At 37.2% G+C, this 69,444-nt stretch overlaps 5 protein-coding genes, 1 long non-coding RNA gene and 2 pseudogenes across 10 annotated transcripts; 5 read left to right on the top strand and 3 right to left on the bottom strand.

The window, feature by feature from the left end:
* The first annotated feature begins 12,777 nt into the window (after nucleotides 1-12,777).
* Nucleotides 12,778-14,282, top strand: LOC137718014 (epi-neemfruitin B 7-O-acetyltransferse L7AT-like; annotated as a pseudogene).
* A 4,615-nt stretch (nucleotides 14,283-18,897) lies between these two features.
* Nucleotides 18,898-21,293, top strand: LOC148695396 (uncharacterized; annotated as a pseudogene).
* A 644-nt stretch (nucleotides 21,294-21,937) lies between these two features.
* LOC137718160 (uncharacterized) lies at nucleotides 21,938-25,214 on the top strand. Its single transcript, XM_068457662.2, has 5 exons — nucleotides 21,938-23,953; nucleotides 24,200-24,352; nucleotides 24,435-24,506; nucleotides 24,648-24,835; nucleotides 24,931-25,214. Exons 1-4 carry the CDS (start codon nucleotides 22,154-22,156, stop codon nucleotides 24,756-24,758), a joined length of 2,136 nt encoding a protein of 711 aa, XP_068313763.2. The 5' UTR covers nucleotides 21,938-22,153; the 3' UTR covers nucleotides 24,759-24,835; nucleotides 24,931-25,214.
* LOC137718161 (uncharacterized) lies at nucleotides 24,923-29,161 on the bottom strand. 2 transcript variants are annotated; one of them, XM_088698995.1, is made up of 11 exons: nucleotides 28,872-29,140; nucleotides 28,421-28,478; nucleotides 28,225-28,335; nucleotides 27,947-28,084; nucleotides 27,774-27,843; nucleotides 27,436-27,491; nucleotides 27,043-27,168; nucleotides 26,680-26,819; nucleotides 26,285-26,357; nucleotides 26,117-26,191; nucleotides 24,923-25,156 (listed from the first exon to the last, which is right to left on the bottom strand). In XM_088698995.1, exons 1-11 carry the CDS (start codon nucleotides 29,075-29,077, stop codon nucleotides 25,085-25,087), a joined length of 1,125 nt encoding a protein of 374 aa, XP_088555121.1. In that variant the 5' UTR covers nucleotides 29,078-29,140; the 3' UTR covers nucleotides 24,923-25,084. The 2 variants fall into 2 exon arrangements, with proteins under 2 accessions (XP_088555121.1, XP_068313764.2); XM_068457663.2 differs by lacking the exon at nucleotides 24,923-25,156 and adding an exon at nucleotides 25,350-26,029 and having other exon boundaries at nucleotides 28,872-29,161.
* Nucleotides 29,162-30,733: 1,572 nt separating this feature from the next.
* On the bottom strand, nucleotides 30,734-32,917 carry LOC148695395 (uncharacterized). Its single transcript, XR_015965136.1, has 2 exons — nucleotides 32,392-32,917; nucleotides 30,734-30,916 (listed from the first exon to the last, which is right to left on the bottom strand). It is a non-coding gene; the product is annotated as an uncharacterized LOC148695395 (long non-coding RNA).
* Nucleotides 32,918-38,922: 6,005 nt separating this feature from the next.
* LOC137717488 (Tetratricopeptide repeat (TPR)-like superfamily protein) lies at nucleotides 38,923-46,224 on the top strand. 4 transcript variants are annotated; one of them, XM_068456872.2, is made up of 14 exons: nucleotides 38,923-39,243; nucleotides 39,351-39,435; nucleotides 39,581-39,638; nucleotides 39,889-40,082; nucleotides 40,501-40,608; nucleotides 40,830-41,012; nucleotides 41,676-42,197; nucleotides 42,515-42,610; nucleotides 42,776-42,949; nucleotides 43,309-43,536; nucleotides 44,323-44,466; nucleotides 44,557-44,745; nucleotides 44,850-44,969; nucleotides 45,137-46,224. In XM_068456872.2, the coding sequence occupies exons 1-14, from the start codon at nucleotides 39,224-39,226 to the stop codon at nucleotides 45,539-45,541; spliced, it is 2,526 nt and encodes an 841-aa protein (XP_068312973.1). In that variant the 5' UTR covers nucleotides 38,923-39,223; the 3' UTR covers nucleotides 45,542-46,224. The 4 variants fall into 4 exon arrangements, with proteins under 4 accessions (XP_068312973.1, XP_068312972.1, XP_088555117.1 ...); XM_068456871.2 differs by having other exon boundaries at nucleotides 38,924-39,243; nucleotides 39,877-40,082; XM_088698991.1 differs by having other exon boundaries at nucleotides 38,924-39,243; nucleotides 39,877-40,082; nucleotides 44,850-45,011; nucleotides 45,137-45,623.
* Nucleotides 46,187-49,310, bottom strand: LOC137717489 (uncharacterized). The gene is made up of 7 exons (XM_068456873.2): nucleotides 48,778-49,310; nucleotides 48,383-48,472; nucleotides 48,172-48,252; nucleotides 47,842-47,976; nucleotides 47,232-47,450; nucleotides 46,745-46,837; nucleotides 46,187-46,662 (listed from the first exon to the last, which is right to left on the bottom strand). The coding sequence occupies exons 1-7, from the start codon at nucleotides 49,012-49,014 to the stop codon at nucleotides 46,501-46,503; spliced, it is 1,017 nt and encodes a 338-aa protein (XP_068312974.1). The 5' UTR covers nucleotides 49,015-49,310; the 3' UTR covers nucleotides 46,187-46,500.
* A 1,722-nt stretch (nucleotides 49,311-51,032) lies between these two features.
* Nucleotides 51,033-57,109, top strand: LOC137717837 (O-fucosyltransferase family protein). The gene is made up of 10 exons (XM_068457323.2): nucleotides 51,033-51,618; nucleotides 51,711-51,770; nucleotides 51,875-51,965; nucleotides 52,181-52,257; nucleotides 52,759-52,847; nucleotides 52,948-53,131; nucleotides 53,699-53,880; nucleotides 55,210-55,312; nucleotides 55,638-55,969; nucleotides 56,063-57,109. The coding sequence occupies exons 1-10, from the start codon at nucleotides 51,451-51,453 to the stop codon at nucleotides 56,505-56,507; spliced, it is 1,731 nt and encodes a 576-aa protein (XP_068313424.1). The 5' UTR covers nucleotides 51,033-51,450; the 3' UTR covers nucleotides 56,508-57,109.
* Nucleotides 57,110-69,444: the final 12,335 nt, after the last annotated feature.

Below are 69,444 nucleotides of genomic sequence, written 5' to 3'. Positions count from 1 at the left end.
CATACTTCCCCTAATACCCTCATACTGTACATTCTCAACATACACTTACATTTTTTCTACATACACTCCACATTTTCTATATATCCCACACTTTTCACATCTTACAATACTCATTTTTAATTTTTATGTAAGGATCAGTAAAATCCTAACATCCTATGGTTGATGTGGAGACAAATGAAAACAGTAAGTGCATAATGGATATATGCCTCTGGCTGTCAATTACTAAAAGGACCGTAGAATCGGTACATGGTTAGAAGTTAAACATGATAGCACAAAGAAAAAATAATGCATATTAACTTTTACAGAAGTTCCTAAGAGAGATGCATTTGGATAATAAGTCTATCACTACCATTTTGTGCAAATGTAATGCTGAAAATTATTTAAAAGTGTTGATTAGTAGCAGTAGTGGTATTGGGATTGGGTACTATGTGTTCTGGGAATTGTAAATAAACATTAGACTTAAGTCAATAATAGGCTTAAGTAAATATTGGCTAGTATGGTTTCTTGGGGAAGAGAGGATCCTCGTCGAATTCTCTTTGTGAGAATCTTGGAGATCCTTTAATCACATCCGTTTATCATACAACATGCGTTATTGGGCAGTATAGTTTTCAGCATTATTGGGTAGTATGGTTTCCAAAATACCCTGCGTACAATAAAAAACCAAAATACTTTGCGTACATTAGTAAAACAAGTAGGTATTTGGGAAATCGCAACCAGGGTTATCATAACCCATAAATATCCACAAGTACATTAGAAAGGCTTAAATAACATAGGGTTATAAAGGATGAAAAATGTGACATTCCACATCGCCTAGGGGAGTGATCCTTATATGTATATTCACATCCCTACCTAGCACGAGGCCTTTTGGGAGCTCACTGGCTTCAGGTTCCATGGGAGCTCCGAAGTTAAGCGAGTAGCGCACGAGAGCATTCCCAGGATAGGTGACCCATCGGGAAGTTCTTGTGTGAGTTCCCAAAAACAAAACCATGAGGGCGTGGTCGAGGTCCAAAGCGGACAATATTGTACTACGGTGGAGTCGGGCCCAGGAAGTGGTCATGCCCGGGCCGGGATGTGACAATCTGGTATCAAAGCCTAACCCTGGTCGCGTGTGTGCCGACGAGGACGTCGGGCCCCTAAGGGGGGTGGATTGTGACATCCCACATCGCCTAAGGGAGTGATCCTTATATGTATATTCGCATCCCTACCTAGCACGAGGCATTTTGGGAGCTCACTGACTTCGGGTTCCATGGGAACTCCGAAGTTAAGCGAGTAGCGCGCGAGAGCATTCCCAGGATGGGTGACCCATTGGGAAGTTCTCGTGTGAGTTCCCAAAAACAAAATCGTGAGGGCGTGGTCGAGGCCCAAAGCGGACAATATCGTGTTACGGTGGAGTAAGGCCAGGGAAATGGTCCCGCCAGGGCCGAGATGTGACAATTTGGTATCAGAGCCTAACCCTGGTCGCGTGTGTGCCGACGAGGATGTCGAGCCCCTAAGGGGGGTGGATTGTGACATCCCACATCGCCCAGGAGAGTGATCCTTATATGTATATTCTCATCCCTACCTAGCACGAGGCCTTTTGGGAGCTCATTGGCTTTGGGTTCCATGGAAACTTCAAAGTTAAGCGAGTAGAGCGCGAGAGCATTCCTAAGATGGGTGACCCATCAGGAAGTTCTCGTGTGAGTTCCCAAAAACAAAACCATGAGGGCGTGGTTGGGGCCCAAAACGGACAATATCGTGCTACGGTGGAGTCAGGCCCGGGAAGTGGTCCCGCCCGGGCCGGGATGTGACAAAAAATATGAAATCTCAACCTCATGTGAAGCTTTCGAAACATTGGTTTCATGTTTCTTTCTTTAAAAATAATTTTTCTCAATCAACCTGTTAATAGTTTGACTTGTGATAAGCTTATATTTATATATATTTTATATCAAATTCACTTGTCTTTTCTTAGTTAGTTCCTTATATTTTTGAGCCATTTACTTTGTTTTTGTGTTTTGTATGATTTGTCAAGTAAAGAAAAGAAAAATAACACAAGTGGAATTTTAAGTAACAAATTCGTCAAAACTGCCTGTGCAGGTCAGCTGACTTTGGAAGCAAGTTGCGGACAGCTCAGAATGAATTAGAGAATGAGCTTTATATGCTTGGAAAGCTACGGATGTCTATTTTCTGGAGCATTTTACGGATTGTTAATATCATTTTTCTAGAAGAAGTTATGGCTGTTTTAACACTAAAAGATTCCCAAGAGGCTGAGCAGTTTGTAACTGACAAGAAAGCATTGAAAGCAATAAATCCAATAAAACCAACAGCCAAAACTGATGCAGCCAAGGACAAGCCAGCTAACACCTATTCAAATATCAAAGGAAATGGAAAATTAAGTGAGAGTAATGGGCATAAAGGCTGCTCAAAGAGTTACAATTGTTTTAGCATTTCCTCTCACTTATTGTCATCACTAAATGGTTGTTAATGGGGTGAGTTATGGAGAAAAAACTGTGGCAGCAGAAAGAAGAAAAGGGGCTGCAGGTTGCAGCGGCAAAGTGTGGAAAAAAAGTGTGAAAACAAGAAAGAAAAAAAAAAAGGAAAGCAAGGAAAAAAGGCAAGGCTGCTGCATTGGGGAAGGAAGGAAAGGAAGGAGGAAATCTTGGCATTGTTTTCTCTCGGTTTTATCTTCTCAAACTCATGTTCTTCTTTTGGTTTAATTTGAGAATTATGTGTAACTAATTTTTAGTAGTTAGGGGCTGTTTTGAAGGCCCTAATATGATTACAAGTTTGTTATGACTTTTCGTTTGAATTACTTTTACGAATGGATGAAAATTGGTTCACTACTTGTCTCATTGATGAATTCTTTGTGTTTTCTATGGATGCATACTTAGTAAGCATATCTAGGATTTTAATGCTATGAATATGTGTGTGTCTGCCCTTGTCGAATGAGGACCTACATATGTTCTAGAGTAGTACTTGTTAATTGTGATTAACATGTGAACCAATTTCTAGGATTAGTAAGACAACACTAGTACTTACGATGCCTTGTGATGACTCAAACTCTTTTCGTTCTTAATGATTTCTACTTGTTAAATCTATGAACACACCATTCGAGATTGCATGTTAGGGACTAAGTTAAGTTGAAAACGCCATTCTCTTAACATACTACATAAGAAGGAGTAATAGGTTGAGTTCTAATATTGAGCCAACTTGAGCATCTTCATCCAAAAATGAAAGGAATTTGAATGAAACATAACATGTTTGCATGATTATTTGGTGGTGGATAGCAATTCCCCTAACTCGTTTTTCTTAATTTGTGAACTACTTAAAAATATGTCTCTGTCTTGTTTTTGTTTGATTTAATTTAAATATCAAATCAACTCCAAAAATCCCAAAAATTTGTGTGAGTATAGCTCTGTGTGTCTAGTATATGCATATAAAATTTCGTAGACTTTAGATAAGTGTAAGTCGGTCTAATAATTATTTTTCGGTGGCTGGTCAGTAGGGACAACAGCCCAATTTTTGTGACATTCTAAGTAGTTAGATAAAACAATCTTCTACGGGCAAGACCCTTATTTGCATATGCTACAATTGATAAATCTTATTGTTAATAAGAAAAATTACTAGGACATTTGTGTGCTACTTTGTGGTGTGTTTTAATCCTATCAACTTGTTAGTGTTTACTTAACAAGGGTGAAAGGGGTTTTGAGAGGTTGAAGAAGACAAAATATATTAAAAGTGATTTGGATCTATTTAGAAATTTCTTAATTTTTTTAAAAACCTAATAAGGTCAAAATTGTTATTGCATAATAAGGAACATATGTCATTTAATATTAAATTTGAATATGGGATGCATTTAATATTACATGGAGTGTGCTAATAAAAAAAAACCACTTCATTTTGTGAGCAGTAGATGCAGATTCTGGATTTGCAAATTTAAACCCCAAGTAACATATTCATAGATGGGAAGAAAGTTAAAACATGCATATAAGATGAAGCGGAGAGTTTTGAGGGCAGTGAAGACTTGAGAGTTAAGAGGAGTGAGGACGAATGCAAAAAATCAAAGAAAAGGAAGGAAAAGAAGTTGACTGCACAATAATACGGGGATAATTTCGTCCTTTCCCTGTTTTTGACTTAGAAAGAAGGCTATGGAGCACCAAGAACTTAGTTTTCCATTAATAAGGTCTAGATTCGAATGCGAGACCTCTTTCAACGTTAAACATTGAATAAAGAAATATTGGAAGATCTTAGATATATAAGAAATTGAATTTTAGACGTAACTAGACATGTGTAAGGCCAAAAGCATATGTGACCAACCAATATTTGAGAACTTCTTTGTCACGCCTCATTGCCATAAAATTATGGCTACGTCATTGGGTGCGTGTGATATTTATACATAGAAACCAGACATCATTAGTTTGATTTTTATAACACTATTGCTACACTAATGTAAGTTTAATATCTTGGTGCCACACTCATGAATTTGATACATTGAACTCATGAGTTCAATAAATTAATTTCACACTCAAATTGTCCAGCACACTATACAAGTATGATTCCTATATGAGTTCACTATGTTGGTATGACAATCACTTTTTTTCTGTTGTGTAAGGCCTTACATGCTTGCCAAAAAACATTGTTATGCTCAAAACTTGTTTAATTTATCTTAGCTAAATTGGTTTGGCTACATCAGTGTACTTCACTTTGTGCACTCAAGTTCAAATTGCACAAGATGGGCTCCTAAGAGACTTGTATTTAAGTAGTTTAGAAAGTTCACTTATGCATTGCTTAAAAATTGCAGATGGTGTATTATCGAAGTGACGAAAAACAATTATATCTATGCACCCTGATGTGAGTTTAATATACACCGACTCACGTCCTCTTAAAAACTAACTATCTAACCAACTAAGGTTGTCGCTTTACTTTAAAAAAAAAAAAGAAAAAAAAAAGGGGTTTGGATCAAATGAGCATTCATTTTGGATGGGCTTTAGCTTTCGTTTATGGCATCGTATGATGCATATAAGAATAGAAACTGGTGGATTGGATTTTGTTACGTTTTGAACATTTTGTATAGTTATTAGTTAGCAAAGTGAATCTCTTTTGTTTGTTAGGAGAGCCACATTGTTGACAAAGAAATTTCTGATTGATCTACCATATATTGTAAATTGATATGCAATTATTTACTTCCTTATTTAGTCTTTGTTCCAGCCTTGATTATAGGCAATAGAATAGGAATGTGTTGACCGATATGTGTATATACGAATGTAAACCTAGTTGGATGAATATATACAAGCAAATACAATTCCAGTACAACTCGTTTTCTTAAATGGTACTAGAGAATTGATCTGGGAAAAACGCAAACCACAGTTTCAAAACAAACACGATCATAGGCGACAAGCCAGACTTGAGGTCAACCTGTTTAGGCATGACTTCTTATTCAAAATGGGAAAATCACAATCTTCCACTTTTTCTTCATCACTCGGACCAACCTAGTGCAATCATCATGCCATAGCCATTGGTGGAAGACAACTACAGCACATGGGTTCAATCCATGAGTATGGCCTTAAAGGTAAAGAACAAACTCGGTTTTGTTGATGGGACAATCACGAAATCAAGTGAAAACAATCCTAAGGAGTTGCAGCAATGGAATCGTTGCAACAACTTGGTCAAGACATGGCTGCTAGATTCCATGTCGAAAGAGATTTCAGGGAGCGTCATCAACTACAAAGACGCTTGACAGATGTGGACCGATTTGCAAGAAAGGTTCTCACATGTGAATATAGTTAAATTATTCCATGTTAAGAATGAGATTCATGATTGCGTCCAAGGCAACATGAGTGTAAGTTCTTACTTTACTAAACTTAAGAGTTTATGGGATGAACGTAATACTTTGTGTTCCATTCCAACATGCAGTTGTGGAACAAAGACGGCGATGACTTCATATGTTAAGACTCAGAAAACCATGAAGTTTCTTATGGGACTAAACGAATCGTATGCTACGGTTTGAAGCAATACTCTTCTCCTCAAACCACTGCCTACGGTAAACAAGGCATATGTGTTGGTCATTCAACATGAATGCCAGGCAAAGGTTTCCAATGGGAAGAATACACAACCGGAGGTTGCTGTTTTTGCAGTGAAGAACTCGTTGCTAGAACCTACACTGAATGATAATGAGGCGCGATGTAGAAAGTGTAACAAAACTAATCACACCACCAAAAATTGTCGTGCACATCTTAAGTGCACTTTTTGTGGATAGAAATGCCACATTTCCGAATTCCATCGAAAACAGAAGGCAACTGCTAAGACTGAATCCAATTGCCCATTTTCTTCAAAAGGGAATCAAGTTTCCCAACATGACAAGCAGGAGACCATGCGTAGTTTCCCATTCTCTTAGGAGGATTGCAAGAAAATCATTCAGATGTTGAACAAGAACAAGTCATCATTTATCAATCAAGTCGGTAATCCTTCTAGTCATGAAGAACTTTCAAGTAAAGCCTTCTCTTGTCCATATACAGGCACCAAAAGCATTTGGATCCTGGATAGTGGTGTCACAGATCACATAGTTTGTAGCCCTAGTTTTCTTACAAACTCATGAGCAGTTGACAATCATACCGTTAAACAACCAAATGGTTCTGTTGCCAAAGTCATTCATGTTGGAAAAGTTGTTTTCTCTCCTTACCTTATCCTTGATAATGTCATATGTATGCCATTATTTAGAGTCAATCTCATATCCATCACTAAACTAGCCTATCATTCCTTATATGTCACAATCTTCTTAACCCGTTTTTGTGTCATCCAGGTTCGATCGGGGAAGATGATTGGGACAGGAATTGAAAAGGAGGGACTCTACTACCTCGATCCATCAAAGAAAGGAACACGCAACAATAGCCACATTGTCTCACCAAAGCTTTGGCACCAACACCTGGGACACCCATCTTATAAAGCCTCTTTGTTATTCCCATATTTAAATAATAAGACTTATGATTCAGACAAATGTTTAATTTGCCCATTGGCCAAACAAACAAGATTGCCCTTTCCATTAAGTTCGATTTCTACCACATCTTGTTTTGAATTATTGCATATTGATATTTAGGGTAGTTATCAGGTTGCTTATCTTTCAGGTGCCAAATATTTTCTTACCATCGTAGATAACCACATTAGAAGCACTCGGGTTTATTTGATGAAGCACAAACCTAACACAAAAGACATCTTAGTTAAATTCATTCAAATGGTTGAGACTCAATTCAATACTAAAGTTCAAATCATACGAAGTGACAATGGTCCTGAGTTCAAATTTGAGCAATTTTATGCCCTCAAATGCATTATACATCAATCTAGTTGTGTTAACACACCACAACAAAATGGTGTTGCTAAACGTAAACATTGACATTTGCTCAATATTTCTTTGGCTTTTCTCTTTTAAGCTTGTCTGCAAAAACGTTTTTGGGGGGATGCAATTTTAACTTCGGCCTATCTCATCAATAGAACACCTACTTCACTTCTCCAAGGTAAAACACCCTACGAAAAACGATTTCACAAAGCACCTAACTATTCCCATTTAAAGGTTTTTAGTAGCCTATGTTTTGCTTCTACACACGCCCAAATGCCCTCTAAATTTGATCCTTGGGCAACACCATGCATTTTTCTTGGCTATCTTTATGGTCAAAAAGGTTATAGATTGTTCGATCTCAAACAAAATAAAACATTTGTTTCTAGGGATGTTGTGTTTTTTTAGGACCATTTTCCATTCCAAAACTCTCATCCACATCAGACACTACAACCCCACTTATCCAGTTTGATTTGGACTCGTCACTTGAGTCATATCATCCAAGCCTTTGCTCGAGAAACATTTTAGATAACAACTCTTCCCCACCCCAACTTCACCATGAATTACCTTACCAACCTCACCTTTATCACCAGATATCTTACCAACTTCCCTAACTCCAACAACACATTCACCACCAGACCAACCCCTTACACCCCGTCACTGCACCAGACCAACTTCCCTAACTCCAACAACACATTCACCACCAGACCAACCCCTTACACCCCGTCACTGCACCAGACCAACCAAACCTTTCACATTTTTACAAGACTTTCACATCGAGGTGGCCCTCTCATCTTGTGTTGCTCCTACATCTTCCACCAACATGGTCCAATCGTCAGGTATGCCCCACACTCTCTCTCGTTACTTATCCTATGACAGTCTATCCTCCCCTCACAAAACTTTTTTCGCCAACCTCAACATTATCAAAGAACCCACCAGTTTTTTGCAGGCTATCTAGGATCCCCAATGGCATGCTGCCATACAACAAAAGATTGTTGCCTTCCAGGACAATCACACTTGGACTCTGTTGCCTTTGCCTCCTCACAAACGTCTCATTGGTTGCTCCCGTTACAAAGCTCACCACCTTCTGTGTCCTCCTCAGTGTTGCCTCCCTTTGTGGTTGGAATCTTCATCAACTTGATGTGAACAACGCATTTTTGCTTGGTGACTTATACGAGGATGTTTATATGTCTCTGCCTCCTGGTTTCAGATGAAAAAGGGAGACTCAAGTATGCAATTGAAAGAATCTCTTTACGGCAGGCCTCGAGACAGTGGTTTATCAAGCTGTCTAGTGCTCTCAAGGCTGCTGGTTTTCATCAATCATGGTTAAATTACTCATTATTCGTCTGAAACCATCAAGGTAGTTTCATGGCATTACTTGTCTATGTTGATAACGTGATACTTGCAGGAGACAATTTGAGAGAAATTGAAGAGACTAAACTCTTTCTTTCCTGACATTTTAAGCAAGATTTGGGAAAACTTAAATATGTTATGGGGATAGAAATTGCAAGATCAAAACAGGGGATTGCCTTGTGCCAACGTAAATATGCATTGGAAATACTAGAAGATGCAGGGTTCCTTAGTGCGAAGCCCTCACGATTCCCAGTAGAACCAAACTTGTCCCTCACGCAAACGGATGAAATGCTCCTTCATGACCCTTCTTCTTACAGGCAACTCGTAGGGAGGCTGATTTACTTAACCATCACAAGGCTTGATCTCACTTATGTGGTTAATATGTTGACCCAATTCATGGACAAGCCACGACAACCACACCTTGAAGTAGTTCATAAGGTTCTCAGGTATATCAAACAATCTCCTGGACAAGGAATTTTCTTACCTTCTACAGGTTCATTACAGTTGCAAGCCTTTTGTGATGCTGATTGGGCTTGGTGTAAAGACACTAGAAGATCGATAATTGGTTATTATATCTTTCTTTGTCAAGCATTGATCTCTTGGAAAAAGAAGAAGCAAAGCACTGTATCCAGTTCTAGTGCAGAGGTAGAATATCATTCTATGGCTACTACATGTTGTGAAGTTATATGGCTAAAGAACATTTTGAAGGACTTGCAAGTAAACCTTGCACAACCTGTCACACTATTTTGTGATAATCAAGCTGCCATGCACATTACTTCGAATCCAGTATTTCATGAACGAACAAAGCATATAGAGATATACTGCAACTTAGTGCGTGAGAAGATTCAAACAGGAATGGTGAAAACAGCTTACATACGGACCTCGAATAAACTTGCAGATTTGTTCACCAAACCACTAAGCTCGACGCTGTTTGAAGTTTTGCTTGGCAAGTTGGGTGTCATTAACATACACTCCAACTTGAGGGGGAGTGTTGAGAAAGAAGTTTATGATTGATCTACCATATATTGTAAATTGATATGTAGTTATTTACTTCCTTATTTAGTCTTTGTTCCAACCTTGATTATAGGCAATAGAATAGGAATGTGTTGACTGATATGTGTATCTAAGAATATAAAACTAGTTGGATGAATATAAACAAGGAAATACAATTCCAGTACAACTCGTTTTCTTAGACGCATGGTTAAAGGTTAGGAGTAGTTATTTAGGGGTTGGGACAAACAATAAGCTGCAATATTGCATGCTGGCTATGTATATTACACACTAGTACTGGCGGAGCGTAGTAAGATTATTGGATCCATCTGAAAAAAAAAGCGCTTTATCTTCAATTTTTTGTTGTGCGAGCCATGCATGATGACGACCCTAACCACTACTGTAGGCAACGGTTTGTAGTCATGCACATGAAACAATAGCATGCATGATGACGACGATGTTAAAGTGTTTATATCATGATTTAAGAGCTATAATATTTATATAGCAAAAATAGAAAGATTAACAAACTAGGTTAAGTGAGTATACGTATCTAGCTAGCGAAGCGTAAAGGGGGAGGATCCTCTCCGGACCCTTCCCTCCGGATCCTCCTTCATCTTCTGTTTTCTCTATACTTTTTCTTCTGCTTCCTCGTCTCCTTCAATTCTTCTTCTTCAAGAATCCTTTCTTCTTCAATTCTGAGTCTTCTTCTTCACCATTTTTGTTTATTTTTCGGAAAACTTTAGAACCACAAGTCGTCGACGATTATTACGATGTTATTAATAACTAGCTCCGGAAAGGTCACGGTGCCAACTCCGGACCGACGCTGACGCTGACTCCGGAGAAGTATCAAGTTGATCGACAATGATTTTATTAAGTAATATATCTAGCTAGCTAAGCAGGTATCAAATTGATCGGCAATGATATTATTAAGTATTATCGTATATATATTAAGTGTTTTACACAACATTATAGTACTAAGAATAAGTAATAACTTATTAGTCGCTGGCTCGATTCTAGCTCAAAGTGTATCTATCATGTTTCTTGATTATGTCAACTCTCATCATTTTAAATATAATTTTTCATGTATATATTTTTAAGGTTGCGAATGGGACATATATTTTTTAGAACATACTTTGTAATGTATTTCAACGATCTAAACATCAGACTTTTTAGTTTACAAAAAATTACTTAAATTCAAAACCGACCGTTCAATTAAATGATAGTCATTTTAATGTTTCTTTACAAAATCATATTTATTCATTTTCTTCACCACAAATAAATATCTTAATAATTTTAAATTTATCTAACTTTTGTACTGAAAATTTATGAATGATGAATTGAAATATAGATGGTTTAAATTCTTCAAAAAAGTTACAAAGTAAGTATCATCTGATCTTTAACCCATATACATATATATATATATATGTATGTATGTATATACACACATAACTAGCTACCTACTTGCTAGTTTAAATTAACATGATATTGTTAGTAAATTGATGGTCATTATCAAGCATGCATATATATGAATGCACGCCTCGGTCTGATAAACATCAGAAAGAGAGAGTATATCTTAGAGAGCTTTAACGAAAAACTCTTGGTACTATTTATTTTAATAAAAAAAACCATATTTTTACTCTAAAAAGTCAATCCTAGTACTATGTACTTACAACACATTTTTGTTATTTTCTTTAGAACTCAAAGTTTTCAAGTCATTTTCATTAGTTTTCTTATATTAAAACTAGAGTGGGCCGCTAGATGCCTAGTTAGAAAAAAGATAATGTTAGGGAGATCAAAATTTTAAATTAAATTTGCAATGCTCTACTTTTGGATCGGTTTTGGATATTCTCCAAGATTTACATGGGGAGGATCTCAAGGAAACCGTGAGGGTGGCCGGAGATGAAGAGGACTTCGCTGGAGTTATGAAGCTGAGGGTGGCGTCTGGTGTGGAAGTGCGAATGCATTGTGGTGATGGGAATGGGTGTTTAGACGTGGGACCCTCTTAATTATTTTAATTTGAGTAATGTTATTCATACTATATTTTTATATCACATTTCTATACCACCTTAGGTAGCATCTGATGTGGACAGTCAAATTATTTGAAAATTTTGCACAATCCAAGGAAATGAATGAGAAAGACTCATATACTACAATCATCATTTAATTAACTAGTTTTTCTTAATTATTAGTTTATTAAATGATGAACTAAATTTAAAAATATGATTAATTCAAATAATGTGGTTGTCTATATCAAATGTCATATAAAGTAATATGAAAATGTGGTACAAAAACATGGTATAAATAGCATTTCTGTTTTAATTTTTCTGTTACAAAAAAAAAAAAAATCTTAATTTTTTAACTTTTTAATTAATTTATCAATCCAATTGGATGAGTGAGTGGGCATGTTGTTTGCCACATCAGCAATTAACAGCTAAATTGCCAAAATATTTAACAGATGTCTAACATTGCAATGAATTAATAAGTTAAGGTATGACATTGCAACGAATTAATAAGTTAAGGTATGAGATTATGGTACAACTCATAATTAAGATAGTTTTATGTAAATTGATATGATATTGTTAATAAATTGATGGTCATTATCATGATATTGTTAGCTACCTACTTGCTAGCTTAAATTAACATGATATTGTTAGTAAATTGATGATCATTATCAAGCATGCATGTATATGAATGCACGCTTCGGTCTGATAAACATCAGAAAGAGAGAGTATATTAAAACTAGAGTGGGTCGCTGAATACCTAGCTAGAAAGGGTAATGTTAGGAAGATCAAAATTTTAAATCAAATTTGTAAATCAAATGATGTGTCACTAATAAAAAATAAGCATATTAATCAACTTTTAAGTAATAATCGAATTATTAACAATCATATTATTTAGTTTGCAAATTTGGTTTAAAAAATTTGATCTTCCTAGTATTATGGGCTAGAAAATGACCAATGCATATATAGGCATCCCTAATATGACAAACAAAGCTGGAGTCGGACCTCATGCGGAAAGATGCCTTCTGATATATATATATAAAGAGCCCTAGTAGAGAAAATCCTAAAAGAGGATCCAAACGGAATCATCTATCACCTACCTAGCTAATTGAGATAATCGAGCTAATCAAGATGTCGACGTCCATGCAAGTCAAGATAATTTACAATGAGTGCATCAAGCCCTCTTCCCTAACACCCCAACACCTGAGAATCCACAAGCTTTCCCTCTTGGACCAGTTGGTTCCCTCCACCTATGTACCCATGATCCTCTTCTATCTCCCCTCCTCCATTCACCATATTAATATTAATATTACTATTCCAATGAGGTCACAACTGCTAAAGCAATCCCTCTCAGAAACCTTGACTCACTTTCACCCACTTGCCGGCAGAATTAAAGACAGTCTTTCTATTGATTGCAATGACGAGGGGGCTCGTTACATAGAGGCCGAGGTTGACTCCAATCTCTCCCAGTTTCTCAACCATCCTGATCTCTCCTTCCTCAGTCAGTTCCTTCCCGGTGAGTTTATTAGTTGGCAAGAACCCGAAGCAACTCCCGGAGCTCATGTAGCTATGATGCAAGTCACCAACTTTGCATGCGGCGGTTTCGTTCTAGGCGCCTTTGTTTCACATATGGTTGTTGATGGAGCGGCATTGAGCGCCTTCCTCAAAGCTTGGGCGGCCGCAACATTTCTCTACATAGCAACTCCTAGTACTCCTCATCTTTATTCCAAGGGTAATTTTGATGCACCATCTTTGTTTCCCCAAAATGATGCATACCCAAGAGAAGCCACTATGATGGCTTTGTTCTCCCACTTCCTGAAAGTGGGCAACTGTGTTACAAGGAGAATTGTATTTGATGCCCCAGCCCTGGCTACACTCAAGAAAAAAGCAGCCAGCTCAACGGTGCCAAATCCAACGCGCGTGGAGGTTGTCACGACACTCCTCTGGAAACACATTATGGCTGCCTTAAGGCTAAATCTAAAATTGTCCAGAACCAGAGGCCAACTCTGATGACACACATAGTGAATTTGCGTCGAAGAGCTGTGCCACCATTTTCCGAATACACTATGGGAAATTTTGTGTTCATGGCTACCGTGTTGTCACAATGCAGGAGTAATACTGAAGATGATGATCAAAATGAGGACAACTTAGATTATGTTGATGATAATCGTGATCGTGAGTTGGGTAGATTGGCGAGGCTTGTGAGGGAAGCTGTAAGCAAACTTGATGGTGATTTTGTACAAAGCCTACAAAGAGATGGGACTAGAGGGCTCATCAAATTCTGTGAGCCTCTCAAGGAGATGGGAGAGACTGTGTCTCGTGCAGGCGCAGATGCAACTGATGGACAGGGCCCGGATTATATAGGATTTAACAGCCGGTGCAACCTTGGTCTTTATGAAGCTGATTTTGGGTGGGGAAAGCCTGTGTGGGTGGCGTCTGGTGGGGCAAAAAGGGGTGCAGAAGACGCTCCGTACATGAATATGGTGATTTTAATGGATACAAGGTCGGGAGATGGAGTTGAAGCCTGGGTTTATCTGGATGAGCAAGACATGGCTATATTAGAGGGTGATCCTCACTTCCTTGCTTTTGTTTCTTTAAACCCTAGTCCTCTTTCTATTACCATTAAAATACCATAGGGCAGGTTGTAGGCACAAGGCAACTCTGTTTCTCATCCGGGTCCCTGACATTAATTCGTGAAATAAAGATCCATCAAATCTATACCATTTATGTACGTACTAAACAAACCAACATAAATGCGTTTGTACCACTGATTTATTTAACTCCAGTCAGTTGAAAGTATCTCTCTCGTACCAACACCGACTCGTACACAGGAGCCGGACCTTCCTTCAGCTTAATAGGACATTATGGCTTTGGCTATTTAACGTGCTATAACTTAAGGTTTTGTTTGGCAGCTAAAACTGTACTAATTATTTCAGTCAGATAAGATAAATAGTCATCGGATAATATTGAGTAATTAGTTGGACACTTGGTGCAATATCGGACTAAGACCATATTATTTATACTATGTTTGATATACAGCATTTATTGAATACAGTTTCAGCCATATACATATGAATTTAAGTAGAATTCCAAAAAAATTACAAAAATTTATGGAAAAATCCAACTTTTAGAGTCCTTGTAAAATCCACACACAGATCAACTAAAAACAAAAATCTCAAAAATAAATATTTTTAACGGTTGGAGCCTAGATCGTCTTCCTCGTTTTCGTCCTTCTTGTCGAAGCCTAGAAATCAACCATAATCAGGGAAAGTCAAGCTCCATTCCTCGGCTTCGTCCTTCTCGGCAAAGCCCAAATGCAAATTGTTATCCCTCCCCTCGTCAGAGCCCAGATCGGAAGAATTTGAATCATTGTCTTCCTTCTTCAACCCATGGAAAGTTCGATTAAAATTGTTCTTGTCAGATATCAAAGGTGAATGGAGGAGGTGGGAGGTGTGTGTGTAAAGGAGCAGGAAAGAACAAAGACAGAAAAAGAAGAAGACGATGGAGATGAACCTACTATCCCACCGGACTATTATACATAGTTTTAGACACGATAAATAACCGATTATGAGGGGTATAAAATAAGTGGGCCCTGATTAATAGTCCAGTGCTTATTTCATACGAAACTCACCAAACACCTACTTCGTATTATTAATACTATCCGGTGGTACTATACAATGTGCCAAATGAGGCCTAAGGGTAAAATAAATTAAGGTGTGCGGAAGGAGAGAGCAAGGGTTGGCACTTAGCTGCACCAGTTTTGAGGTGTGAGCAGTGGTGGAGCTAGCATGGGGTCATTGGTTGTTATTGACCCCAATAACTTTAAAAACCTCATATATATTTGTCTGTATATTGTATTTGACCCTTACATATAGCTAAGGTAAACTAAATTACAACCTCATCCTCTTACTTCTTCTATTTTCTTCTATCATATTTGTCTTCCTTTTCTCTCTCCTTGTATGAAATACTTTAGTTGAAAAGCCTTGGCATTCTTCAACATTACTCTACAATATCCTACATTCACCCTCGACAAGCCTCTACAAATAATATTAATTGTCGACATACGTTGGCATAAACTTTCAGCATATGTTGACAAGAATTGGTAAGTGTCTATTAGGTGTTCAACGAAATGGCCCAATAAAACTTTTTGGTTGATATTATGACTCCATTATTTGAAAATCATGACTACGCCACTAGGTGTGAGATTATATATACCAATACGGACATTTTTATAGTATATATTTGTCTCCCTAGCCCCCAAGTCCTAGTCTTTTATAGCTAGCTACAACAACGTCCAATACTGAACTTGAACACTGAAGGAGTTAGTTCATTCGAACGCTCAAGGTCAAAACTAATTTACTTAGAACAAGACCCCCAACTCCTGGCATTTGCTTTCCTTCCCTAGATCCAGTCCAAGTTTAGCTAGCTGCTTTCGACTCGACTAATATTTTATTAAACCATTGTCCACTGTCAAATTGCAAACTTGAATATTCGAGCTTCCTTGGGCCTTGGTAATGGCACTATTTCGCTCCTGTTATTAATCTTATTCCTATTCGGGTAAGAATTTCGCAAGGAAAAATCCTTGGCTTGAGCACACAACTCCCCGAGGAGTTGGCACTTTGGTTGGCTATCGGGCTCTCACTTGCTTATCGGGCTACAAGAAGAGGACAGAGTTAGTTCTGAAAAAGTGCCTTTGTTGGGCCTTAGGTGTAGGCCATGAGGCTCGCAATCAAAACTAACTAAGTGTTGACGCGTGCCACTGCCATCTCTGTATGGCAGATGTAGAATGAGTGTATTTAAGCCGATTACTTACGCCCCAAGTTATTCTGACTTCTTATCATCAAAGGATTGTCGTGGATAGGTTAAGTCCACATTAAGTTCTTTTATATGCCTTGAGATCAAAGACTTTTGTTTATCTTGTATGCTTTAAAGGGTAGGGGTTCAAATCTGATCAAGGCATCAGTTTCATCTACTTTTACGATAATAAAAGTACTAAGTGAAACATATCTAAGAATTAGTAGAACTTTGGATCATCAAGAGACCGAAAATGACTTGTATAGATATTGAGAGATACATTATAACACCAGATCTATTAATGGAAACGCAAAAACAAAGAGAGTCGAGCAAGGTTAAAACGTCTTGCAATCTCTTCTCTTTGCAGTTACAAAGGGTTGAGTAATAAAGAGGGACGAGGGGTAAACGAGTTTACACAAGAGAATCGATACTACAACATTTAGGGATGGTAGCAGGGCATTTAGATAGACAAAATATGTCTTTCTACAAGAAATCTAAGGCTAAAAGGGTGCAGAATCTGGACAAAGCGCAACTTTCTGAGTATTTGCTTGACTGAGAAACAAGTTGTATGTTTGTTTGTTTGATTGCTTGAGTGTCCTTGTCTTTGGACCTTTTTCCTCCTTTTATAGACGAATTAACCCAACTGTGTTGTTTCTATTCTTGCCCGAAAGTAGCTGAAGGGTAGTGAATCATCATCATTTTTACATGTTCTGCCATCCAAAAGTACTTTTGGCTCGGGAGTAGGTGGATTTCCATCGGTTGTCACTTTTCATGTAAGCACCTAGCCTTTGCATTAATGTGGTGGGGGGGGCATCATTTTGTTTTGAGATGGATGTCTTGAGCTTGACTCTAGGCTTTGGGCAAACCTTCTTTATTAAGCTCATTTTGGCTTCCTTCCCTTGAAGCCCAAAGTTTAAATATTAACCCAAACAATTCCTATTTCCTACGTTTATCTCAAAAACCAGAGAAATATATTACAATTTACACAACAAAAGAGTCTACAAAAGGTGGAGGGAGGTGGTGCTGGCTGGTTCGGAGGAAATGATGCTCGTGAACCCCCCACGGACATTGTTGGAGCAGAGAAACCCTAGCCGCTGCTGGTGGTAGGTAAGCTAGGAAACGAGTCCCAACTCTCAAAGGTGAGATGGAGGTTAACGATCCGTTTAAGCTTCCAAGTTTAAAAGCAAAACAGTTTTATAGCTCCAATCAGAATCAGGTGGTTCTAACGACTAAGATAGAGTAAATAGAAAATCTAAAAAGGTTACATGGAAACTCTAAGGTTTATGTGGGATACTCCATCATATTCCGCAACACATTTCTTGAGTTAGAGAAATTTTTGTGACCGGAACACAATGATACATCACGTGTTTTTATACAAGTGGTGAGAAATTTTTTTTATGTACATCGATGCTTTTTTTACACTAAGGTTAAGTCGCTCAATAAACATTTTAAAATTGTATCAAATTTACCATCCACGAGATTTAAACCTAAAACCTTTCACTTTCAAGTGAAAAAAGAATATCACTAAATCGTAGTACTAGTACTAACCAGTGGTGAAGCCACATGAGAGCGAGGAGTGGCGGCGGCTACTCCCCTCCTCGGAAAAACAAGATTGGAGCGCTGGTTTTGCCCCTCCCCTCGCCGGAAAATCCACTGGTTCTACTGTTGCTCTTCGTCCTGGTCTGTTTAGATCTGCTCTGCTCGCAGCAAAGCTTTCAATTTTTTTTTAAACAACCAAGCCAAAACGACGTCGTTTTGAACCTGGTAATAAAAAATTAAAAAAAAATCTGAAACGACACCGTTTCGATTAGTTGGAAAATAAATAAATATATATGGGGAGGACCGCGTGTCCCCCATTCCATTCATCTCTCAACCTCTCAACCTCGCGTGTCCCTCATTCTGTTTTCAACCCCCAATCAGAACAGCAAAAGGTGGAGCCTTGCTCCCCAATTCGAAGCAGAAAACGGAACGAAAATTAGGCAACTCTCCACTCCAGCCGCCAGCTTCCAACCTTCAAAGTCACTCTTTAGGTAAATTTTTTAATTCCTAAATTTATAATCCCTAACCCTAATTAATTGTTTAAAACGAATTTTGTTTAATTGGTATAAAATCATATGGTAATGCACTTAATGCACTAATATGATTATTGGCTATTGGTTATTAATATGATTCTATGATTATTGATATGAAATTATGAAATTATTTTTTAGGGTAAAAATTAAAATTTGAATTCTCGATTATTGATTAATTAATTGAATTGTTACATAATGTATTATGTATACAATTATTCATATGATTAGTTGAATTGAATTTTTATTTATCGAATAATTTATATGCTTATTGGTATTGATCAATTGAATTGTTGGTTGGATTAGTTAGTATGCATACTATAGTATAGTCTACTCTAGGATTAAGAGTCTAAGAATTTTTTTTTTCTTTCCATTTTAAAGTTACATAATGGAACGATACTATAATAAATAATGCTTAAATCCTCCTTCAAACATTTCGGGTAGTCATTCTCCTTCAAATATTCCGAGTAGTCCTCCTCCTCCTCCTCCTTCAAATTTTCCAAGAAGTCCTCCTTCGAATATTCCAAGTAGGTCACAACAAAGTAAGGCCACTGAGTTGGATGGGATATTGGCTAATCTTCCTGTAAACCCTGCACATAGACGTTGAATGCTTGATTATCTCCCTAATTATCGTGAAGCAATTCGTAGATACTATCTCCAAAATGATCCTTGTCAACCTAGAGACCACATAATGCCAAGAAAAGTTAGCGACAAACGATGTTTTATCATTGGTTGGTTTGATAAGTTTAAGTGGTTGGAGTATAGTATATCAAAAGATGCTGTATTTTGTCATTATTGATATCTTTTCAAATGTGATTTTGATCAAATGGGTAGCACTGGAAGTGATGTCTTCACTGAGAAAGGGTTTACAAATTGGAAAAAATGACCCAAAAATCTTCAAGTCCATGAGGGGGGGTGTTGGAAGTCTTCGTAATAAAGTTGTACAACAAGCTAGGGATTTGATGACACAAAAACAACACATTGAAACATTTGTGATTAAGCAAACCGATGAAGCTCGCAATAATTATTATACTTTATTGAATGCCTCACTTGAGTGCACAAGATGGTTGTTGGGACAAGGTTTGCCCTTTCGTGGCCATGATGAATCATTGAAGTCAAGCAATAAGGGTAATTATTTGGAGCTTATGCAATTTCTTTCCAAGCATAATGAACAAGTTAGGAAGGTTGTGTATGAGAATGCTCCCAAGAATCTTAAGTATACTTCTTCCGATATTCAAAAAATCTTGTTTGTGCTTGTGTCATTGAAACTATAAATGCAATCACTAAAGATATGGAATGTGCCTTTTTTTCTCCTTTGGTTGATGGAGCACATGATTCTTCAACTAAAGAGCAAATGGCGGTGGTATTGCGTTATGTGAACAAAAAAGGATAAGCAATTGACTAGTAGCTCGCTTGAAGAGGCCATTGAAAGATTGTTTGTTACAACAAATTTGAGTATGTTCAAGTTACGAGGACAAGGCTATGATAGAGCTAGTAATATGAGAGGTGAGTTAAATGGTCTTAAAACAAAGATTTTGAACAAATACCCTCAAGCATTTTATATTCATTGTTTTGCACACCAACTCAAACTAGCTCTTGTATTCGTGGCAAAGGAAAATGAAGATGCTGCCAATTTCTTCATCAATGCTAGTAGTTTGGTGAATCCTATTGGATCATCGTGTAAGCATCGTGATGCATTTAGAGAGAAACAATAAGAACAAATTCAGAAAGCTCTTGATCTTGGTAATCTTGAAACAGGTAAAGGGTTAAATCAAGAAGGTAGTCTCATGCGTTTATGTGATACACGTTGGAACTCGCATTATGGTACTATAGTTAGTATTATTGTTATGTTTGAAGCCGTGGCGGAGGTGGTTAAGTGGATTAAAAGTGATCACAACCAAGATAATCTCGGTGAAGCAACTAGGTTATTCAAAGACATACAAACTTTTGATTTTGCATTTCACCTTTTCTTGATGAGACTTATATTGGGAATTACAAATGAGTTATCACATATATTGTAAAAGAAAGATCGAGATATTGTGAATGCGATGGCGTTAGTGGAAGTATGCAAGCAAAGACTACAATCCTTGAGAGATGATGACTTTCGGGATTTGTTTCATGATGTAGAAATGTTTTGTGAGGAGCATGATATTATCATTCCTAACATGGAGGATTTGCATTTCGTACCTGGAAAATCAAGGCGTAAAGCTCCAAAAATCACAAACTTTCATTACTATCGTGTGGACCTCTATTTTCAAGTCCTTGATATGCAACTAAATGAATTGAATGAGCGCTTCAATGAGGTAAACACCGAGTTGCTTCTTTGTATGGATGCTTGAGTTCGGTGAATAATTTTGCATCTTTTGACAAAGCAAAAATTGTTCGTTACTTTATCCTCAAGATTTTGATCATATGGATCTCATGAATCTTCCAATTCAACTTGACAATTACATTCATGATATGAAGATGCATAGTGAGTTTTCATCATTGAGAGAACTTAGTGATCTTGCAAAAGAGTTAGTGAAGACTGGGAGGTGTGAAAGTTATATGTTAGTGTATAAACTTCTTACATTGGCTTTGGTGTTACCGGTTGCAACTGCTTCGGTAGAGAGAGCTTTTTCAACTATGAAGATTGTGAAAACACCATTGCGTAACAAAATGGGAGATCAATGGTTAAGTGATAGTTTGATTGTTTACATTGAGATAGATATATTTACTTGTATTGATAATAAACATATTATGCGACGTTTTCATGACATGAAACCTCACCGACAACAATTGTAATTTGTTTGTATTGATTAATTATGGAAGACATTACTGTATAAAAAATTTAGTTGTTGCTATTTTTCTTTAACCTTGCACTCTTTTAAGTTCACCCCTCCCCTCGAGAAAACCTGGCTTCGCCACTGGTACTAACTGACTAATTTTTAAGTTATTAATTTTTTAACACAAATATTTCACCATTCGTATAATAACACTAACACTATGTTTGAATGAAGAAATTTTAAATTACTAAGGAATTTTAAAAGGACGGAAATTGAAATGATGAGATTTTATTTTATAGAATTTGTGAATTTTTTTGTTTGCTTAACATAAAGGAACAATGGAATTGAATATGGAATTGTTATTTTTAAGTTGTCAATCATAGGATTTGGAAATAATGCATATTTACATGGAATTTAAACTTGGAAATTGGAGGTCCCAAATTCCAATTTTTTTTCCCATGCTGAAATTATAATTTTTTATATTTATAAATCCAAGCAAAAAATTTCGTGCATATCAATTTCTAAATTATGATGTTTATCCAAATTCCAATTTTATTTCTCTCGTACAAAAACATAACATCCCTATTTCATCCCACTGAAAATTCTCCCCTCTGTTGGCGTTTCCCTCCGCTAAAACTATCGCCACCCGAAACAAAACAAACCGATAAAATACTCAATAGAATACCATTAACCATACCCAATTGAGTAATTCAGTTGGCTGGGGTTTGTCGCCGCTTAACAGCCATCCCTAACTGCAACACCACAACTTCTTTGGTGGAGGAGGAGGAGGAGGAGGAGCCGCCGTTTGAGGAGGTAGATGCTCAACTCAGCTCTCTCACTAGCCAAATTGAGCCAATCAAATTCAAAGGAAGTGTAAAGATGATGCTTCTGCCAGTGCCAGGTTCGACTTGCTTCCCTTCCATTCAATTGGCTTCTCCGACACTCATCCGCCACCACCACCATGTCTGGCCTCTGTCTGCCACCGCAGCCGCTGCCGTTACCAATTCATCCGAACCCCATCTGCCCCCAATTCCATCTTCCTCAACTACGAATCATTTAACCTCAACCTCGAGACGACGCCGCTTTGGGGACGACCAAGCTGCCGCTTCCCCCTATGACTTTGGCCCCCTCCTCACCTTCCTCGCCAACTCATTGTCATCCGATGATGATTCCGCCTCCTCCTCTTCCTCCTCCTCCTCCTCCTCCTCCTCTCCAACCTCACTCGACCCGTCCGAGTTCCAGCTGGCCCAGTCCTACCGCGCTGTCCCTGCCCCACTCTGGCACTCCCTCCTCAAGTCCCTCTGCGCCTCCCACTCCTCTTCCGACATTGGACTTGCCTACGCCGTCGTTTCGTGGCTCCAAAAGCACAACCTCTGCTTCTCCTACGAACTCCTCTACTCCATCCTCATCCACGCCCTCGGCCGCTCCGAGAAGCTCTACGAGGCTTTCTTGCTCTCCCAGCGCCAATCCCTCACTCCCCTCACCTACAATGCTCTCATCGGCGCCTGTGCTCGCAACGGGGACCTCGAGAAGGCCCTCCATTTGATGTCCCGCATGCGCCAGGACGGTTACCGCTCCGACTTCGTCAACTACAGCTTGATCATTCAGTCCCTCACCCGCTCCAATAAGATTGATTCCCCAATCATGTTCAAGCTCTACAGGGAGATTGAGTCCGAGAGCATTGAGATTGATGGCCAGCTCTTCAACGACATCATTGCTGGTTTCGCTAAGGCCGGCGAGGCCTCCCAGGCTGTGCACCTTCTGGCCATGGTCCAGGCCACTGGCTTGAGCCCCAAAACTGCCACTCTGGTTGCTGTCATCTCAGCCTTGGGGAATTCCGGCAGGGTAGTTGAAGCTGAAGCTATCTTTGAGGAAATGAGAGAAGGAGGATTGCAACCCAGGACTAGGGCTTACAATGCCCTCCTCAAAGGCTATGTGAAGGCAGGCCAACTGAAAGATGCCGAATCCATTGTGTCCCAGATGGAGAAGAGCGGTATTTCTCCTGATGAGCACACTTACAGCCTGCTCATTGATGCCTACGCGAATGCAGGTAGGTGGGAAAGCGCAAGAATTGTGTTGAAAGAGATGGAAGCTAGCAATGTGCAGCCTAATTCCTATGTTTTCAGCAGGATTTTAGCCAGCTACCGTGATAGAGGGGAGTGGCAAAAGTCGTTCCAAGTTTTGAGGGAGATGAAGAGCAGTGGAGTAAGACCCGATAGGCATTTTTACAATGTCATGATTGACACTTTTGGAAAGTCCAACTGTCTTGATCATGCTATGGCTACCTTTGAAAGGATGCTATCTGAGGGAATCCACCCGGACACCGTCACCTGGAATACACTTATAGATTGTCATTGCAAGTCAGGCCACCATGTAAGGGCGGAGGAGTTGTTTGAGGAAATGCAGCAAAGTGGGTGCGCCCCTTGCGCCACCACCTATAACATCATGATCAATTCCTTTGGGGAGCAGCAAAGATGGGATGAGGTGAAAGGCTTGTTGGGGAAGATGCAGTCTCAGGGTTTACTGCCTAACATAGTTACCTATACCACATTAGTTGACATTTATGGAAAGTCGGGGAGATTTACTGATGCAATAGAGTGTTTGGAGGTTATGAAGTCTGCAGGCATGAAGCCATCCCCGACGATGTACAATGCCCTAATTAATGCCTATGCACAAAGAGTAAGTTGTCTTCCTTACTCTAATGTTAATGTGTGTGTGTGTGTGTGTGTGTGTGTGTGTTTATTTACTTCTATTCCAATGCTGAAGCTTTTAGATAGATATCAACCAGAAAGCTATTCTTCTTACTTCAGACTACCAGTTTTGTCTTTCTGTTTGAATCCCTGATAGTGAATTGGATAGAGTCTTATCGTGAGTGTGAGGGTTGAGCATCCATTTGATTTGATCTTCCATTTGAATCTTTGACAGGGTTTGTCGGAGCAAGCACTGAACGCATTTAGGGTAATGAGAGCAGATGGATTAAAACCCAGTCCCTTGGCTCTCAATTCGTTAATCAACGCATTTGGTGAAGATAGAAGGGATACTGAGGCCTTTTCTGTGTTGCAGTACATGAAGGAAAATGTGAGTTATTTCTAATGTTGTGACAGTCACTGTTACTGCACGGATTGGTACAAAAATTGATCTTGTTTCCTTATAACTGCAGGACCTGAAACCAGATGTAGTTACGTATACTACACTTATGAAAACCCTTATCCGTGTTGATAAATTTTGTAAGGTATGAATTTCGTATAATATTAGCATATATGTGTATGCACACATATGTGTATGTACACGTGCACACGCACACACACACACACACATACCCATATTCATATATTTGATTTTGAATGTATAAATTGCATGATTTTGGTTTCAGGTTCCAGCAGTGTATGAAGAAATGATTATGTCTGGCTGCACTCCAGATAGGAAAGCTAGGGCAATGTTACGGTCTGCGCTGAAATACATGAAACAGACACTCAGATCCTAAATGACATGATTTGAGTCATACAGCCACAGTTAAATGTGTTCACCTATTATTTTGGTCTGGTCAGGTCTGATACTAAGGTTAGGCCAAACCCGTTTATTTTTATGATGGTCATAATTTTGTGGAATTAAGTTTCACACATGCCAGCATCTTCGACAGTCTGATGATTTTGCAGGAATGATGATTCGCACTGGCCATCGTGCAAGAGTATCCAATATCAAGGGCAATCGTGTTCCGGAGTTTCGGAACGATGACACTGAGCACACCCTAGTGACAAACACAGGAACAACTGAAGAAATACACCCCCTTTACCATTACCATTACCTCACTCAAATTTTAGGTTGTAACTGTTTTCCATAAGCACGGCTGCACCAGATAAAATGTGATTCATTGCTTGTATCCTGTAAAAATTTGTCCGATTATTTTTCATCATAAAGTAGAATGTAATTATAAAACTAAGTTGCATGTGTTTTTGTTAATTTATCAAAAGGAAGTATGCAAACAAATATGGCGACGTCAACTCTTGAATATTCAAGGCATGAACAAGAACAACGATTAAGTTGCTCAGAGATTCGAGTAAAATGCGAGTATAAATTCAATCCAAGCAAATAGATGATCACTTAAATTAAAAGAATATTATGAGTTTGAAAATTGTTCCCATCGTGTGTACTTGTACAGAATAAAAAATTCAACTTAAAGTACATCTTTTCTAAAAAATTTGGCATACACCCACCCCCTATATATTTCTTATTTTTGCTTCTCCTTTTTCCCATGACAACTAGGAACGTGAAATCAAAAAATTCACTTCAAATTATGGACCTAAACTTCTTGCTGCTCATGGTGTTTCACAATTGGTATTGAAAATCAATGGAGAAGTGGAGGAAATGTCCGGAACAACACGTCGGTCAATACAGTGCAGCACGAAGCCTCTAACACGGAGTCGTTTCTCAATATCAGATTGCAATAGCAGAAACAATTGGTCTAGCACACTTGCTTTTTGAAATTCTGGAACAGAACATGAACATTAACAGAACAGACGATAACAAGAAGAGCCTGAAATATGTTCTTATCTCCTGCATTCCTAGTTCAAGCACCTCCATCTTCTTTCCGTATCTACTACTCCTCTCGACTAAGTACCCTTCAAGATACTCATCTATGGATACCCACTTGTCTAATAAGGTGGGCACAGAAGACTTTGAATAATTTTCACCAAGCTGCTCTGGCCCCAATTTAAAAATTGTGAAAAATGCAGCAGACCATTCATTGAGAACTCTCTGAAAGCAAAAAGATTTATACTGTTTTCATTGACTGACCCTTCTATATTTGCAGAAACTTAAATGATGACCAAAAAACTGACATACATTGAAGGTACCCAATTCTGTGGGATTGAACATTTTGAAGCAATCTCTTGATGAGGCTGCTCCATCTCGATATATCTGAGTCACAATGAAAAAGGATGCAGATTTGTCTGGGTCAGGTTGCTTTAAGATCAGAACTTTGAGGGGAAAATGAGGGATAACTTGACAAACCTCAAAGGTGAAAGCCATTGGCACCTTTACAATGTCGAACATAAAATCAGTTGCTGTCCCATGTGCCAGGTACCTAGAAATAAAACTTGATGAAAAACCATTTTAAAGAGTAAGCATCGAAACCTACGAATTTGGCTCATGATTCGAGGAGAAATGTTAGCTCTTTTTTTTTTTTGGGAGGGGTAGAAGAGGGGGGGGGGGGGGGTGTGGGGGGGAGTGGTAAAGGTTAATGAGTCAAATAAACCACTTAAAATTTCAGTCGCAGCAGAGCTTAGCCTTGCAGTCCAGCTACCACCGCAAAAGGTGGTTATGTGGTTATAAGAATAGAGTCTGATCTTAAAATTTCAGGTAACAATCAACTGAACATTATAATAATGACTGTTAGTAATACTAACCCAACAGAACCTCCACCAGACCCAACCATGCAACGCTTTTGGAAATGCAGTTGGTTGAGTTCTTCAAGCAATGACTTCATCTGGTGGGAGGAAACTCCATCTGGGGTTGTGTTCTTATGGTCATACGGCATAAATAGAGCCTGAACAAACCAGAAGCTATATAAGAAATGTATCATATGCAGAGTACACAAACCCTAAGTTGAAAAGATTCAAAAATTGAGGATCACTTTGACACTTCAATGGTAATTGGAAAAGGAACATAAAATTGTATAAAGTGGCAAACCATAGTATTACATTAATCATTAACTTCAAAAATGGTAGATGACTTCGGAGTCAACATGAGGGAATACTAATTGAACCTACCTCCATCCCAGAGTGTATATTAATCCATATGTGTGGATCAAATGACATGGAAACTTTCCGCATTATCTGAGTTTCAGGCTCGCTGAAAGGAGCAGTTCCAGGATTTTCCTCATATGGATCATAATCCTGGTATAGAAAAACAAAATAAAAGCAAAAGAATAGTCTTAAGCACAAAATAGAACCAGAAATGGAATGACAGTTGAATATTGAAGTTAAGGAGACGAAGCAGGAAACAATACGTGAAGCTCATCAGCTAATGGTGGGTTATATATTAAGTGTAGTGCTATATAATCTTAAAGAACATCCACCTAAAGAAGACATCTTAATCAATTCAATACACTTAAATGATGAAATAAACAAGCAACATGATAAATGCAGTATTGTATGATTAACCTTCTCTTTTTTTCCCCAATCCACGCTCCAATTACGGTTGGGATCAACTCCCCTCCCTGTCCAATATGCAAATTAAGCATTCAACAATCTTTATAAGAAGTGATACATAAATCAAGGATTCATGCACATAAACAGACATAAAATCTTGAAGAATTACCACACACACGGGGGGCATTTTACAGTTACCATGCTATCCGTGGAAAAATCTCTTATTAGTGTTCTTTCATATAATAGGGGAGCATTTGATTGACAGAGAATTCTATTTATAATGGTGTCTGTGTGTCTCTCTGTGCATGTGTGCATATATATTTTAGATCCCAGAAAATCAATTGCTTTACCATTTCTCCTCTCACAGAGATCCCCTGCTTCAACAAGTCTACGGCCATTTAAGTTTTCCATTGGAACCACCTGACATAAAATAAGATATCAGAACTCAAAAAATACCAAACTTGTTAAAGTATCTCTCTCCAAAGAAATAGCTAAGAACTGCAGCACATTACAAAAATGTTACCTTTATCAAGAGCTTGTCAAGGGTACTGTCTAAGGAGGCTGGGTCCAGGTTGGGTAGAACCTGTTCTTTACTCAAGATTGATAGGATTCGTAATGCAAGCTCGGATGTAATAAGCTCCCTTCCATGCTGCCCAAAACTCTGGAAGACAAGGAATCATCTGTCAAAAACACCAGCCATTACCAATCTGAGATTATCTATGACCGTAAACAGCCAGCCCGCTATGCAAAATATAGTCAGAACGAATCCAGCGTATAATAATACATGAAAAAAAAACTTACAAGAAGGATCCGTAACTTTGGCTGGTCATCAGTCTCTTGCCTTCTCCGGCAATAGGTAACTATTGCGATCTCAGCAGAGTAGCCCTTGTTTCGAGATTTAACTGTATCCAACTGCCATTAACATCAAAGTATTAGAATATGAATTATGAAATGAATTTCAGAAAAATGATAAGACTCTCAAGCAGAGGAAACCTACAGTGAGCTCGTCTGGGTGCCGAAAGACGAGAGCTTTAATTTCTTCCATCAAATCCCCACTGCAGACAAATAAAAAAGGAAAACTTGGATTGTTATACATTTATTGTAGATGATGTTTTCGGGGTTAAATTAAATTGGCTGAGGAATTCATAACAAGTTCACATGATCAAAGTAAGGCAAATAATTGAAAGGTGAGGGAGGGAATAGCCAAGGTTCCCTACAACTTGTGACCAACCTAACCAACCATAGAGTCAGAAAACAAGAAATTACAGAAAGCAACAGAAAACCCATCTCAAGATTTAAACAAAAATACATGAATCAACCAGTAACTGCCATTCGGCACAATTCCGCAGAAGGCAGATGAGATTAATCAGTCAAAATACATGATTAGTACAAAAAGATTGGAATAAAGTAAAGAAATAAAACAAATTGAGATAGAAAGTAGAGGTGACCTGGAATGATAGAGATCGCGGTTGATGGGGGTGAGAGAAGAAGGATTGGTGATGTTATTAGTATTGCCATGGACGACCAAGAAAGCTTGCAACCACGCAAAGAAGCAGAGAGTGATGGATAAAGGACAGGAGAGAGGAAGGAGATGAGCCATGGCTTTGGCAGTCATCGGAGGAACAAGGAGATGAGCCATGGTTTGGGTTTTCATTATTCCATTATTTATTATATTCTCTCTTTTCTTTGGAGCTGTGGTTGGTCAATGGTTCAATGGTCATGGTGGTAAAATGGCATCAAAATGGCATAAGAAGAAAACAAAAGAAACAAGGGAAAGACAAGGGTTGTATTGTCTTTTGGTCTTTTGATTATTATTCCACTTTCCACGTTCGACGGTCTTGATGATATTGATACCTCCGCAGCGCTGCACTTTATTACATTACATTTTAAACAGCTTTAACGAAATGTTTTCAGTACTATTTATTTTAACGAAAAATTATATTTTAGCATTAAATCAAGCTGGGATTTTGTCAATCCACTCTAGCCCACAAACTTGCATGGCACCCAACCCAAGCTAAGCTAGTTTCTAGGCCAGTTCAAACTTTACTGACCAAGGAACCGGCCTATTTGCCTGGCGCGTGGCTTTCATGCGGCCGTGGGCTCGAGTACCCAACAGCCATTCAAAGGAGGGGCCTGCGGCGCAGGCGCATTCACATCCCACCCCGGGTAGGCAACATGGCCCACTATCTACTGTTAGATTTCCAATGGTAAAAGAAAATTGAATTTCACTTTTGATCTGGACCGTCCGATCACAGATCAACGGTCCACGTTTTTCCCTCAAAATTAAAAAAATAAATAAATAAAAAGGCCCAACGGTCAGAATTATGACCGTTGGCCACGTGGCATGTAACATTCCACATCGCCCAGGGGAGTGGATCATGTAAGCCTTATATGTATATTATCATCTCTACCTAGCATGAGGCCTTTTGGGAGCTCACTGAATTCGGGTTCCATGGAAACTCCGAAGTTAAGCAAGTAGGGGCGAGAGTAATCCCAGGATGGGTGACCCACTGGGAAGTTCTCGTGTGAGTTCCTAGAAACAAAAACGTGAGGGCGTGGTCAGGGCCCAAAGCGGATAATATAGTGCTACGGTGGAGTCGAGCCGGGGATGTAGTGGGGGCCCGGGCCGGGATGTGGCAATTTGGTATCAGAGCCAATCCCTGGGCGGAAGTGTGCTGACAAGGACGTCGAGCCCCTAAGGGCGGTGGATTGTAACATCCCACATCGCCCAGAGAAGTGGATCATATAAGCCTTATATATATTCTCATCTCTACCTAACACGAGGCCTTTTGGGAGCTCACTGGCTTCGGGTTCCATGGGAACTCTGAAGTTAAGCGAGTAGGGGCGAGGGCAATCCCAGGATGGGTGACCCACTGGGAAGTTCTCGTCTGAGTTCCCAAAAACAAAATAGTGAGGGCGTGATCAGGGCCCAAATAGGACAATATCGTGCTACGGTGGTGTTGAGCTCAGGCCGTGATGTGACATGGCAGCTTATAGGCTGTTGGATTTGAATATTTTTCAAATCCAACGATCCAGATTAATTAACTAAATTAAAATTTATTAAAAATCATGAAAAAATATAGAGACTTTGTATAATTTCGTATTTATTTGTAGTACTTTATTTAATTTATTATGTAATTTTTATGTAATTTCGTCTTTATTTTTAGTACTTTATGTAATTTCTTATTTATTTTTATTTATATGACACACCCCGACCCAGAAAGTCCACTTGGACCCTGAATCGAGCTGTGCTGGCCGACACCTGGAAGGTGACGAAGCCATAAAATGTGATAGTGTATAAAAAGTGAATAAATTTGAATCTAAAAGTGTCTAAGTACCAGAGTGCGCTACGAGTGGGAGCGAACCCATTTCACACGCGATGTCAGAGCATAAGTAAGGTATAGTAGTATGGGTAAGAATCATACCCTCAAAATATCCATTAATACTAAGATTCACCACAGATTGTTGTCGATACAAACTCAGCAGCTAAAACCTGGAGGGCACCAAACAGAAGGTGTGAGTAAGCAATAAAACCAAGCTTCCCAAAGTTATTACCTCTCTAAAAGTAATGCCCTAATGTAAAACCCGTATCGTTTTCCATAAGACAGTACAACATATATACATATATCCAAACCATACTCAGAAATGACCAAAACCACGGTTTGCCATTAACTCCACCATACATTAATAAGTAGGCCAAATGAACTAAATCAATACAAAGTGATATATCAGTCAGAGTCATCTAAAATGACATGTACAACTTATCCGTATCTCATCAATCATGGCTAGCATATAAGTCGGAGTCACCTCTAGTGACCTGTACGACTTATCCATATCTCATCAATCCTGGCTAGCATATAAGTCGGAGTCACCTATAGTGACCTGTACGACTTATTCATATCTCATCAATCTTGGCTAGCATATAAGTCGGAGTCACCTATAGTGACCTGTACGACTTATCCATATCTCATCAATCCTGGCTAGCATATAAGTCGGAGTCACCTATAGTGACCTGTACGACTTATCCATATCTCATCAATCCTGGCTAGCATATAGCTCAATAAGTATACCTGCACACGAGTCGGAACCACCTAAAGTAGTCTGTACGACAGGACTGGGTGTAAATAAATAAGCTCAAGTGCTACGATCACGTGAAGACTGGGCGAATAATCGCGGGTCACCTACGAGTCGGAACCACCTAAAGTGGTCTGTACGACAGGACTGTGCACCTACCTTGAATCCAAGGTGAGCATAAGGTGCGGGAGGTGAACATCACGTGAAGGACTGTGCCCTGGCCACGGGCGGGAGCACTAACACCGGGGTGCAGGTTTATGAGCTCTCAATGCATCTCAATATAACATGTGCAACACATGGCAACCAGTACGACAGTATCGAAGTTGCCTAACACATAACTGTAGTCATGCTATAACGCAATCGATTCAACTAGTACCATAAACTCACCTGAACTTACCTGGGTGTCCTGAGTTCACCTTTGCACTTGAAAGCATTCCCAATAATTATATGCAAGTAATATACATATTGATATACTATGATGCAATCTAATACTCAACCATGTCGTAGCATGTTCAATTATAAACAATACAGTGAGAAGTGTACAATCAATAACGCATTACTCCCAAACTACTTATTTTCAGGGATAATTATCCATGACGACCCAATTAACACTAATTTAGCTAACTAATTCATAAAACTAAAACTTGCCTTTACCAATTTCTTTCGCCTTACTCAATTTCCCAAGCAAGGCTTTGGTCTCAAATATTTTATGGCTGCATCTAACGTCTCGTTAGACTGCCTACGTACCCTAAATAGGGATCAAGCCATTCGTAGTTCATATCGTACTTCAAGCATTCACAATAATTAAATATGAAAGTAATATACCTAATCAATTTAAAATTGTCGATAGAAGTCTCAATAATATGTACGATAAAAAGGAAAAGATCCACTTACTTGGAGTCCACGCTATGATTCTCTAGCGCACACATCGAGGCGTCCTGAATGATTGGTCCCTGCCACGAAGTCCAAAAGTGGACGGAAGATGGTCAATTTTGCCCACGAAGCCGGCGGATGCCTAAAACTTCCCGACGTCGATTCGTCGTCTACGGTGGTCCAACGGGGTCAAGGTTGGTTGGGTTTTGCTCCTGGGATGATGGGCTACAAAGCCCAAGTGGTGGCATCGGCCATTGCTTTGCCGATTTGCCGGAAAATCGAAAAGGGTGGCCGGAGCACCATTGATTTTCGTCAACTTTCGTGGCCTCAAACCGCCTCATACCATGGTCAATCAAGGTGGTTCTTGGGTGGGTTTTGTAGAGGGGAATGAGAGCTTCAAGATGGTGGTGGTGGCATCGAAAAACTCCACCGGAGTTGGCCGGAATCGGCCTTGGAAGATGGTCTCGTGGTGGCGCGGGTATGGGTGCACGGGAAGCTCTCTTCCCTTTTTTTTTTTTTTTTTTTTTTTTTCTTTTCTTCTTTCTTTCCTCCCTCCGTTACTGATTTTTGGGCTTCCCCCACAAAGTGGGGGTTTAATTTAAATACACACTAAACCTTGAATAACCAATTTCGAACGTCCGTAACTATACCGTTATAATCCGGACGCGCAAACGGTTTTCGCCTATACGTTCGTACCAAAGAGTACTACGAGGATATGCTTAAAGAATAAGTCCCACACCTCTCAAGTCGATGGTCAACGGAAGTCAAAATCCTTGCCTCTAGGGCAATTTAGTAAATTCACGCTTTTAAAATAAAATAAAAACGTAAAATTCGGAACGGGTTGTCACATTATAGATGTAATTTCTTATTTATTATTAGTATTTTGTGTAATTTCTTATTTATTTTTAGAACTTAGTACATTCGGATAATGACACGTGGCGTAATAAGATCGGTTGAAAATCTTATCGTAATCTTGGCTAAATTATTGTAAACAAATTGTAACATGTGACGTGTCGAGATTGGTTGCAAATCTTAGCGGAAATCTATTCACAAAATAGTACGTTCGGATAATGACACGTGGCGTGACGAGATTGGTTAAAAAAATTATCCGAAATTAAAACTATTTTATTTATTTATTCTTTTATAAAAAAATTTAAAATAATTTAAATGGGTTGGGTGCCAGCGCATTTTGTAGGAGTGGAAATCGTTTGTGCCAACACATTTTTTTAGGGGTGAAGATGCCCTTAGCCTATTACTGTTCATTGAAGTCTATCATTGTTTACTGTTGAAGTCTATCATTGTTTACTGAGTGGATAAATGAGTTGCGTGCTAATGTAAAATCTTTAGGGGTAGAATTACTCTAATGGGCTCATTGGTCGTTGCAATCAATGCCCAGGTCATCCTTGATCTTCCCGGCAAGCGGGTAAAATCCAATCAAGATCTCCGACAAAGACGTCTTTAGAACACGCAACCTTTTCATGATTATGGCGTCATCATCGTCTTCGTCGTTGTCGTCTTCAAGATCATCATCTCCAAGGAGAGTGATAGTAGTGCAGGGTTTTATGAGGTAGGAGTATCATAATAGTATGGGAATTGTCATAAAAGAGGATAATGGGAGCAAGGGAGCATGTATGAGTTGATCCAAAAGGGAAAGCTTAAAAATTCTTCGGTGGGAGGGTGTTGGGGAGGATGGTTTAATTCTCTCTGTGGAAAAATTTTCCACTTCCATTTTCATCATGAATGTATTATGGTGTGTACTTTTGTTTGACAATTTCTTAATTTAAAATAAAAATAAATGTTAAAAAGAAAAAATCTTGGAGGTTTCAACTACCTAGTTTATAACTTTCATTTTACTAATCTCAAGTATCTTAAAATTCCAACTTTCATACCTAAATTTTTTTGTCCCACTTTCATTCCTAAAGTTCGAATTTTGTGATACTTTCATACTTTCGTTAGCCTTTCTGTCAAGATTCCATTATATGCCTACATGGACGTCGTAAAACCCATAATATTTGAACCACGTGAGTAAAATTAAAAAAGAATTACCTAACAAAATTATTACTATTTTTATCCACATGGCACAAAATATTATGCAATCCACGACATTCATATAAGTAGACGGAAGTGTGAAAGTCTCACAAAATTCAAACTTTAGGTACGAAAGTGAGACATAAAAAAAACTTTTGGTATGAAAGTTGAAAATTAATGATATTTGAAAGTAGAAAGTGACAATTTTTCTTAATGGCTTAATGTTAGGAAAACTAAATTTGTACACAAAATTTGCAAACTAAATGATGTGTCACCAATATGAATGAGTTTGTTTATCAACGCTTAAGTCATAATCCAATCATCAACTTCTATGTCATTTAGTTTACAAAAATTTGTATACAAATTTGGTCTCCTTGGCTTAATTAGCACCCCACATTAAAAGTTAATATTAAATGACTTATGTACCCTACTATGCAATGACAATTTTGACCTTATTAGGTTTTAAAAAAAAAAAAAAAACTTTCTAAATAGACCCTAAATCACTTTTAACGTATTATTTATCTTTTTCAACTATCAAAGTCAATTCCACTTTCATTGTTGAACAAAACTCTAACCAATGAAACTATCTTTGAAAACCTTCACTGCACTTTCGTATATTGCTGGGTATCAAATTGTGAATCAAGATCACAATTTTTTTTTCAAAATTTTATTTTATAGGAGGCCTTTCTTTCTTCCCAAATACCTTGTGATTCCCCAGATAACCATACTACCTAATATTTTTTTCAGCCTATTATTGATTCAAGCCTAATGTTTATTTACAATGTCACTACTGCTACTAATCAATAATTTTAAATAATTTTGATCTTGAGGTGTATGATTCTTAGCCAATTATATTAGTTTGCTATAATCACTATCTCTAGCAGAAATGTTTCAGTTTGGTCTGCTGGATGTTTATTGGAGTGCTATGAGTACTCGCAGAAACAATCGCTAGAACAACCAAGTGGGATTTAGAGATTCTGGAAGCAGCAATAATAGAGGACATGGTTTCCCAGTTCTTGGCACAACTGGCCCTCACAGGTGAGGAGCAACATGTGGTTATGGTTGATAAACAGGAGGGTTTACTGCTACGAATTTCCAAGTTTTCTTAATGGGAAGGGTACTAAAGCGGAAAACTTTGAATAAGGAGAGATTCAAGAAACAAATGAGTACTATAAGATTTGAAGAAGTGGGGCGTATAGAAATTGTGGGATGTATTAGAAAATGTAATGTGTATGTTGAGAATGTGGGGTGTGAGAGTATTATGGGAAAGTATGTGAGGTGTATTAAAATAATTTTCAATTGAAAAAGTAAATGTAAAGTGTATTAAGTATGTAAGGTTTATTCAACAATACGTAGGGTGTTAATATAATAAACATTCTTAATTATATATTAATTGCTAAGGATTTAAATATTTTGTGATTCGTTCGGATTCTCTGCTAGGATTTCCTGTACTTGGATGTAAGTCAATTTATTGTGTTGTTAAGGATTTTAGGGGGCGTTTGTTTGCCCTCACTAAGTTGGACTGGACTGGACTGGACTAGCTATTAGTCCAATACTGTGTTTGTTCCATGCTGGGACTAACATTAATGAGACTAAAGGGGACTAGCATGGACAAAACCCTTCACTAAGAGGTCTTAGCGAGACCCCCAATAACCATGGGACTAGCTAAGATTATCCTCTCTTTCTCGTCCTCATCATGCTCAACGACCACTCCCGACAGATTCCTCGTCATCTCCGGTCACCTAGATCAATCATTAACTTTCCGACTCTCTTTCATATCCATTTCACAACCAACTTTCATATAAAATATACCAAATTGAAGCTGGGAGTGACAAGATTACGATTTTACCTGAATCGAGGCTAAAATGTGGTTGAATGTGGCCGGAAAATGGCCTGGAAGTCTCACCCTGTATGGGCTTCTTCAAATCCATGACAGATTCGAGCATTCAAAGCTAAGATCTCGGTCCAGGGATGGTGATGAATTTTTTGGCGGTGCTAATTTCATCCAATTTAACGAGGGTTGGCCGGAAAACACATCGGGAAACCTGCAACTCGTCGGGAAAATTGAAGCCGTGAGGTTCCGTTCGAACAACGCATAGCTAGAGAGAGGGGGAGGATAGAGAAATAGAGACTGGAATCAATAAGGAGTTTGATCAGGAATGAGAAAGAGACATGAATTGAGAGGTCTAAGAGGAAAAAAAGAGGGAGAGGGTGGGACGATGAGAGAAGAGGAAAAGAGTGGGACAGAAATGGTAGGAAAAGATGGAGAAAAAGATAAGATCATAATAAAATATTAATAATTTATATATTAAATAATATAATATTAGAATTTGTTATTATCCAGCTTCTTAGTCCAATACTGCACCAAACGCTTCATTAAGTTAGTCCAGTTTAGCCTAGTCTAAGCTAGTCCAGCTTAGTCCTTGAAGCTAATCCAGTCCGAGATAGTCCGGCGCAACAAACGCCCCCACTGGACTAGACTGGACTACTCATTTGTTTGGCTTCATTAGCCTTCACTGGACTAGACTGGACTATTCATCAGTGCAGTCCTGTGTTTGTTACATATTGGGACTAAGTTTAATGGGATTAAAGGGGACTTGCGTTCACTAACTCTCTCACTAAAGGGTCTTAGCGAGACCCCCCAAATACCATGGGACTGCTAAGACCCTCGTTGCGTTATTCTTCTTTGCGTCGCGTCCTACACTCACCAAACTATGGCAAGATCACACCGCAGGTCCAAACCACCACCAATCTCTCTCTCTCTTTCTCCTCACCCTGAGCCTAGAATCACGAATAAGACCTCAAATTCAACCTTTAATCAGAGAACCCACGAGCTCCATTTCCAATTCGAGAGAACTCCGTCGATTTAAGGTTTTCAGATCGAATTTCTGGTCCTGCATATACAAGTGAGCTTGAATGATTTAATTTTCCTTACGAAGGATTATAACCATGGAGGGTTTGCAGAAGATGACTGGGTTTTGGGTTGGGTGCTTTGCATTCTTCCTCTCTCTCTCTTTTTTTTTTTTTTAATTTTTTTTTTACTTTATTTGTTATGTTCTTTAAAGTTTCGGAACATTTGATGGATTCTGTGAATTCGTTGCTTTTGGTTTGTGAAGGGAGGCCGGATATGTGAGTATTTTGGGATACCATTTCGTTCAGATCAAATTGAACGAAATCTGGATTCTATGAATGGACTGGTTAATCAAATTTTGAATGATTTCAATTAGTTATGATTTTTCAAGGATACCAAATTGAACGATTTCTGATTTATCTGGACTTTGGGTTAAGCATTTGTTATTGGAAGTTTTGCAATTTCCAAGGTGCAGATGAGCACCAACAATTTGCGAAGAAGATGCCATTTTTTACATATTGATATTTTTAATAGAAAAGAAATTAAAATATAATAATAATAATTTATTGTTAGTCCGACATTGCATCAAACGTTTCAGTAAGTTAGTCCAGATTAGTCTAGTCTAAGTCAATCCAGCTTAGTCCTGAAGCTATTATAATCCGAGATAGTCCGGTGTAACAAACGCACCCTTACGAATATTTGTTCGCTTCGGCAAATAGCAAATCATGTTTGTGAAATAAAAAAATGGAATTCATGGATACTGTAGCAAAAAAACGAAAAAAGGATTTTGCGGTTTCTTCCGATAGACGATCAAAAGTCCAAATCTCTCTCTTCGTGAGAGTTCCTTCCCCCTTGAGAGAGTTTGTTTTTAACTGCTTCCTCCCCCTTCCGTCGCCGGCCCTGGCTGTGTCCTGGGTTGGCGGTTGTCTCCCTTTTCTCTTTTTCTTCCTTTATTTTCTGCATGCTCGTTGGCCTGCGTTTTGTCCCCATTGTTTCGCCCCACTTTACCTGCTCTCCTAGCTCTGATCCCTTCTTCTTCCAATCTTAGTTTCCCATTCACATCCTTATTTCTCTTCCTTCACCATCCTATCTATCAAACATTCCTCTGTCTCACTCAATTTGGGCTCTGCAGGCCATTTTTCTTCACGCGATTTGTCACGACCTCTCGGAAGGTGAGTACAGCTCTGACTTTAGTGGAAACATCACCACCTTCCATGTGTATGCCTTTATTGGCATTGTTACGGGTGGGATGTCCTTCCCTCTGGGTTTCCTTTAATATGTGGCTCAGATCTATTTGGTGCTTGATGGAGGCAGGTTGGAGCTCTCTTTTCCACCACTTATGGGACATCGGTTGGCTGGATCTCTGGTATTTTCCAGGGAAGGAGGTGCACGATAGTGGATTCCGGTCGATGGCGATTGTGGTGTAGGCTGCTTCGGCTTCTTTTTTTTTTTTTTTTTTTTTTTCTGTTTGGGTCCAATTCTTTGTTTGGGCTCTATTTTACTTGGAGGCCTTATTTTTATTTTGTGCTGGACTTGTAATTGAGCCTCCTATTTTGTATAGTTGTTGGGTTGTTAATGAAGTCACATTTGTCCCAAAAAAAGAAAAAAAAAGAAATTGGAAAAAAGAAAACCTCCTTGAAAAATGATAAAAGAAAAGAAATAGTAATGTAAGCAGAAAGACAAAAAAAAAAAAAAAAAGCGCTGGCCTGGGCCTCTTTATCGGGTTGCTTGGATTGGGTCACACAGGTTCGCGGTTGGGACTTGGCAGTGGGAGGCACAGTGAGTCCCCGAGCCTGGAGTCGGAGAAATTTGAAGCCCTCCTCCTCCAGGGAATCCATGTCAGTCTGTAATTTTGCCGAGAAATGTCCTGTTTCCGTCAAAATGCTTAAAGCCTAAACATAATTCAGAAGAGAAAAGCTCGGCTAGGCTAGGAGGATTGAGGATCGAGGAAGCTCTATAATCTAACAGTAATCAATGATACACAGGCGACCTCTGTGAGTTCGTCGAACTTCCTCCAGTCCTCCTACATATTTAGGTATTAGGTTTATTTCATTCTGTTCTATTCTATTCTATTCATGTTTGGCTTGTTTTACTTTTACAGAGCGAGAGTGAGAGCGAGGGTTTCGTTGCGCTCAATTTCAGATTGGCTTTGTAAATCTCAAACACACTACCACCACCATCATCATGTATGTTAAGTTCCAATGTTGCAATGTTCACTCTCTTGTGGGTTTTCTCAGGAATCGAATGAAATCGAACTTTGTAATTATAGGTATCTTCTTCTTCGCTTTATTGCTTCTCTGCTTGATTACTAGAGTGTTGTTTTTTCATTAGGGACCAAGACTTGCTTCTCAAAAACTGGACTCCCCTCGCACTCTTACAACATCTAATGGTAATCTTTCCCTACTCTTCCACTCTTTAGCAACTGTCTACCTACCATCTGCTTTACGCTTTACACTCTCACTACTTATTAATCTTTTGTTAGTCTACTCTTCTCTGTTTTCTCGCTTGTGCATGTGAATTCTTGCGTGTTTTGCCTTCGTGCAATTATACCCGTGCACAAGTCCAAACGGACATAAAAGTTGTAGAGCATTAATGTGCAAGTCCTTTTTCTGAATTTCGGTGCATAGTGATTAATGCAGGTCATCAAGTTATGTGGCACGGAACAGAATCCATTACAAGGTCCGTGCAGATGCAAATTGTTGATGCACTATGCTTGGGTGAGAGGGGCAAAGCTTCAAATATGCTTTTGAATCTTAGCCACGTGAACCATTCCTTAGGAGCTGATGATTTCCTTCATATTCTTAAGTACTGTGCCAGGTCACCTGATCCATTGGTAAGCTGACAAACGTGGAATTTAAGGGTTGTGTGTCTCTTTTATTATGCTACATATTGTTGACATCAACTAGTTAGATGATTTGTTTTGCTAGCTGTTTAATCATCATTTAAGTTGTTGATGTTTGTAGCTGATTATGGTAATTTGAACAGTATCAAAGGAAAGCTTAGAAAATTATTTGTAGACAATTTTACTCCACGTATATCAGTAGGATCACATTGTCAATTTTCTTTGATATAACTTTCTGAAAATGCACTAACTGTTATAATTGTCTCATCCTGCCCCTTGGCTTGATTCAGCTATGCCATTGTGAAGGAAAGGATGGCATCTTCCAATTTTTTGACACGGCACTAGTTGCTTCCAAGTGTGTCTTTGTTTGGGTCCTAACACTAAACTCAGTCGTTTCCTTTTCGTGCAGTTTGTAATGGAGACTTGGAGAGTAATGGATGAAAAGGAGATTACCCTGAATAACTTATGCTCCTTGCTCATGATGCAAGCTCTATGTAAAGGAGGATATTTAGAGGAGGTAAGATTCATGTTATAGACTTAATCATTATTATCTAGCTACCCTAGTCAGCTGGTAATAGCAGAGCTATTTTGTTAGGATTACTGTGATATTATTACTTTACTGTAGCTATTGAACTATCAGAACTACCATTAACATGGAACCATACCCGTAGCATCATTCTTTGTCAGCTGCTTTTAATAACTTAGCACTTGTGTGTCTACCTGTTGTTCTTTGATCAGGCATTTAAGTTGATAAATTTCCTAGGAGAAAGTCAAGGCATCTATCCAGTTCTACCTATCTACAACAGTTTCTTAAGGGCTTGTGCTAAAATGCAAAGTATGATAAATGCCAATCAGTGTTTGGACTTGATGGAGCATCAAATGGCAGGGAAGAATGAAGTTACATATTCGGAGCTTCTCAAGGTGTGTAAAGAAAAACATTTTTTTTGTATTGATCTGTTCAAATATCATTCCTTTCCTCTTTTCACTCACAAAATTTTCCTCTTCACTTGAGCCGTTTTTATTTATTATTTAGGCTAAACAAAAGATTGTGTGGGCTTTATTTTTGCTTTAATCACTGTAAAATAACCTAACAAGGGAATTGGTTTGGGTGACTGATGTAGTCAGATTACTATTAATCTCCCAATTTTGGCTTCAAATTTTTTGTGTTGTAATGTTTCAATGTGCTTGTAAGGGATAAATAGGTGGAAATAGCATCCTGATTTGTCTGTGACATTCAGAAGTATCATCTTCAATTGCCATTTCTATTTTTGATGAGGATGAGGATGGTGATTTGATGCTCTCTTGAATTTTCACACTTCCAGGATTTCACTTAAGAAAAAAAAAGTTATTCTTTTACATCAATTTTCAAGGATGGATATTACAAAATTGACAGTGTTTGTACTGTCTGATAGCAAAGTTATGTTTCTGGATGACTTACTCACATGCCTAGTTATTTTCCCCTGACGATGTCTGAGGATATGACATGTTTTCCCTGTAGTTCACTTTTAGCATGCATAAGAGAACCACCTGATTTAAAGTTATTTGGATCATATCATAGTTACCCTGCATTTTCATTTCTTCTAGTTTGCAGTTTGGCAACAAAGCCTCCCTGCAGCACATGAAATTTGGGAGGACTATATCAAACACTACAGTCTGAGCATTATACCTCTACGGAAGTTTATTTGGTCCTTTACTAGGTTGGGAGATTTAAAATCTGCGTATGTGACGTTGCAACATATGGTGGCTTTAGCCACCAAGGGAAACACGAATGTTAATAGAACTTCTGAAGGAAAGTTGTTTTCTTCAAGATTGGACATTCCTATACCTTCAAATTGTGAATTAAGCTTGAGGAAACTAGATTTGGAGGAGAATGAACTTTCTGTTCCTTCCATATACTGTAAACCTTTGGATGATCATGCTGTTAGTGCAGATCAGTTGACTACTTTTGGCTTGGGAGTTGGAGAACTTGAGAATAATCAGCTAGATATGCTTGATAAACATTTAAGCAAGCCTGTTAAGAAAATTTTGAGATGGTCATTCAATGATGTGATTCATGCTTGTGCACAGTTGAGAAATGATGGTCTGGCAGAGCTGTTAATCCTACAGGTATAATAACATTTTTACTTCAGCTTTATGTGATTTCCTATTATACAATCATGTTCAAATGTCTCAAATTTTTGTTTGTATAAGCAAATCTTAAATGTATGCTCACTGAAATATGATATTCTTGTTGGGAGAACTATGTAATTATAAGATGCTGAATTTTAAATTACAGTTTTCTATGCTTTTGCTGTGATGGCTACTTTGTGGATTTCAATTGTCTAGTTTAATTACGTGGTTCTCTATCCTTCCCTTTTTTATTCTGTATATACTTGGTTCAGATATCATCTTATGACATACTAAAGAGGCCCATTTTTGTCTAGATGCAAAATTTTGGGTTGCAACCATCCAGCCATACATATGATGGCTTTGTCAGAGCTGTTGCTTCTCAGAGAGGTTTCAGTATTGGAATGGAAATTGTAAGTTATATTGGTTTGCATATGCCAATCATCTTTAAAAAAAAAAAAAAAAGCTGATCTTGCATTTGGTGGCAATTCATTTTGGTCGTTTTGGTTTTGCCTTTTAATTACAGAATTTTGCAACTTTTTATTTTTTTATTTTTTTTATTTTTTATCCTTCTGCAGTTACAAGATATGCAGCAGAGAAATCTGAAGCCATATGATTCTACTCTTGTCACCCTTTCTATAGGTAGCAGCAAAGTGCTAGAACTGAATTTAGCTGAGGCTCTGCTGGATCAAATATCTGAATGTTCATATCCACATCCTTTCAATGCTTTTTTTGCAGCATGTGATACAACGGTGAGCTGATATTGTATAAAACTGAGTTCTCATATCAGAATTCCTTCTGTGACCTTGTTAATTAACACTTTTAAAATCTTAAAATTGGATTGCAGCGCACATAGGTAGTCTATGATAACTGTGCAAGTTTTGGTTCTTCATATTTGTTTTGATAGCTAAAAAATTCGTTTGGCTCTAATAATAGAAGTTATTTAACGTGGGCACACCAAAAGAGTGTTTGTGCTAGCAGAGGGTAGCAGATGGATATCAATCTGTTTTCTTATTTTCATACTTGAAATTCTCCCGTGCCTGAAAGTTTTTTTCATGTTTTTTTCTTTTTGTTTCCAATCAATTAAAATATTGTTGCGTGAACTATGCAGGATCAACCTGAACGAGCAGTGCAGATGTTGGCTAAAATGAAACAATTAGAAGTTATGCCTAATATTAACACATACGAGCTGCTGTTTTTATTATTTGGAAACGTGAATGCCCCATATGAAGAGGGCAACATGTTGTCACAGGTGGATGCTGGTAAACGTATCAATGCTATAGAAATGGATATGGCAAGATACGGTATTCAGCACAGTTACTTATCAATGAACAACTTGGTAACTCCCCAGCCTCATGTATCTCCTTCCTTTATTTAGAGAATGAAATGGAGTATTGGTAGGTGACTAGGCGGTGTACTGCTTCCTTTGACTGACAAGGGTCACTATGAGACATGATACATAGTTTTGTATATGGAAATCTTAAGAACATCATCATCTGATAACAGAAAAATGTGGTTATAAAATGTTAATCTGATAGGTGACAAAATATTCTTCATTCTGTACATGGTTTATCAAACAATTAATTCTCTATTCAAATTGAAGGTATATGGAGCTTGATAAATGTACATTTTGTTTCCTCAAAAAGTTTTATATGTAAACTTGTGTTAATTATGGGTACTGCGATAGAACTTTATTTGTTAAATTGTTAATAATAAAAAATTGTAACAGTGCACATACACCAGTAGTTCCAATCGTTTAACAGTGCAACATTTGCATATCAAAGTCTTTGGTAAAAGCGTTAGAAGAGAAAAGACATTGCTCACAGATGGAAGATAACATATAGTTGTAAAAAATTTCGTTGTGCATGCAGGGAGTTTCATTCATGACTGCTTAGTGTTGCTTTAATATTATGCTTATATGAGATCATTTAAAACTTCTTTTCTGCCTTATTGAAGTTCATCTGCTTGGTAATACTAAAACTTGTTGAAGCTCACAAGGGCGCTACCTTTTTTTTTTTTTTCTTCCCTTCATGGAGTCCTACTAGCTATTCAGTCCTTTTCTTTTTCTTCTTTTTTCCTTGTTTCACCTTACCTCATCTGGGGCATTCTTTATTTTATTTTCCAGTTGAAAGCCCTTGGAACAGAGGGGATGATAAGAGAGCTGATCCAGTATTTGCATGTGGCAGAAAATCTCTTTTGTCATAATAACGTTGATCTGGGAACACCCATCTATAATACAGTGTTGCATTCACTTGTTGAGGCTAAGGAAGTAGGTGCTTCCAACACTTTTGCTTTTCCTTTTGTTTGAAACTTCATGATATGTGCAACATTTGACCAGTGTTATCTACTTTATGTGCAGAGTCAAATGGCAATTAAGATATTCAAGAGTATGAAGTCATTTGGTTTCCCGGCAGATGCTGCAACGTATAATATAATGATTGATTGCTGTAGCATTCTGAAATGTTATAGATCTGCTTCTGCATTGATTTCAATGATGTTGCGAGATGGCTTTTATCCAGTAACAGTGACTTACACTGCTCTCATAAAGGTAGAAGGTTTTAATAAGGGTGTTTTTATCCTTGTTAGTGCATTCCCTCTTTTTACATATATCTAGTATGGGTTATATGATGTTGTGAGCCCATCTTGTTTCAGATTCTGTTGGAAGATGATGACATTGATGAAGCATTGAATCTTTTGGATCAAGCCAGCTCAGAAGGGAACAAACTTGATTCTTTGTTATTCAATACCATTCTCCAAAAAGCCTGTGAAGGGGTATCTCCTATGTGCCGTTTTTCTCTTTCAAATGAAGTGTCTGTAAGATCAAAAAAGCAGTGTGGTTCTTGATATAAATTATGACAGTTTGGTCAACCAAATATTATGTTGTTGCACTACTTGCTAATAGTTTATCTTTTTTTTTTCTTCCCTAAAATGAATGTTAGGAATTGATCGAGGCAGTTGAATTAGTAGTTGAATGGATGCACCAAGAAAAGATCCAGCCTGATCCAGCGACCTGCCATTTTGTTTTCTCGGCATATGTGAACTGTGGCTTTCACAGCACAGCCATGGAAGCACTGCAGGTTTTGAGTATGCGTATGATATGCAACGAAGATGGAAGCTTTCCAGAAAAGGCAGAATATGAGGATGACTTTATATTTGCTGAAGACCTGGAAGCAGAATCACGAATAGTACAGCTTTTTGAAGATTCTGAAGAGAACCTTGCTGCTGCCCTTTTGAATTTAAGATGGTGTGCGGTGCTTGGCTTCCCAATTTCTTGGTCACCTAGTGAAAGCCCATGGGCCAGAAGACTCTCATCTAACTACACTACCAGGAAAGGAGCCGCCTAATATATTGGTAGAACTCTGGCGCTAGCAAGTTTCCTTGATTTTTTTAGTTTTGGGGGGTGGGGGTGGGGTGGGGTTTGTTGGAACGAGGCCTAAGGGTTTAGGAAGGAAAGAGAGAGGACATGAGAAGCACTTTAGCAGAAAGGAGCTCCTTGAATACAAAGACACCGGTTTAGGTCCTGATGAGACCACAGTGGGGAGATTGATACGTAGTGCGACTAACCAATATTGAATAAAATGGACCAACTAGGAAGGTCTAGGAACAAACAAGCACTGATGTATTGTAGATTGTAGAAAATTAGGTGAGCCGAGTGTGGATGTTACTTAGTAATGGGCAGTTTTGGATGACGGGATGCCCTTCTAATTTTCTATCCGACAGTGTTAATTTGTAAGTTGTTGCTTGTGTAAACAAGGATAAGTGTGCCTAAATCGGTCTGCAGTTGCCTAAGCAAGATTAACGGTGCCTAATAGTAATAGCCTTGCGGAACAAGTTTGCTTTGATTCCTAGTTTCTCTCGTCCTTTTAATTGTGTCATCCTTCTACTTGTAATCAGGGATATTTGGCCGCCCTTGCAGTAGCGGTAGCAGGCTAGCCCGGTACAAATATTCGAAACAAAATCTTACTTTGGATTTTTGTATACAATAACAATTGTGTAAGCTGATATAGCGCAGTTTTTCTTCTTCTAATCATTAGTCAATCTGTTATTGGAAAAATGGTTTTCAAACAACATAAAAGACGGACCAAAATAAAAAATGAATTAGGACAAAAGTTCAGGTTTATTGCTGAAAAAATATTATTTGGAGTTTCTTGCTAAAAGTAGAAGATCCCCGGCCGCCTCCTAATTTTCATCTAATTTTTTTTCTCTCCTTCCATGCTTGCGAGTATCTCTATGGAAGATCACCACCCTCCGACATCCCCTCTCATTAACTTCCACGCCTATTTTGCAATTCTTAGCGGAGTAATTAAACGTTCTCTCCTGGAGGCAATTCTGCGAGCTTCGGTGGAGTCCCAAGTACTCGTTCCATATCAAAACGAACTTCGATATTGCGAATGCTGTATCCAACAACCATCAGCCAATACAGCAGCTTCGCAAGTTCCGGTGCAGTTGCCTCTGTCACACTTGTCTGTACCAACACATACCAGTTGTTCAACAAGGTTACTTGATGAATGCATTTATCAACTTAAGAGCAATATGATATGGCAAACCTTCATTTGGCCAGGATCAGAAACAGCCAAAAGCCGCTTGATGAATGTATTCATCGCAACCACAACATCGTCTCCAGCACTGCTTGTCAATTCCTTCAAATTTGAAGACATTTAACCAGAAGTCAGAGAGATTTATGGACCCTTATAAATAAATCTACTAATTTCAGAAGCAATAATGGATAATTTTCTTGACGAACAACTATGAGTGTTTTTCTCCTTTGTAAAAATAACACTAGTACAATCCACATTAGATAGCTACAATATGTTGTGGATGATGGCGCAGCCAACTCGTATGATCTTTTCAACAACAAATTTTACCTCGGACAATAAAAGTACCAAATTAATAATAGTAGTATGCGTCTTGAGACGTTCCAACAGAAAGGACTTACAATTTAGTCACAAACCTACCATTGCACAGCTGCCAGCCACGAACCTAAACATTTAGCCAACCAAAAGTAGTTGGGATAAGCAGAGGGGTGTTGTTTACCTTTAAATTTTGGGGTTCAAGAGACTTCAGATATTCCAACAATTCATTTTGTCCGCCCGCGGATTTCCTACCAACTTGATTATTTAGTTCCTCAATCTCTGCTTCAAGTAACTCAATGTACTTCTTAGCATCTATTCTCTCAGGGCCAGAAACATTATTCCACCTAATAACTTCACCTGACACGTTCTTCTGTGTACCAGGTGCGTAATCTGGTGCATCCTGTAACAGTCACAGGGCACTATTTAAAGGTTGTACAGCAGAACCTCTCAATAACTAAACTAGAAAGATTGAAAAAGTCATATAAACGACTATGAAAAATGTATCAGAAACATCAGAATGAGCGAATGTCACAAACTCTACATATTACTTAGGAGAAGCAGGAGTTTGCATGTTAGTGACACGGGTCAGATGATTGAACTTGCCATCACGACCTAATATCAGTTCCATCAGAAATACACAATAACAAATACATGGTAAGCCAAAGCCTTCTCAAATTCACAGTATGGTTTTTCTTCAGTAATGATAATGTAGTAAAAGGTTTCCTCAACGAGCAAAAGGATGAGTATGGTTCATAAATAGAAAGTGAAAAGAAAATGAGAAAAAATATAACCTTTGTATCTTGCACATCAGGAAGAGCAGCTGGCTGCTCTAAACCTTGCTGCAGTTCCAACCTGTACTGTGCATTCTGGAACATATATCCAGTCATCATGATACTGTACATGAGTTGTGCAAGATTTTCTGCGACCTGAGATGGAAGTTAATCAATCCCACTGAGTAAATAAATTCCTTAAATGTTACTATACTCAGATCAGAAGAAATTTGCATCAGTTTAAAGTCAGTCAGCCGCCCAAATTCCAACATAAGGAACCCATCAGATCATATGTTACTATATTCAAGCTGATATGGCGATGAAAAGAAAGAATAAAAGTTATAGACTTACGGTGGTGACTGTCACTGCAAAAAATTGTGGGGGTAATGTTCCAATCATGTTTGTCACTGTTTGGCGCATTGCATCAACAACCTACATGAACAAGCGTTAACGTGGTGTCAAGTCGGGGAGAAGGCATGGAAATTGCATTAGTAGGTCATGGTAATACACCCTCATCGACATCAAGATAGTATGCACTAATGGCAAATAAATGTAGAAATACCTGCTGGGGCGCCCTTTTTACAAACAGCTCCATAAATTCTGGCTGCACATTTTTGACATACTCCAACAGAATTTCTCTCCTGCTCTTTGGCTGTCGAGTTGAGGAAAGTAGCCAGCAAGGAGTTCAGTCAATGTTATGAGCTAGCTAGCAAAACAATCATATATGTGTTTCAACTAGATATTTGGCGAAATGAAGCATGACGCGTTGATTCAAAGCTCTAGTTTGCGGGTATTGTTGTTACCATCCGAGCAATATCATCATCATCATCCATAATCCATATCATTTGTTCCAGTAACATACAAACTCAAATACGGTAAAATTACAATATAAACGGCCAGTAAACGACAACTAGACTAGCATAACATTAACAAAGGGGAGTAAAATTGAGATAGTACCAGAGTGGTGGCGTTGGGAGGGTTGGAATCGGCAGAGCCATTGGGAGTGTCGCTCTTTGAGGAATCGTAAGCATCAAGTCTCAGTGGGCGTCTGTTTCCTCTGTTTCTCGTCTTTATTGGGAAGCTGATAGAGGAAGAACACGGCCCAGCCCGACAATGTGCAGAAGAAGAAGACGATGACGACGGCGGAGACAATTTGGGTAAGACGAAAGAGGGCTTGACCGTCAACGAATACATGGTTTCGTTAGCTGCCCCTTTCCTCCTAAAAATCCAATAGAATAAGAATTCAATTAAGTCTCGAAATCCCCTAATATCCCTATTCCTACTACTGCTACTCTAGTGTTCTTGCCATCAACAACATCAAACACGCCAGACGCAGTTGGTGAGACTAGAGACTTCAAGTTCAAACTACACCGCAGGGGATGAGGAGCCGAGGCCTTTGCACGTGTGCTTCCAACGTGCGGATAATACACTCCACGAAAAGTAATGTGCAGCTTCACTATTGGATAATATGTAAGCTGGTTATCACAGTAAAAAAGTAACTGCAATCTTAGTTCTAGTTATATACTCACTTTTTTTCCTTTGATTCAATGATATTTCTATAATATATCTCGAGAGAAATGACTCTCTTAAAAAGAGATTCTTTATGAACTCTTCACCATCTCATATTTTTATTACAATTCCACCATTAGCATAATCTTCTTAGCATTTTTCATGTCCTAAAATCAAAGATCTCAAAATCTAATTGATGTCTTAATGTTGTCATTTAGTACTACAGTATGATGATATTCCTCTTTCCTTGGAAGTGAGAGGTTTTATGTTCGAATCTCGTGAATAGCGAATTCGATACTACATTAAGCTGCCCATTATATGATTTTGCTGAACTCCTTCTTTTTTTAATGTAAAAATATCGAGAAATTAAAAAAAAAAAAAAAAATTGATGTCTTAATGTTAGAGAGAGAAGGCAGAGTTTTGACCTATAGTGAAAAAAGCCCAATCTCCGTCGTGGGCTGGACCGCTCAACAATAAAATTGGAATTCTGGGGACGAAATTTGAAGGGATGGATGGGGAGAGCATATCCTCTACCTTGGTTTTGGAATGTGAATGGAAATGGGTGGAGCGCAGACGGAGAAAATGAACAAATGTTACAACCCCACTCCCACTTCCAAAGCCAAAAGGTCGACTGCCAAAACTTGAAGTGGATGGGAAGTACTTGTTTGAAACATGTCTTTATTCAAAAACCCAAATGACGCAGAGTTTGTGATGAGGGGAGTGTTAAACCCATAAAATTGGTTAACGTTAACGAACTCGCATGTTACTATAGAATCATATCGAAAAATTGTGACTTTTTAATCAAAATGTTTTCTGAGATTTGCATAACTCCTTATTTTGGTCTCTGAGATTTGAAATCAATAGAATTGGTTCCTGAATTTGTCCATCATGAATCATTTTGGTTATTCCGTGAAAAATCTTCATAAAATAAAGGTAAAAAGTATCCTTAATTTTTGTAATCATTTTGACCTATTATTTACTAGATTGAGGGTAATTTTATCATTTTGATCTTTATTTGACATAATTTTTCAAGCAAAGACTAAAATGATTGATTGTGAATAAACTCAATGACCAATTCTATTGATTTCAAATCTTAAGGATTAAAGTGAGGAGTTATGCAAATATCAGATACCATTTTGGCTAAAAAGCCAAAAGTTGTTGAGCTAGGCTGTCTTGTAGAAAATGAGAGTTTTTTCTAATGTTATTTTCGTTTTTATAATGAATTCGCATGAAAAGCTACTTTAGTTTTTCATTAAAAAAAAATGAAAACTAAAAGTAGCTACTAGTTTTCATTTTTTAAAAATTGCAAACCGAAAGTAATTATCAAACAGTTCCAATTTTTTTTTAACTTTGACAAAGAATTTTTTTTCAATTCTTACAATAGGCATATCCTATATGAAAAACTCACCGCCTTTTTATCATCTTAGCATTGATTTAACAAGTATAGAAAAGGGCAAAGGCATCACTTCCTCTCTAGGCACAATGCCACATGCATCCGTCTGTTTGGCAAACCAATCAATCGACAACACTTCATTTTAAGCTAAGAAACCACCCCACACCATCGCCATCACCAACAAATTCAGAACTCAAAAGTCGGTTAAAACGGACTTGCTGCAATTTGCAAAAAAATAAAAGTTACTAATTATGAATACGGAAAAAAAAAAAAAAAAAAAAAAAGGGTTACTACTAGGCGTGGAAGAAGCAAGCACGTTTGCTAACGCTACTACACCAAAAGAAAATAAAAGGGTTAGGAAAAATCAAATAATTATCTGTGCCGGTGAAGGGAGTACCTGTAAGTGTTTATTTCAAATTTGGCACGGAAGCAGAGCAGAGTGTCAGCAACAAAACCGTTTCGTATCGTCTCGTACAACACAGAGAGAGAGAGGGGGGGACAGAAGTCTACTCGTTGTGCTGGGTGCCAGGCTGCCAACCCACACATCGCACAACCTCAAGTCTCAGCCTCTGCGGGTAGTGGGAGGGCGGTGCTCGGTGGTCGATCTGTTTCATAATACATTCATCCAGATTCCAAACTAAAAACCCCACACAAACCAAAATAAAACAAGAGAGGAGTGTGATTGAGTGTGCGACTCTTTTAAAGAGAACTGCCGTGCCACTGTACCAATGCCTTTTCATTTCCAGCGCCGCCGCCTCCACTACTACCATCGCTTTGGCTTTCTCCTTCCCCTGATTTCCGCCATCTCCGGAGCACTTCTCATCCTCTTCGCACTTCTCTTGGTTCTTGCTCCTTCCCCTCTGGATGTCAATAATCAACTACGTCATTCTTCTAAGGTACTTTCTCTCCCTTTCACGAATTTCTTCTTATTCACAATTAACGATTCATTTGATTGGATTCGGATCCTAATTTCATCTTTTCCTTCTAGTTCAATGTTGCCGTGGACGACGATGCCGTTGCTGCAGGGCTTACAGTCTTCCGTGTTCCGGTTAGGGCCTTTTCTTTTTCCTTCTCAATTTTGGATTTCAACCTAATGTAATGTTAGGTTTGGTTTGGATCTTTTACGGCATCTCTTTACTTGTTCAAAATCAGAGCGGTGGAGGGAGATTGGATCGTGATCTTTGGAGCTCCAGGAATTCCAAATTCTACTATGGATGCAGCAATGCCACCAAGAAATTTCCAGGTCTGTTTCTTATTCCAATTTGCTTTCCATTTAGTATATCATGGTCTATAGGGTTTCGTAATTGATTGACCACAATTATGCATTGTAGCTACTTATTTGTGGTTTCTGTTATATGTTTGTTTTATATGGTTCGTAAAATGACACTTCCATTTGTGTTAACAATGACATCGCTGTTTTTAATATAATCCTGAATGCTATCTGGTCCATATTTGCAGATGTTGATGAAATTACGCGTCCTAATAGGTACTTGGCGATTGCAACCAGTGGAGGCTTGAATCAACAAAGAACTGGGGTAACTTACTTTTTTTTTCTTTACTTTTGTTTATCTTCTGCAGCATTATAGTCATCGTTACTGCATTGATGGTTCCAGAGGCTGTCAGAGGGGATACTTGATTCCACCCTAACTCTGAACAGTTCAACTGAAGCATAACCAGGGTATAATATAGACTAAGAGTTTTCCTGGTGTTAAATAAGATATTGATGCTTGCATGTATGCATTTCTAACCATTTTCCTTGCATTTGTGAGGGCTCTGGAGACATAGTCTTTTACTTTATTAGTTGACATCCGTGTTCTTAGTCTGAGAGTATAATTAGTGACATAGTTTGGTTGGCTTTGGTTTAGTTGATTTTTCACTGGAATTAGTTTAGTCACCCCTTATAATGGGATACGAATGTACTATTCCAGTCATCATCTTGTAACCTATCCTGTCGCATTTGTGCTCCTTGATTATAGAGTATTTGTATAGTTTTGTTGCTTTTAGTGAGGAGCTTACTCTACCTATACCTTTGGTAGATCACAGATGCCGTTGTAGCAGCTCGTATACTGAATGCTAGTCTTGTTGTTCCAAAGTTGGACCAGAAATCTTTCTGGAAGGATGCAAGGTCGGTCCTTGAATCATATCTATGCTTCCATATTTACTTGCAATCTGGATTTTGTAATCGCATGGACATGTTTCAATCAATTTTTTTTTTTTTTTTGCAGTAACTTTTCAGAGATCTTTGATGTTGATTGGTTTATGTCATTTCTGTCAAAAGATGTTAAAATCATAAAGCAGCTTCCAAGAAAGGGAGGTAAAATGTGGACACCATCCACTATGCGTGTTCCAAGGAAGTGTAGTGAAAGATGTTATCAAAATCGTGTATTACCTGTTCTTTTGAAAAGGCATGTAAGTTTTCAGTTCTCTTAAGCTTTTTAAGCTTAATTCTTATTGAATGTAGAAACTTCTTTTCCTCTGTAAGTTGCATCACTACTGCCTTCTCCTTTGCTTATTTTTGTGTTCCGCTGTTTGTTTGCCAACTGTTAATTTCGAAATACATGCTATTTCCATATTTCGTGCACTTATCTGGTGCCCAATCTTGTGGACCAATTGGTTCTTGTCTGAAAATCGAAACATTGCATAACTGATGAACCCGATGTGAAGTAAACATGGAAGGGCATAGCATACCTTGTACTTTTCTTGGTCAAACATTTTGTTTTCCATAAGGATTATATTATTGCATTTAAAATAAAAACAATATATTCAGGCTTGCAAGTACATGAGCCAAGCCCCAGGCTTGGGCTCGTTTACTAAATAAGTATAAGTTTAGCTTTGAGTGTGGCTCTAGTGATTGATTTGATCCCTTAATGGATGGCACCGCTTGTTTGCATCCCTAGATACGTCTTCTTGAATTATCTTTCTACAAGTATACAAAATTTATGGAAAGGGCACTTATTAGTTTTCATTCTGCAACAGGCCGTTCAGCTCAACAAGTTTGATTACAGACTTGCAAACAGGTTGAATACAGATCTGCAAAAATTAAGATGTAGAGTCAATTACCATGCTTTAAAGTTTACTGACCCAATACAGAAAATGGCTAAAAAGTTGGTTCATCGAATGAGGATGAGAAGCAAGCATTATATTGCATTGCACCTGAGGTAATTTTATCCATCATCTTTTGTTTTTATGTTTAGAATGACCATTTAACTAGCGTTATTGCCCTGTCTTTCTTGCATATTTAGATTGAGCCATAAAATTGCAGGTCAAACCTTGTTCCATGATCATATTTCTATGTACATTAGTATACCTACTTTCCATATCTCGTTGATACATTTACAGAAGGCTTTTTAGCCAAAATGGTCCATGAGATTTGCATAACACATCACTTCCTGAGATTGTCCACCATCCATTATTTTGGTCCTTTCGTTAAAAACTCCGTTAAGTGTCTTGGAGCTCTTAGCCGGAAGTTTGGGCAATTTTCAAAGCTTCGTAACTTAATCGTTTCTTAACCAAATTCGACTCATAATATATCAAAATGAAGATAGGAAAGTGTAGAACAAGATTATACCTATTTGGAAGCCAATGGTTGCTGGAGATGGCCGGAAAATAGCCTGAAAGGTGACTGATTTGCGGAAAACTGAAATACTCTCCGAAAACTGGGTAAACTTTAAACGTTCATAATTTTTTCAGTACTCAACGAAATCGAGTGATTCAAAAATGAAAATCATACTTCTCGATGAGACGAAGAGAATATTACATTTCTCGATGGCTAATTCGACGTGGTTTGGCTGAAAAACGGCTCGAAAGTGGCTAACTTGAGACCAAAACACGATTTCGTTTTCCGGCCAAATCACGGTGATTTAGCTGTCGAGAAGGTACCATTCTTTTTGTCTCGTCGAGAAGTATGATTTTCGTTTTTGAATCACTCAATTTCGTTGAGTATTGAATAAGTTATAAACATTTAAAGGTTACCCAGTTTTCGGCGAGTTTTCCAGTTTTCTCGCGGACCAGTCACCTTTCAGGCTATTTTCCAGCCATCTCCGGCAACCATTGGGCTTCCAAATAGGTATAATTTTGTTCTACACTTTCCTATCTTCATTTTGTTATATTATGGGTCGAATTTGGTTAAGAAACGATTGAGTTACGAAGCTTTGAAAATTGCCCAAACTTTCGGCCAAGAGCTCCGGGACACTTAACAGAGTTTTTAATGGAAGGACCAAAATAATGGATGGTGGACAATCTCAGGGACCATTTCTATTGATTTTCAATCTCAGGGACCAAAGTGATGTGTTATGCAAATCTCAGGGACCATTTTGTCTAAAAAGCTTTTATAGAAACGATTACAAGTGCATGAGTAGGCTAACACAAACACCTTCACACAGTTGGGCAACTAACAGGTTGCCCCCATATTAGAAACGAGATTTTGCAAATTTTAAAGCTTACTTGTGAAGTTGTTTCTTGATGCAGTTAAATGTTTACTGTTACAGGTATGAACCTGATATGCTTGCATTCTCAGGATGTTATTATGGTGGAGGAGACAAGGAAAGGAGAGAATTGGGTGCCATACGAAAGAGGTGGAAGACTTTACATGTAAGGATTGAGATTGTCCTTTTGGATTTATGTCATCTTATTTCCCCTGAATCAGATACTGAGAGTAAATTGATTAAAACCCGACCCTTCATTTTTTATTGTAATAAATGCGCAAGTTGTGTGTGCGCTTATGTTGTAAAGAGTAAAAAATAAGCAACTGTGAGATAGGAAATTGAAAAGAAAATGTTCTGAACAATGCTAGGCCTCTGCCTGTTCCAGACTTTAGTCTAATCAAGTATGATGTGTGTATCGAGTCGATTTATATCCCATTGCTCTGTATCTTTTAGAAGGTAGTCTATAAGATGTATTTTGGATGGAGTTGCAGATTAGCAATCCTGATAAGCCTAGGAGGCATGGGAGGTGTCCACTTACTCCAGAAGAAGTCGGTCTGATGTTGAGAGCACTGGGTTATGGCAGCGATGTTCACATCTATGTGGCATCAGGGGAAGTCTATGGAGGAGAAGAAACATTGGCACCCCTTAAGGCACTATTCCCCAACTTTTATTCAAAAGAGACAATAGCAACCACGGAGGAACTGGAACCGTTTTATTCATTTTCTTCTCGTATGGCGGCACTTGACTTTATAGTTTGTGATGAGAGTGATGTATTTGTCACCAACAACAATGGCAATATGGCCAAAATACTAGCTGGACGAAGGTGTGCTGTCTTCCTTTCCCTTTTCATTTCTCTTCTTATCTTATTCTTCTTCCCCCCTGCCTGCTTAGTTTTCACATCTTTTATTTGTTGCAGGAGATATTTTGGACATAAGCCTACTGTTCGTCCAAATGCTAAAAAACTCTACCACTTGTTCCTAAGAAAAGAGAACATGACCTGGGGAGCTTTCGCTTCTAATGTTCGTACTTACCAGAGAGGCTTTATGGGTGAGCCGAATGAAGTGAGGCCAGGCAGGGGTGGTTTTCATGAGAACCCATATACCTGCATATGTGAAGATTCTCAGGCCAAAGCCAAGAGGGATGTGGGACCTAGAAAATATGGTAAGAGTAATAATATAACAAGAAAAGATGAAGAAGAATTTCATGCCCAAAACATGGAAGGCGATTCAGAATGGCCTGATACTGATGAGGATGAATATGAAAGTGGCTCCTTGGACAATGATCTGTTAAACCGAACAGGCGTGGATTATGATGCTGTCAACTCCGAGGAACCTGAATTGGAGGAGATGCTTTCAGACTAGACGGTTCTATCTTGACCCTTGCTAATAGTTGTCAACTGCATTTAACTGATTGCTATACGCAATTTCTTCATATTTCCGCCCTCAAAATTTTAAAGCTGTAGCCAAAAGTTTTGGATATGGTTCCTCCTATATCTACTGTATATAAAAGTAGGAGGATAGATAATGTGCATCCCACATATATGAACAGTGGCACGAAGCTCAATTGATAGCAGCAAACTGATTTTCGACTTGTGAAACACCAGGGATGCGATGGTATCTATAAGTGACCTGAGTGGAAGATGAATTTTCAGAGAGTAACGAGTCAGAAACAGGTATGTGGGCTGAAGCGGAGACCATGGTTGGCTTGAGCCTTGAGCCTTGAGCCTTGAGCCTTATTCGTACCAAGGATTTTTGAGCGACTCCAAGAGTTTAGTGTTAGTTTCTTTTCAAGTCACCTGAGAAATCATACTAAGGATGGGGTTGGTGTCCAGAGTTTGGTTTGCATTCTTTTATGGATATTTTTACCAAATTGAGAAACACACGGCAGTTGTAAATAAATTTAGACTTGACCAATCTCTGTATTTCTAAAAGGTCCATTAAAAATGTCTTGTTTTGTTGTCGCACCCTAATCTTCTTGAATTATATGTTGGAAATAACTTCCGGGACTTGCTAGCATTTTCTATGTATTATTCCTTAATTCGCATGCAACTTAGAAACTACATTCAGAACCCAATTTCATGTCACTTTTGCCCCACCCTCAGCTTGTACGATTTTAGCTGGCCGGTTTTTCAAAAAAAAATTTCTGGAGGTCCATAAATTACAAGACCACTTCCAAAGGACTTAAAACTTTGCCCTTAAATTGAGTGCAAAATACCTCGCAAAACTCAAGCATTGGATTTTTACAAAAACTGTGAAAGCCACGATTTTTTTAGCGATTTGCCAATTTCCACAAACACCATTCAGAATTAATTTTCATGTTATTTTTGCCCTACCCCAAGCTTAATTTTCAAAACTTCACGGTGAGGCGAATGTGAAATTAAAAATATTGAACGATGATTTATGTACGAATTTGCAAAACCGACTAAAAATCGTACGATTTTTGTCAAAAACTGCAAATTTTTTATTTTCGCAAAATATTTTCCGTGAGTATTAAGGAAAATTTTATAAGACATTTGGAAGTGGATGTACAATGTATTAAGCAACAAATGTATATTTAGTAGATTATTTAAGTCCAAAACCAAAAAGATAAATGAAAAATATAGTAGTGAGGTCCAAAACCACCCTCAAGAATATTAACGGAAAGTATTCCTTTAATTTTCAAACTTCACGATGAGACGAAGGTGAAATAAATAGTTTGAACGATGATTTATGTACGAATTTGTACAAACCGACAAAAAACCGTGAGTGTTAACCCACGTTTTTTGTCAAGTATGTAAATTTTTTATTTTCGCAAAATATTTTCCTTGACAATTAAGGAAAATTTATAAAGCATTTGGAAGCAGATTTACAATTTATTGAGCAACAAATGTATATTTAGTTGACTATTTAAGTCGAAAACAAAAAATAAGTGAAAAATATAGTAGTGAGGCCCAAAACATTGTTAAAATGGGGTTCCACCCTCAAGAATATAATGGAACATATTACTATAATTTTCAAACTTCACGGTGAGGCAAAGGTGAAAATAAATAGTTTGAACAATGATTTATGTACGAATTTGTAAAAACTGACAATTTTTATTTTTGCGTAATATTTTTCGCAAGCATTAAGGAAAACTTTGTAAGGTGTTTGGAAGCAGTATGATGATTTATTGAGAAACAAATGTATACTTAGCAAAATATGTAAACCAAAAACTAAAAAAAATAAGTGAAAAACACAATAGTGAAGACCAAAACATTGTCAAATGGGGTTCCACCGTCAAGAATCTCAACGGAAAGTCTTACCTTAATTTTCAAAATTTCACGATGAGGCAAAGGTGAAAACAAAGAGTTTGAACGACGATTTATGTACGAATTTGTAAAACCGACTAAAAATCGTAAGTGTTAACCCACGCTTTTTAGTGAAAAATATAATTTTTTTATTTTCGCAAAATATTTTCCGTGAGCTCTAAGGAAAACTTTATAAGGCATTTGGAAGCCTTTTTACAGCTTTTTGAGCAATAAATGTATATTAAATATAATATTTAACATGAAAACTAAGAAAATAAGTCAAAAAACACAGTTGTGAGGCTCAAAACATTGCTAAAATGGGGTTGCATCCTCCATAATATCAACAAAAGTCTAACTTTAATTTTCAAAATTTCACAGTGAGGCAAAGGTGAAATAATTACATTGAACTATGATTTATGTACAAATTTGCAAAACCAACTAAAAACCGTGAGTGCTAACCCCTTTTTTTGGTGAAAAATGAGAATTTTTTATTTTCACAAAATATTTTCCATGAGCTTTCAAGAAAGCTTTATAAGGCATTTGGAAGCAGTTTTACAGCTTTTTGAACAATAAATGTATACTTAGTATAATATTTAAATCGAAAACTAAGAAATTTTGTGAAAAATAGGGTTGTGAGTGTTAACCCACGTAACTGACGTAAGGCGAAGGTGAAAATACATAGTTTTAAGGACGATTTATGTATGAATTTGTGGAAACTGACTAAAAATCATGAGTGTTAACCCACGTTTTTTTGTCAAAAATGCAAATTTTTTATTTTCGTGAAATATTTTCCGTCAGTATTAAGGAAAATTTATAAGGCAGTTGGTAGCGCATTTACGATTTATTAAGCAACAAATGTATATTTAGTAGACTATTTAAGTTGAAAACTAATAAAATAAGTGAAAAATATAGTAGTGAGGCCGAAGACATTGTTAAAATAGGGTCCACCCTTAACTATATTAACGGAAAGTATTACTATAATTTTCAAACTTCACTATGAGGCGAAGGTGAAAATAAAGAGTTTGAACGACGTTTTATGTATGAATTTGTAAAAACCGAGTAAAAATCATGAGTGTTAACCTACTTTTTTTGTCAAAATGCAAATTTTTTATTTTCACAAAATATTTTCCGTGAGCATTAAGAAAAAAAATTATAAGGCATTTGGAAATCGATTTACGATTTGTTGAGCAACAACTGTACACTTAGTAGACTATTTAAGTCAAAAACTTAAAAAATAAGTGAAAAATATAGTAGTGAGGCCTAAAACATTGTTAAAATAGAGTTCCACCCTCAAGAATATTAGCATAAATTATTACTTTAATTTTCTAACTTCATGTTGAAGCAAATCTGAAAATAAATTGTTTGAACAACGATTTATGTACGAATTTGTAAAAACCATGAGTGTTAACACATGTTTTTTTTTTTTAAATGCAAATTTTTTATTTTAGTGAAATATTTTCCGTGAGAATTAAGGAAAATTTTATAAGGCATTTGGAAGTGGGTTTACAATTTATTGAGCACCAAATGTATATTTAGTAGAGTATTTAAGTCGAACTAAAAAAATAATGAAAAATATAGTAGTGAGGCTTAAAACATTGTTAAAATAGGGTTCCACCCTCAAGAATATTAATGGAAAGTATTACTTTAATTTCAAACTTCACGGTGAGACGAGGGTGAAAATAAATAGTTTGAACGACAACTTATGTACGAATTTATAAAAACCGTGAGTTTTAACCCACGTTTTTTGTCAAAAATGCAAATTTTTTGTTTTCATGAAATATTTTCCGTGAGCATTAAGGAAAATTTATAAGTCATTTGGAAGCGGATTTAAGATCTATTGAGCAACAAATGTATATATAGTAGACTATTTAATTTGAAAACTAAAAAAATAAGAGAAACATTTAGTAGTGAAGCCCAAAACATTGTTAAAATTGGGTTCCACCCTTTAGAATATTAACGGAAAGTAGTACTTTAATTTTTAAACTTGACGGTGAGGCGAATGTGAAAATAAATTGTTTGAACAAAGATTTATATACGACTTTGTAAAAATTGACTAAAAACCCACGTTTTTTGTCAAAATGCAAATTTTTTTTTTTCACAAAATATTTTCTGTGAGCTTTAAGGAATATTTTATAAGGCATTTGAAAGCCGATTTCCGATTTATTGAGCAACAAATGTATATTTAGTAGACTTTTTAAGTCAAAAACTAAAAAAAATAAGTGAAAAATATAGTAGTGAGGCCAAAAAATTATTAAAATTGGGTTCCACCTCGAAGAATATTAATGGCAAGTATTACTTTAACTTTCAAACTTCACGTTGAGGCGAATCTGATAATAAATTGTTTGAACGACGATTTATGTACGAATTTGTAAAAACCGACTAAAAACTATGAGTGTTAACCCATGTTTTTTGTAAAAAACGCAAGTTTTTAATTTTCGTGAAATATTTTCTGTGAGCATGAAGAAAATTTTTATAAGGCATTTGGATGTGGATTTATTAGGGGTGGAAAAAATTCCCGAAAATCCCAAACCGAACCGAAAAAATCCCGATCCCAAACCAAAAATTTCCCAAACCGAAATTCCCGAAATTTTTGGGATGCTATCCCGAACCGATCCCAAAATTTCGGTATGGGATTCGGGATTGGCTTCTCGATATTTCGGGAATCCCATACCAAACCGAAAATATATAATATTAATTATTATATATATATATATTATTCTTTTATAATTGATGCTAGTAGTTTCTAATTCATGCTCTGCAACCTGGAATGCCCTACACCTTGCATATTTTTCATGTTTTGTTTGATATTCATGTGGATTTTATTATTGCTGCTGCCATGGCTGATGATTTTAGAAGGCTTGATTAGTTTGTCTCTCAACATATTGCAAAAAGGGTTTAATTAATTTGAATTTTGACTATGATAAAAACAGTCAGGCATGCCAGTGTTCAATTAAATAGTAGTGTGAATGAAATGAAATTCCTAGTTCATGAATGTGTTCTTGAATTATATCTTTGAAGAACAATTCATAATTTCATATTTCAATTTGGGATTCCCGATTTGTCCCAAAATCCCGAAAATATTTCTGGATTCCCGAAATTTGGGATTCCCAAAAATTTGGTTTGGGATTGGTCTTCAAATTCCTGTCCCGAAAAATTTTGGTTTGGGATTCGGGATACTAATTTCGGTATGGTATCCCATACCGAACCACCCCTAGGATTTATGATTTATTGAGCACCAAATGTATATTTAGTAGGTTATTTAAATCAAAAACTAAAAAAAATAAGTGGAAATATATAGTAGTGAGGCGCAAAACATTGTTAAAATGGGGTTCCACTCTCAAGAATATAAAGAAAAATATTACTATAATTTTCAAACTTCACGGTGAGGTGAAGGTGAAAATAAATAGTTTGAACGATGATTAATATACAAATTTGTAAAAACTGACTTAAAACCGTGAGTGTTATCCCACGTTTTTTTTGTCAAAAACGCAAATTTTTTATTTTTGCGAAATATTTTTCGGGAGCATTAAGGAAAATTTATAAAGCATTTGGAAGCGGATTTACAATGTATTGAGCATCATATGTATATTTAGTAGACTATTTAAGTTGAAAACAAAAAAAAAAATGGCAAATTACACAAAATTACCTCAACTATTGGGCCAATCACAATTCCATACCCCCATCTTTAAAATATTTCAATGTCTTACCTTATCTTCTAATTTGTTGCAATGTCATACCTTCCGTCAGTTTGTCTATCAATTCCTCAGTTAAATGCTGACATAGTTTGAGGTGAGGCCCATTCCCTATTAAAAAATTAATTAAATATTAAAAACTAATAAAATCATTTAATAATTTTTTTAAATGAGGGACCCACCCCTACAAACCCACCACCCCTTATTCCCTATCCACCTCTGTCCCCCCAACCTTCCTTACCACCAAAACCAAAACCCCACCGCCGCCTTCTCTTCCTCCATCTCCATCTTACTCCCATGGTGCTCATCCCCCTCCCCCTCTTCCTACACACCCATCACCCTCACCAAATTAATCCATGTAACCAATTTGAAACAAAATACCACAATTCCACCCAAACCCAAACCCTAAATTTCAATTTATTAGCACTAATCATCCCCATAACAATGTCCACAACACCACCACCGATGTCTCCCACGGCCTCAGTCTCCACCACCACTGTTGTCGTCCACGATCCCAATCTCCGCCTTACCTCATGTCCCAAATTTCAAATTCTCCTGCTTTGGAGAAAGCTTCGGGCTTTGCTCAAGTGTTTGTGGTTTTGGCTCAGGGGGTAGGAGGCAGCTATGCTTAGGTTCTGGGGTTGAAGGATAGCAGGTTCGATCAGGTTTTATGGGTTTTGGTTTGGGGTTTGGGAGAGAAGGTCGGGACGATTAGGTTTAGGGTTTGGGAGAAGAGGCGGGGACGATTGGGTTTAGGGTCTGGGAGGCGGGGACGATGGTGAGAACCATTTGGGATTGGAGGTATGAGTTTGAGCTGGGTGGTGCACTGAGAAAGGGTGGTGATTGGCAGATGAGGGCTGCGATAGGGTGGTTTTGGTGTTGGGTTAGAGGAAGACGAGAGTAGGGAAGAAGTGTGAGGAGGATAAGGGGTGGGTCCCATATTTGTTTTATAAAATATTTAAATGATTTGATTTTTAATTTTTTTTATATTTAGTTAATTTTTTAATCTAGTTGGAATAGGAAGTGGGGCCCGTTTCAAGCCACGTCGGCATTTATTAGAGAGATTAACAGAAAACCTAACGGAGGTTTGATATTGTAACAAATTCGTAAGATAAGGTATGACATTGAAAAGTTTTAAAGATAGGGTATGAAACTATGATTAGCCCAATAGTTGAAGTAGTTTTGTATAATTTACCCAAACAAATAAGTGAAAATATAGTAGTGAGGCCCAAAACATTGTTAAAATGGGGTTCCACCCTCAAGAATATAATGGAAAGTATTACTATAATTTTTCAAACTTCACGGTGAGGCAAAGGTGAAAATAAATAGTTTGAACGACGATTTATATACAAATTTGTAAAAACTGACAATAAACCGTGAGTGTTAACCCACGTTTTTTGTCAAAAATAGAAATTTTATATTTTCACAAAATATTTTCCATGAGCATTAATAAAAAAATTATAAGGCATTTGGAAGCGGATTTATGATTTGTTGAGCAACAACTGTACACTTAGTAGACTATTTAAGTCGAAAACTATAAAAATATGTGAAAAATATAGTAGTGAGGCCTAAAACATTGTTAAAAGGGTTCCACCCTCAAGAATATTAACGGAAAGTATTACTTTAATTTTCTAACTTCATGTTGAAGTGTATCTGAAAATAAATTGTTTGAACGACGATTTATGTACGAATTTGTAAAAACCGACTAAAAACTGTGAGTAACACACACGTTTTTTTTTTTTCAAAAATGCAAATTTTTTATTTTAGTGAAATATTTTCCATGAGCATTAAGGAAAATATTATAAGGCATTTGGAAGCGGATTTACGATTTATTGAGCACCAAATGTATATTTAGTAGAGTATTTAAGTCGAACTATAAAAATAATGAAAAATATAGTAGTGAGGCTTAAAACATTGTTAAAATAGGGTTCCACCCAAGAATATTAATGGAAAGTATTACTTTAATTTTCAAACTTCACGGTGAGGCGAGGATGAAAATAAATAGTTTGAACAACAATTTATGTACGAATTTATAAAAACCGTGAGTTTTAACCCACGTTTTTTTGTCAAAAATGCAATTTTTTGGTTTTCGTGAAATATTTTCCGTGAGCATTAAGGAAAATTTATAAGTCATTTGGAAGTGGATTTAAGATTTATTGAGCAACATATGTATATTTAGTAGACTATATAAGTCGAAAACTAAAAAAATAAGTGAAACATATAGTAGTGATGCCCAAAACATTGTTAAAACTGGGTTCCACCCTCTAGAATATTAACGGAAAGTATTACCTTAGTTTTCAAACTTCACGGTGAGGCGAATGTGAAAATAAATTGTTTGAGCGACGATTTATATACGACTTTGTAAAAACTGACTAAAAACCGTGGGTTAACACCCATGTTTTTTTGGTCAAAAATGGAATTTTCTATTTTTGTAAATCTTTTCTGCAAGCATTAAGGAGAACATTTTAATATGTTTGGAAGTGGTTTTATGATTTATTGAGCAACAAATGTATTCTTAGTAGAATATTTAAGTCAAAAACTGAAAAAATAAGTGAAAAATACAATAGTGAGGACCAAAACAATGTCATATGGGGTTCCACCCTCAAGAAAAACAAATGAAAGGTCTCACCTTAATTTTCAAAACTTCACATTGAGTCAAATGTGAAAATAAATAGATTGAACGGTGATTAATGTACGAATTTGCAAAACCGACTAAAAGTCATGTAACACCCACGTTTTTTTGGTCAAAAATGAAAAAATTTACTTTTGTGAAATATTTTTCGCGAACATTAAGGAAAACTTTATAAGGTGTTTGGAAGCAGTTTTATGATTTATTGAGCAACAAATGTATACTTAGTGGAATATTTAAGCCAAAAACTGAAGAAAAAAAAAAGTGAAAAATACAATAGTGAGGACCAAAACATTGTCAAATGGGGTTCCACCCTCAAAATTCTCAACAGAAAGTCTCACCTTAATTTTCAAAACGTCACATTGAGGCGAAGGTGAAAATAAATAGATTGAACGGTGATTTATGTACGAATTTGCAAAGCCGACTTAAAGCCGTGTAACACCCACGTTTTTTTGGTCAAAAATGAAATTTTTTATTTTTGTGAAATATTTTCCACGAGTTTTAAGGAAAACTTTATAAGGTGTTTGGAAGCGGTTTTATGAATATAGTAGTGAGGCATAAAACATTGTTAAAATAGGGTTCCACTCTCAAGAATATTAACATAAAGTATTACTTTAATTTTCTAACTTCAAGTTGAAGCGAATCTGAAAGTAAATTGTTTGAACGACGATTTATGTACGAATTTGTAAAAACCGACTAAAAATCGTGAGTGTTAACACACGTTTTTTTTTTTTTCAAAAGTGAAATTTTTTTTATTTACATGAAATATTTTCCATGAGCATTTAGGAAAATTTTATAAGGCATTTAGAAGCGGATTTACGATTTATTGATCACCAAATGTATATTTAGTAGAGTATTTAAGTCGAACTAAAAAAATAATGAAAAATATAGTAGTGAGGCTTAAAACATTGTTAAAATGGGGTTCCACCCTCAAGAATATTAACGGAAAGTATTACTTTAATTTTCAAACTTCACAGTGAGGCGAGGGTGAAAATAAATAGTTTGAATGACGATTTATGTACAAATTTATAAAAACCAACTAAAAACCGTGAGTTTGAACCCTGTTTTTTTTTGTCAAAAATGCAAATTTTCTGTTTTCGTGAAATATTTTCCGTGAGCATTAAGGAAAATTTATAAGGCATTTGGAAGTGGATTTAAGATTTATTGCGCAACATAATAAGTGAAACATATAGTATTGAAGCCCAGGACATTGTTAAAATTGGGTTCCACCCTCTAGAATATTAACGGAAAGTATTACTTCACTTTTCAAACTTCACGGTGAGGTGAATGTGAAAATAAATTGTTTGAATGACAATTTATATACGACTTTGTAAAAACTAACTAAAAATCGTGGGTGTTAACCCACATTTTTTTGTAAAAAATGCAAAAAAAAATTTCGCAAAATATTTTCTGTGAGCATTAAGGAATATTTTATAAGGCATTTTGAAGTGGATTTCTGATTTATTAATCAACAAATGTATATTTAGTAGACGATTTAAGTCGAAAACTAAAAGAATAGTGAAAAATATAGTAGTGAGGCAAAAAATATTATTAAAATAGGGTTCCACCCTCAAGAATATTAACGGAAAGTATTACTTTAATTTTTAAATTTCACGGTGAGACAAAGGTGAAAATAAATAGTTTGAATGACGAGTTATGTACGAATTTGTAAAAACCGACTAAAAACCACGATTTTTGTCAAAAATGCAAATTTTTTATTTTCGCAAAATATTTTTTGTGAGCATTAAGGAAAATTTTATAAGGCATTTGAAAGCGGAATTGCAATTTATTGAGCAACAGATGTACATTTAGTAGACTATTTAAGTCGAAAACTAAATAAATTAGTGAAAAATATAGTAGCAAGACCCAAAACATTGTTGAGTAGGTTCCACCCTCAGCAATATTAACGGAAAGTAGGTATTCCTTTAATTACAAACTTCACGGTGAGTTGAAGGTAGGGGTGGGCGCGGTGTGGTTTCGAGTGAAACTGCAACCGAAACTTTTTGCGGTGCGGTTCGGTGTAGTTTTGAAGCCAAAATCGAAACGAAACCAAACCGCTTGGTTCAGTTTGGTGCGGTTTTAAACGGTTTCGATTTGGTTTTTGAGAAAAAATGTACAATTTAAAATATACACATATTTATGCCTTAATTGGATTTACGGTCATGAATAGTATTGCATTGACTAGAATTATCGAATTATCGATTTACCATTATATGATTATAATTACGTTATCTGCTCATCGTGTGCTACACTGGTGTTTGTACTCATCCGGGCTAGGGCCAGACTTCACGTGTATGTTCAAATCGCATCCTACCCTCACTTTGGATCCATTGTAGGTACCAGTCATGTCCTAGACTGCTATAGGCAATTAGGACTCGTATGTGACGCGCATAGCGCCAATCTTCCCCTGATTGTAGTACTAAAGCGTAAATCATTATTACACCCAGTCCTATACCTCTGCATAAACTCGTGTGTCAACATATGTCGATGACTGATGAGCACCCGATATTATATGTTCGTTCATTCAAGTTATGGTGATTACCAATAGTCATGCGTTTTTTATGCTGAATATCGTGAATTGTTGCATTATGGTGATATTACTGTTTATGATAAACGTTTTCATAGTATATGTACAGTATATATATTTGGAAACTATACTTGTTTTACGGAAAGGGGTTATTACATTTTCGAAAAGGTTTTACAAGCTTTATTTTTAGGCCCACTTACCCTTGTTTTTCGCCCCTCCAGGTTTGAGTGGCTGAACTTTCGTGTCGATGAGGACAAATCTTGGTTTAGGAGTTTACCTTCGATGCTAGAATTCTCATTCTACTTTATTATACTTTACTTATACTCTGACATCACGTGTGAAATGAGTTCATTCCCACTCACATGCGCACTCTTGCATTTAGGCACTTTTAGGTTTAAATTTATTTATATTTTCCACATCACAACACTATATGGCTTCGTCACCTTTCTGGTGTCGGCCAACACAACTCGATTTAGAGTCCAGGTGGACATTTCGGGTTGCGGTCACCCAAAACATTGTTAAACTTAGGTTCCACCCTCAAGAATATCAATGGAATGTCTAACCTTAATTTTCAAAACTTCACAATGAGGCGAAGCTGAAAATGAATAGATTGGACAACGATTTGTGTATGAATTTGCAAAACGGACTAAAAACATGAGTGTGAACCCATGTTTTCTGTCAAAAATGCAAATTTTTTATTTTCGCGAAACATTTTTCATGAGCATAATGGAAAACTTTGTAAGGCATGTGAAAGTGGATTTACGATGTATTGAGCAAAAAATGTATATCTAGTAGAATATTTAAGTTGAAAACTAAAAAATAAGTGAAAAATATGGTAGTGAGACCCAAAAATAGGGTTCTACCCTCAAGAATCTTAACAGAAAGTCTTACCTTAATTTTCAAAACTTCACGGTGAGGCAAAGGTGAAAATAAATAGATTGAATGATGATTTAAATATGACTGGGCGAGGATCAGTAATGTGGTACCGATCTTTGCCAATTCCATTTTTTTTTTTGTTTTTTGCTTTTTTGTTTATTCCTTTGAGTTTTTTCTTCGTACATTACTTTATCTGAGTAACCACTATTAAATTCAAATATCTTTAAATTTAGGTTTTAAATTGTTGATTACTAGTGTTTAAATATGTACGATAATAGATTTTGCATGAAAAAATATTTTGAAGAATTTAAGTTTGATAGTTTGTTGTTATGGTAAGAGAACTAAAACAAACATAAGCAAAAAACTAAAACTAAAAAACTAAAAAGAAAAAAATGAAAAAAGGGGTTCGGTATGAAGATAGCGATTAGTTTGTGGAACTGTTGCTAGCACGCTAGCAACAGTTCCGTGGACAATCGGTAGCTAAGTACTGATCGTATCCTTATATATTTCATTTATTTATTTGGAAGCAAGTTTACGATTTATTGAGCAACAAATGTATATTGAGTAGACTATTTAAGTCAAAAACTCAAAAAATAAGTGAAAAATATAGTAGGAAGGCCCAAAACATTGTTAAAATGGCGTTCACCCTCAAGAATATAACAAAAAGTATTACCATTATCTTCAAACTTCATGGTGAGGTGATGGTGAAAAATTAACAACGATTTATGTACGAAGTTGTAGAAACGGACTAAAAACCGTTTTTTGTCAAAATTGCAATATTTTTATTTTCGTGAAATATTTTCAATGACTATTAAGGAAAATTTCATAAGGCATTTGGCAGCGGATTTACGATTTATTGAGCAACAAATGTATATTTAGTAGAGTATTTATGTCGAAAACTAAAAAAATAAGTGAAAATTATAGTATTGAGGCCGAAAACATTGTTAAAACACGTTTCCACCCTCAAGAATATTAACGGAAAGTATTAATTTAATTTTCAAATTTCAGGGTGAGGTGAAGGTGAAAATAAATAGTTCAAATGGCGATTTATACATGAATTTGTAAAAACCGACTAAAAACCTTCAGTGTTAACCCACGTTTTTTTGTCAAAAATGCAAATTTTTTATTTTTGCAAAATATTTTTTGCGAGCATTAAGAAAAATTTATAAGGCATTTGGAAGTGGATTTACGATTTATTGAGCAAAAAATGTATATTTAGTAGACTATTTAAATCGAAAACAACAAAAAAAATAAAGGAAAAATATAATAGTGAGGCCCAAAACATTGTTAAAATTGAGTTCCACCCACA

This window comes from Pyrus communis, chromosome 8 (genome assembly GCF_041283825.1).
Source record: "Pyrus communis isolate YQ-2024b chromosome 8, ASM4128382v1, whole genome shotgun sequence".
In the NCBI taxonomy this organism is placed as follows: domain Eukaryota; kingdom Viridiplantae; phylum Streptophyta; class Magnoliopsida; order Rosales; family Rosaceae; genus Pyrus; species Pyrus communis.
Note: the sequence above shows the minus strand (reverse complement) of the source record. Positions and strands in the feature narration are given on the sequence as shown.

Bases quoted from the DNA above. Each gene is read 5' to 3' on its own strand.
- LOC137718160 (XM_068457662.2), top strand. From the start codon at position 22,154: ATGATGCTTCTGCCAGTGCCAGGTTCGACTTGCTTCCCTTCCATTCAA. The intron at 24,353-24,434 runs GTGAGTTATTTC...TTATAACTGCAG, and splicing joins TGCAGTACATGAAGGAAAAT to GACCTGAAACCAGATGTAGT. The intron at 24,507-24,647 runs GTATGAATTTCG...TTTTGGTTTCAG, and splicing joins GTGTTGATAAATTTTGTAAG to GTTCCAGCAGTGTATGAAGA.
- LOC137717489 (XM_068456873.2), bottom strand. From the start codon at position 49,014: ATGTATTCGTTGACGGTCAAGCCCTCTTTCGTCTTACCCAAATTGTCT. The intron at 48,253-48,382 runs GTATTTCTACAT...TTGTTCATGTAG, and splicing joins TAAAAAGGGCGCCCCAGCAG to GTTGTTGATGCAATGCGCCA. The intron at 46,663-46,744 runs GTTTGCCATATC...GTGTTGGTACAG, and splicing joins CTGATCCTGGCCAAATGAAG to ACAAGTGTGACAGAGGCAAC.
- LOC137717488 (XM_088698991.1), top strand. From the start codon at position 39,224: ATGATACACAGGCGACCTCT. The intron at 39,436-39,580 runs GTATGTTAAGTT...TTTTTTCATTAG, and splicing joins ACTACCACCACCATCATCAT to GGACCAAGACTTGCTTCTCA. The intron at 45,012-45,136 runs GTAAGATCAAAA...AATGAATGTTAG, and splicing joins CTCTTTCAAATGAAGTGTCT to GAATTGATCGAGGCAGTTGA.
- LOC137717837 (XM_068457323.2), top strand. From the start codon at position 51,451: ATGCCTTTTCATTTCCAGCGCCGCCGCCTCCACTACTACCATCGCTTT. The intron at 52,258-52,758 runs GTAACTTACTTT...TACCTTTGGTAG, and splicing joins TGAATCAACAAAGAACTGGG to ATCACAGATGCCGTTGTAGC. The intron at 53,132-53,698 runs GTAAGTTTTCAG...ATTCTGCAACAG, and splicing joins CTGTTCTTTTGAAAAGGCAT to GCCGTTCAGCTCAACAAGTT.
- LOC137718161 (XM_068457663.2), bottom strand. From the start codon at position 29,077: ATGAAAACCCAAACCATGGCTCATCTCCTTGTTCCTCCGATGACTGCC. The intron at 26,358-26,679 runs GTTAGTATTACT...TTTTATTTCTAG, and splicing joins TCTGGTGGAGGTTCTGTTGG to GTACCTGGCACATGGGACAG. The intron at 26,030-26,116 runs GTATGTCAGTTT...TTTTGCTTTCAG, and splicing joins CAGAATTGGGTACCTTCAAT to AGAGTTCTCAATGAATGGTC.